The sequence below is a fragment of the Nelusetta ayraudi genome, unplaced genomic scaffold (genome assembly GCF_046127955.1).
Source record: "Nelusetta ayraudi isolate G7.1 ecotype Tasmania unplaced genomic scaffold, CSIRO-AGI_Nayr_v1 ptg000045l, whole genome shotgun sequence".
In the NCBI taxonomy this organism is placed as follows: domain Eukaryota; kingdom Metazoa; phylum Chordata; class Actinopteri; order Tetraodontiformes; family Monacanthidae; genus Nelusetta; species Nelusetta ayraudi.
The window spans coordinates 4,270,928-4,343,016 of record NW_027466095.1 but is presented as its reverse complement, the minus strand read 5'-3'; the positions used below and the strand labels follow the sequence as shown (position 1 = coordinate 4,343,016).

Genomic DNA, 72,089 nt, shown 5'->3' with positions numbered 1-72,089 from the left:
CCTGAGTGAGCTACGTGTTCTTGTTTTTCACCGTGGATTACAAGGCGGTGGTGGTTCTCTGAGTGTGACTGTGTGTGTGTGTGTGTGTGTGAATGAGAGACAGAGAAAGAGAGAGATAGAGAGAAAACACCAGTAGTGTCGTGGCATGTTATGACATCCAAATGTCCAGAAGAGGTGGCAGTACGTGTCTCAAAATAATGATGTTCAAGGGGAAATCTCTCTTTCAAATTCTATTTTTGTTTCGTTGTTTTTCTTGTTGTGGCAAACGCAAAGGGCAGAGAGGAGCCAATTAAGGCATATACGTATTGATCGGATTTTTACTTTAATTTAATTACTCAACCGTATGTATTACCTATAGTTTATGTAAGGGTAACCTAAAATTGTTGCCAACAACGCCACTCCAGGAATTTCACCTGGAGAATTAACAAAAGTTTAAGGAAAGCACACAGGTTCGGTTGCTAATGAAAGCTCGAGACTGGTCCAGCATACAGAAACAATGAATTTTATTCAGAGCAAAAAAAAAAAAAAAAATATATATATATATATATATATATATATATATATATATATATATGTATATTTGATATTTTCTTTTATAATACAAAGCTAAAAGGGCAGCTAAGTAGCACGCATCCTATACTAAAATAACCCTCCCAAAGAAAAGGTACCCAAAAGAGAAGAAAGCAAAAACTAAATTAGTTAAAAACCCAGGGTTAGACTGCATTCACCTTGAACAACAAAAAACTAAAGACCGCAAACCAAACACAAGAGGAATAAACCCCCCACTCAATACCCCAATTGAAGAATAATCTTAACTAAACAAATAATCCCAAATTAAACATGGAAAGCAAGCTAAGCAAAAGAAAAAGAATCAAAACCCCGAAATAACATGCAACACAAAGCAAATCTTAAACAAGCAAACTAATGGGACTCAACGAACATGCAAGCAACTAAACATCAAGCACACAAAATAATTAAGGGGAAAATAAACATGCAAAGCAAATATTAAACAAGCGACCTAATGACACTCCACGAACATGCAAGCAACTAAACATAAAGCAGACAAAATACTTAAAGGCAAAATAAACATGCAAAGCAAAGTAAATGTTAAACAAGCAAGCCAACAATAACTCATGGACCTGCAAAACAAAGACCAGGAAACTTTGTCAACTAAAATTCAGCCTATCCCAACCGGAACTTCTAAAATAATGTTTCACCGCACCACCTGGGGTACGGTGACCGCTTTAGGTGCCTGCGACAGCACCGGAAGGGTGGCGTGGGTGCAGAAGCAGCAGCACCAATTAAAACAGCAGAGGCAAAACAGCAGCGGACTAAGCAGCCGTATGCAGGGGGCGTGTCCGCTCACGTGAAAACCATATACCGTTTTCAGGTTGTGCACTTTTTTTTTTAGATGTTGATGATTTAAAAATAGACCCAATAGACGCCATTCAAATTCAATCTCCACTGTAGACTCACTTCCTACCATTCAGGATTTCAAGACGAGCGGGAGCTACCACGTGTTGAGAAGGAGTCTTTGGTAATTAAAGTCCCTATAATGTCTGATAGGCTCTGTCATTTTTTTCGCACAAGTTATTTAATTGTCAGCTTATTTGCATTACAAAAAAATAAATACATCTTGTGGCACAAGTCAACATAGCAGTACGGTTTCTGGCTTCAATAATGCTCAAGTCAAAGCAGAAATCTGTGATCGCTGACTTGTTTGCTTGACTCGAAATCGAAAAGAGATGAATGACAAGTTAGGACTTTGTAGGTCCCGAAAAATTCAAAAAGATGACCTGTCACTTAATAGAAGTCAGCTTACTCCTGAACAGTCTGTCTCCCTTCGGAATGTTCGGAATGATGACTGTGCACTCCCTTCTGCAGACCAAACGCTGACGTGTTCATAGGTCATCTTCATAGGAAAGGCCAAGCAGCCCATCGCTGCAGTCTGCCGGCCCTTATCCACCAACACCTTGTGAACGTCTTGAAAGAGTGACATTTAGGTTACATTGATTCCAAGTACGACACGGTGGCACAGTGGTTAGCGCTGCCGCCTCACAGCAAGAAGGTTGTGGGTTCGATTCCAGGGCCCGGACCTGGGACCTTTCTGTGTGGAGTTTGCATGTTCTCCCTGTGTCTGCGTGGGTTCTCTCCGGGTTCTCCGGCTTCCTCCCACACTCCAAAAACATGCACGTGAGGTCAATTGAACATTCTAAATTGTCCATAGGTGTGCATGTGAGTGTGAATGGTTGTCTGTCTCTATGTGGCCCTGCGATGAACTGGCGACTTGTCCAGGGTGTCCCCTGCCTTCGCCCTAAGACAGCTGGGATAGGCTCCAGCAGACCCCCGTGACCCTGACCTCGGGACTAAGCGGGTATGGAAAATGGATGGATGGATGATTCCAAGTATGTTGAGCGCAGTGATTTTAGCGCGGTGACCAGTGAAAGATCCTTGCGTCATTTCGACGTTACCGCAGTCATGATGCAGCAGGACACAGTTGCCCAAAGTTAGATCACTGCCATGTTTTCATCCCAGGTCATCAGCTGGGCCAGTTCACCCAGAATGACTGTCATGAAGTTTTACTTACTGCATTATCCTCTGCTACAGGATGGATTGAAGTACCAAAAACCTGCATTTTATCATTTGGCCTTCAGGACCCACAGAAAATGGTTGCAAAAAGACTATAAATGACATGATGGAATGAGTGTCAACATGGAAAGGAGCCATACATTCCTTTACAAACTGGTTCAAATTTTATGAAAAAAAAAAAAAAAAAAAAATCTGCAATATACGCTTTAATGTTCATTTTGTGCAATTTTGGCCTATTTTTGAGTAAATATTCTGATAAAGTTGGGGACACAGCAAAAGTTTTGCAGCCTATTGTTCATTCACAAATGACACACACTCGACAACAGGAAGTCAGCAAATTTGAATAATGGACGTTAAAACTTTGAAAACCCTCCAAATTTCTTTTCAATCACGTTGCCACTGTCTCAACCTATAAGAACTGTATGCAGAGGCGGCAGAGACCTCCCCATGCCGGTGTGTTGACGCAGCCCCCTCAGGCGGTGCTGACTCTCAGGCTGGTTGAGTCCCACTGATTAACCAGCAGCATGTCAGTCCATGGCCGAGGAAGAACCGGCTGATGGATTGTGGCCGACATCATGTGGACACAGGACGGATCCTCGGTCGAGTAGCTGCACTTTTGGCACTCCTCTGGGGCTTTCAAATCCAGGTGGCGCCGTGAATGCCAAAGTCTTCCTCCTCTCCGTGTTCCTCCCTCTTGACCTGACACGAGGCAATGCCGAGTCACGTGGCAGCCCCTATAGCTTGGCATGCATTTTAATGCCGGGTGATACAACAGTGAGAACGAGCTACGGATGTGAAATTAAGGAGACAAAAGAGTTCGGAGCATTCGATGTATTCTGCTGGAGCCTATCCCAGCTGTCATACGGCAAAGGCATGGTACACCCTGGACAAGTCGCCAGTTCATTGCAGGGCGTGTAGTAACATATTTTTCAATAATTTTATTTTTAAAATATTGTCACTTTCAAATCTATATAAATGCAAGTGTCATGGCAAAAGAATAGCAACAGAATAAACTTCTGTTGGGGTATCCAACATGATGACGCAAGAGCAACCACGGAAGTAAGAGTTTCTGTGAGAATGTGAAAAATCAAAGGTGGAAAAGATGGGCGGGAAAGAGATGCTGTGGATGCTGCATTACAAAAAAGAAAAGAAAAAAAAACATTTTGAGTGCTGCTTGCCACTCCCTCAGGGGATGGGTCAAGTGTAAAGGACATTTTTCACTTGACGATCAGTGGGATTTGGATTTGGAATAGTGTCAGTTTTTATTTATTTACAGATGCATACGCTTTTTATGGAGTTCATACGTCCACCTAATCACTAAAAGTAGGTTGTGTGCCTTGAAATAGAAGAAAGCCATGGCAGTCAACATGGTGGATGATTAAAGTGTGAAAAGTTTTCTTACCTTTGTGATTGACAATGATGACAATGACAATGATGAAGGTTGATGGATTTGTTGCTGGCTGTTCGCAGTTCCTATCAGCTCAAACAGGTGCTCAAACGCAAGTGGGACACCTCCGTTCCACTAGGTGTCCCTTGCCTGTTGCTGGTTTATCTTTGTCTTTGTGTCGTACCTGGGTCGCGACGGAGCGTCCCACATCCCCAGACTCCAAGACGGCGGCCCATTCCTTTCAATAAAGTCGCTCACCCAGCACATACGCCGAAAAAGTTTTTGACTTCCGCATTAATGGGCCCATAGAGCATGCACAGTAGTGTGACTTCCCCTCATGCCTTTGTAACTCACATGATCTATTTGGCCAATCAGAATGATTCTGGAGAATGTCGCACGTCAGGACAATCAGAACAAGTCACAGCACGTATGATGACGTTGTGACGTCACGCTGGGAATTCTTACTCTAAAGCTACAGGATACAGTTAAATTGCATAACCACAACAACATTGTGTTGGATTTACTGAGACCACGTTAAGGTCACTTAACATGATTGAGTTCAATTAACTTTACACGATTTAGTTGAATTAACTAACACAGATTAACACAATTAATGTGGTAGGTTTGTGTTAATCTAACGCCCTTGTTGTATTGGCTAAATACAAAAAAATTAATGAATACAATTTAAATTGCACACCTACGGACAATTTAGAGTGTTCAATTGACCTCGCATGCATGTTTTTGGAGTGTGGGAGGAAGCCGGAGAACCCACGCAGACACGGAGAACATGCAACTCCACACAGAAAGGGCCCGGGTCCGGGACCGGGCCCCGGAATCGAACCCACGACCTTCTTGCTGTGAGGCGACAGCGCTAACCGCTGCGCCACCGTGTCTGTACCCTGCCTTCGCCCTAAGACAGCTGGGATAGGCTCCAGCAGACCCCCGTGACCCTGAATAGGAATAAGCGCGTATAGAAGATGAATGAATGGATGACAATTTAAATTGCTGATTTTCACTTGAATCTTTATTATTCTCTGCAAACTTTAGAAAATAGTGGGACTATTACAAAAAAAATGTGTGTAATTAATACAATCTGTATTGTGTATGATTTCGTACCTGTATACAGGATATACACACTCAAAAAATGAAAATAAGGAAACCAAAATAAAAAATAAAGAGTGTAAATGTATAATGTTACTATTTTAACCATACGTGTTCAAATCGACATTTGTTTTTGAACCATTGAACCAAATACAGATGACTCAAACATTTGGGATATGTTTAGTGAACATGTCAAAAGCTGTACTATGTGAAACAGGTAACGTTGCTGAGGTCAAAAGGAAATTAATCTCCTCAAACAAGCAACGAATTGCTGAACATTGCAGATGTGAAAAAAACTTGACCAAAATGATAATGCTTGAATTTGAAATGTTAACTGGTAACTGGTACCTTGTAGATACTCTCATAGCACTGTTTGTACCTCCACATTCAATGTACCACAGGTGAAATTTTCAAACACAATAACAGTCCATCAAAAAAAAAAAAAAGTCTCAAACAGTTTTGTCCAGCATTAGGTCACAGTCCAAAGCGCTCCTTTTTTTGTACAAGTGTAATAATCCTGAAAAATCCAATCCAAATCCTCGAGGCCTATTCACTCATGCAGTTTGTTTTTGAGGACTTGAAACCTTATTGGAGAGCTTGTTCCCATCCAATCCCATCACCACTTTTTGAAGGAACTGGAAAGTGTATCGCAGGTCCTTGGGATCGCTCAAGTTTAAACAACAGATCCAGCCGAAGAGAGCTGCACAGCCATTTGCCACATCTCTTAAGTCTTGCAGCACTGTACATCCTTCAATGATGACGCCGACATCCTCAGGTGGATCTGTTCCTTCTGCTCCCTCTCGCTGCACAACGTAGACGCCCAAAACCACTTTCTCCATTTCTCTCTCTGCAGCACCAGCATCAACATCCTCAAAATGGCAAAAAGAAAAAGTATTAATAAAATGTGTTATTGTATTGATGCATATGTTTCATTATTATATGCAAGTGTCTTTAAAGAATAAGTATTAATAAGTAATAATTATCCTATTATGAAGTACTTGTTTGGATCACAGAGCACTATCTTTTTTTTTTTTTTTTTTTAACGAGAATGATTCTTATTAGCCAGCAATGTCTTTTCTAAATTCTATACTTGTTACCATATAATGCATCAATTAAATGTCTGCTAAAAGTCATAATGACAAATTATTTCAACAAGCGAATTTGAATGTAAGCTTTCCAGACACTTTTTTTTTTTTTTAATTAACATGAAAGCTGGGTCAAAACCTGCATTTTCAATATTAATAGTGATGGTTGATCAAAAGTGTCATTGCTCACCATGTACTTCTTAAAAAGGTTGTCAGGATCTTCATTTAAGTAGGTGCATAATGCCTTCTGTATGCATTCCTGTCTTATTTCAATGCTTGGATTCTGTGGCAAAGAAAAAAAAGATATTGTATGATTATAATATGGCTCCAAAGCATATTTGAACATGATTGTAAGCGAGCCTGCTGCCCCTCCCTTCTTTTTGAAAACCTTCATCAGTTGGCTGGAGTAATGATCCAGCTGAGCCATGAAGGTGGACAGCAGGGGGACTGTGGTAATGCGGGTAAACTCTGCATTTACCTGAAAGACATTTGAGACAGAAGGTTGGAATTTATTTTAACACACTGTACGTTGTAATGCAGATGCAGACCGATTTGAACACACGCATGGAATTTCCTCCATGGCTTCCCCTGGTTCATAAGACTACACCAACGCTGACAGAGTTGTCTTTCTTTTTTCAAAATTAAGAGTATTTTGTTTGATAAATGTACAACTATAAGAAAAACAAACATTACCTGATGCTCTGAAAACAGGGCTGGCCATCTGTTTCTGAACTCTGCTATGAAGGGCATATCTTCAATAACCTCCCATCTCCTCTGGGCAAAGGTTTTTTTGTTGATCAGTTGAATACACACACACACACACACACACACACACACATATATATATATATATATGTATATACATATATATATATATATGTATATATATATATATATATATATATATATATATATATATATATATATATATATATATGTATATATATATACATACATATATATATATATATATATATATATATATATATATATATATATATATATATATATATATATATACATATGTATATATATATATGTATATATATATACATATGTATATATATATATATATATATATATATATATATATATATATATATATATATACATATGTATATATATATATATATATATATATATATATATATATATATATATATATATATATATATATATATATATATATACATATATATATATAAGGATATATATAAGGATATATAATATATCCTTATATATACAAGGATAGCAGTATATGGTGTTAGTGCACGAGTTAGTGTGTAAGGCTAAAAAGCAAACGAGGCGAAGGGGCATTATTGTCATCAGCCTGAGCACAACAACAACAACAAGAATAAATCTGCCCGGGCAGCGCTAACTCTCGATCCTTCACGAAAGCTGACAAGCGCCGTTACAGCAGCGTGATTGACAAGTCACGGCTGCAACAGGCTGAGGTAAATGGGTGGGACTTACCCACGTGGACCAAATTGTGATTGGCTATCAGCAAAGCTAGTGAGACGTGCACACAGGTATAGTCTATTACGTTAATAGCTAACCGACCCGGGCCCCAGTGCGAACCACAACACGGTTGGCCGGTGCGATAGACTTTTTTCTTTCTTTCTTTCTCTCCCCCCCTCTTTCTTTTTCCTCATGGTCCGGCCCATGGACCCACCGGCCCACCGGGGAAATCCCCGGTATCCCCGTATGCCAGTCCGCCTCTGGTCCAGGGTCCCGGAAAGGTAAACGATGATCCATCCGACGCAGCTGCGCTCACTCCATTCTAATTGGAATTCCTTGAACGTTGCCGCAAATGAACTACACTCGAACTTAAAACTTTTCCCTATTTCCAAAACAACAAACAAGTCCAAGAAAGCCAATTCTTTAAAGAAGTGTAATGACCTTACCACTTAATTTACCACTTCATTCATTTGAGGGGCATTTGTGGCGAACTGTTTGTATCCTAACGCGTGGTCATGTCAGGCCATGAAATAAACAAAACGAAGAAAACGTAAAGTTGCCTTCTGGGAATGACATTGTTCAAACCGTTTATTTGTAAAAGAAAGGGGAAAAAAATTGGAGCTGGTTGGAGCTCAGTGTGCTGTTGGTGGGAGTTGTACCCTGGCTTTGTTGCATTACTTTGGGGAAAGTTGTGTTTTTGAGCAGGTAAATTGGGCTGTTGGGTCATGGCTCCATCAGAGGAGTTATGAGAGCACTGCTCACCGGAGCAATTTTTGAGGGTTGCTGAACATTTTGAATTGGAGGCTGGTGATAAGAGAGTGAAAGAGACCATTAAGGCTATTATTAAAGCCAATTTGATTGAATCAGCTGTTGTCAGACCGAAGGGGCTGACAACACCTGCTGGTCCTGGTTTTGATGCTTCTGGGCTGCCTGGCCCTGGTGAAGCTGGTTTAACTTTTGAGCAGACTTCTGTTACAAATTGAAATGGAACAACTGGCTGTTGAGACCAGCTCATAAGACGCATCCATCTCGTGACACTTCTGAGGAAGGCGGACACACCCGGCCGAAACATGTAAAGGTAAGAGGAAAAAACCCTTGTCTTTAGAAAAGAAAAGCGAGGCTATGACGAACGAAGACATAATGAACATAATCAATTTGGCTGTTAACAAGTTGACGAATGAGACGGAAATTAGAAGGCTTGAGGTGGAGGAGTGTAGATTAAATGGCTCTAATGCAGGTGTGGGACATTCCTTTTATCCTGTTATGGGTAAGCGTTTCTTCTGGCGTTTGTGAGCGGCGTTCAAAACTTTGTGTGCCAAGATGCCCAGAATCTTCCGGGCGAAACCCCATGCAAAACACACCTTTAATATTTAGTGGAAAACCACCCAATCTGGCAACCACAAGCTGCCTGTCTGTCACTCCAACAAATACGTCACTATCAGTCATCACAACATCATCCTGGTACACATGGACAAGGCAGCACTCGTAGCTCGGAACGCACAGACTCAGATGACCATTTGATAGAATTTTGTGGAAAAGTCAGCACTGACCCAGACGGTCATGCAGCTGACTTGAAAAATATAAATGTTTAAAAGTTTTGCACTTTGAATATTGTACTTTGATGGACAACCTTAGTTTCCTACCACAGCTGTTATACAGAAATGTCCCATATTTGACAATTAAATGGTGCGTCCCATTTTGAATCAATATGGGATGGGGTTTGTCCTGTTCTCATTATTATCCTTATATTTATTTTATTTTATGTTTTTAAATCCAGTGAATGCAATGCGCTTTTGTACGTTTCCATAGAGTTTGCATTTAAACCGTAATCTAAGTAGCTGCAGGCAACTGCGTACTGGCTGCGTAGAGTAGTAGGCTGTGAATCAGGGTCACTTTTCTTCTTCTCTTCTTTTCAGCAACAAACGAAAATGGCTGATGCTCCTCCCAACTCCTCCTCAACTTTGAGCAGTCCTGTTCAGAGTTTTACTGTAATATTTTGAATGACAAACAGCTATGCAGTGCTACAAGAAGTGAGAAGAAATACACCTGAAAAAGGAAGTTACACAGTGAAAAGGGAGAGATGTTAACCTACATCAAGTGTGTTGAACAGATGACTCTTCATGGAAAAGAGATGGATGTGGCAATGAGAAGGAGGGATGTTTTACAGTTGAATTTAAATTATATGCACACCTGGAATTTTAGTGTTTTTCTTTTATGAAGAAACAGGACACATAAACGACTTTTGACATGCAGTCATGTGTGGTGGCACAAGTAGCATCACTATCATGATTTTTTTTTATTTTTTATTATTAGTATTCGCTACGTTTATTTAATTCCTTTGTAAAAGCCATCCATCATGCACTTTATTGATTGAAAAACATGTTCAATTAAAATATTTCAATTTATTTTTTGAATGAAAGTTGGCAACACTAGCTTGGTTCCTCAGATTGTGTTGTGTGTTGTGTCGGCACATCTTCTGGACTTTGTTGTTAACAGTAAAGCCAACTGCAATTTAGAACGTTCACCTTTATATTTGTGTGTCTGGGCTGGTATATTTTTCCAGTATTCCCGAGTAATAGCCACGCGCGCTTAACCATTCAGCTAAAGGGATATCCCTTTGGCCAAGTAGCCAGAGCGCATGATCGTTTGGAAGCATTTGGTTCCTCAGTTTTGTGAGATACTTTTATTTCACTCAGTGGGCAGCTGAGAGCCGCGAGTGGTCTGACTCTGACCGCACATTTCTATTACAATGCATGTTCACTGGTAAAGAGCAGTAAGCTTACTCTACTCTCACTGTGGCTGAAAGTAAGGTTAATGCAATGGTCAAGCTGCATTGTTACGGGCTTATGAGATGGTGCCCGAGGCGTATCGCCAGAGGTTTCAGACATGGGAGAAGTCTGGTAAGCGGATACATATTGAGTTCTCCAGGGAGCTCGTCACTCATTTCAGTCAGTGGTGTGCTGCATTGAAGGTGGCAACGTATGAGGCTTTGTGAGATTTGGTCATTCACTCAGGAGCAATTCAAAAGTTCTGTTCCCAGCCACATAGCTACTTTTTTCAATGAAGATAATGTGAAGACTGCTGCAGAGGCTGCAAGACTGGCAGACGAGTATGTGCTAACTGTTGGATCGCCTTATTTTCTACTGCCGTGCTAACGATCCGCGTGTTTGTTGAATGAATAATCTTAGGAGAATGATGCTGATTTCAATGTGTCTTTAGTAAGCAAATTAATTCAGAATACAAGTATACAGATCTCTGGGTCGAGTTCAAGCCTAACTAACATCAACAAGTGCTATCAGGTCCTGAAGTCTGACTGACTCTTTGTCCCCTGATCAGTCTTTTTAGATAGAGAAGATCCAGTTGTTCTCGCTGGCGCGCTCAGATTACATCCTCCTCTGATTGGCTCTCTGGTCTCCGCACCGCAGTCTCATTGGATGTTGCTGCTGCCTTTGTTCCCAGACGCAGGCTGAGGTCCGAGGTTGAGATGCTTTGTAGCGAGATGCTGGATCCTCTCTTGGCCTGGTGCCGCAGGTCATCTAAGGTCACTGTTTCACTATGGGCACATTCATGTGTCCTCTCTTAGGCATCCTGTTACTCTGCACAAAGCTTACAAGGAACTTTATGCATACATTTCCCATCTTATGAATGGGTTAACTAACTGGATTAAACATATTCATATCAATGATTATATGATTATGCATATTTATATCAGTGAGTATATGATTATGCTCAAGCATCTAGATTAAAACATAAGGTTACCTTCATAACGCACAGTGGTGATTGTGAGCACGAGGCTCTGGATGAGATTTACAGGGTGGATGGCAATAGGTTTCGTGCAGTAGGTAAATGGGAGGAAAGAGCGGGTCCTCGGTTTGATTCAACCAAAATTTCAAATTACTGTAAATACATGGGGCAATTGGAAAGCTGATTGCCCTAGACAGGGGAGTAACGGGACGCAGGATAAATCAGCTGCATTGGCTGCCTCTCTTAGACATGTAAGTCCTGTTGTATCTGCCTGTCAACAGGGGGAAGATGCAGTGAAAAGCCACTTGGAGTAATTAGATTTCTCTGCTTTTGTGTCTGATGGCTGTGTGTCACTTGTGGGAAGTGACATCACTGTACCAGTAAAAATTCTGAGAGATACTGATGCTTTTGATTCCCCCATTGTGAGCTCTGTGTTGCCTTTTTCCTAGGAAACCAATACAGAAGACCATGTTCAGATGCGAGGAATCGGTTTGATGGTGTTGCCTGTGCCACTGCATAGATTGGTGGTTCGCTGTGGATTGGTCCAAGGTGAGGTTGTCATGAGCGTACGTCCTGCACTGCCAGTTGAGGGCTTGGACAGCATTCTAGGGAGCGACCTGGCAGATAGCCATGTGTGGGCTGAGGGTCCACCCTCTCCAATAGTAACATCCTCACCCTCTGTTACAGGACAATCAGATGAGAGTGCTCAATGTTTTCCTGGAAGTTTTCACAGTTTGTGCAGTGATGTGGTCTATGTGACGTGCGGAGTCAGTACAATCAGTACAGTCAAAACGAAAACCCATGGTGAGGCTGCTGCTTTCAGCCATTCTGGCCCTACTCTGTGGAACAGCGGGGGGGGAGGCTCAAGACGTACCTTTTTAACCTAGCGTTTAACTAATTTATTTTACTCTTCTCTCTCTTATTCCACTAATTTTATGCCGTTTTACTATTTTTATGCCTTTTATTTACCTTAAATTGATTTTTTATAATGGTTGCCCATTTTTATGCCGCTGTTTCAAAACTTTATTTTTATGTATTTATTTTATTTCTCATTATGATTATTCTCCCTTTTATACTTTCATTGCCAGTGTTTCCTCATGGGGGGCCCTCCACGCTGGGAGCTACGCCTGGTCTGCCCATAGGGGCGCTGCAGATCATGGTGCCTCCTTGTGTGGACGGCTCCCCATAGTGGCCTTTCCTCATCCGATCCTTCAGTGCCAAGCCATTTTATCTAATGTCTGTGTGAATTTGGAGGTGGGCATTTGTCTGTTTGCGTTGGTGGGGAGGGGTGGGTCCGTATGGGGTGTGGGGAGGGGCAGTGTTCTTATTATTATTATTATTATCTTTCTTTGTTTTATGTTGTGAAGCACTGTGTGTTGCACATGTTTTATGAGCAGTGCTATACAAATAAAGTTTATTATTATTATTATTACTACATACTGTAGTTACTACATATGTACCGGAGCCTGCATCAGAGCAGGGTGGAGCAGAGGAGAGTTGGGGTTTCTCTGTAGTTATTCCTGATTCTCTTTTGTCTGTTTCTCGCAGGGACCTGGTGGCGGAGCAGAGAGCTGATCCCTCTCTGAGCCAGCTGTTTGACAGAATTCTTTCTTACTGTTGATGAGGGAAAGAGTGCTGCAAACGGTTACATGCTGCAGGACAAACTGCTGGTGAGGAAGTGGATGCCACACGGGGGAAACTTTGTTGGTGATCCTGTTTTTCAGATTGTGGTTCCACCTAGGTTTCGTGATGAAGTGTTGAGGACTTCTCATGATCTCATGAAAGCCTTTTGTAGTTGATGATGTAAATACCATCACTTTTCCTCTTCTACAGGTACAGATCCATCTGGAAGTCCAAGTTGGTGTCTCCCAAATGGGTTCCTGCCGCCAGGAACTTCAGCACATCCTCCTCTTTCATTTGAAGGACATCTAGCAGGAGAAGTCAGAGAGAAGAAGAAGAAGAATGGGCTGCAGAACTGCTTTCATTGTATCTTTGTGATGTTGGTGCGGCTGTAGCTGCAGGAATTATTGTTCCTACCATACGTGCCGCCGTTTTCCTACATGCTGAAGGAAACGGCGGCACGTATGGTCCCTGGTCAGCACGCTTGGAGCCCCAAGGAAACAACGGGAGATGGTGAGGGAAAAGTTGGTCTCTTCACAGGACTTCTCCTGTCCATGAAGCGTATGTATGACTAGAAAGGCTCGCCGGTTCAGTCCTGGGGACAAGGTCCTTGCTTTGCTGCCCATTATCAGCTCGCCTTTTCAAGCTAAGTTCATTGGCCAGTTTACAGTTTTACGCCAGGCTTTGGATCAGAATTATCTGTTGTCATTGGCGAAGCGTAGAAAATCCACTCAACTCTAAAATGTAAACCTTCTGAAACCCTACTTTGCTCGTGTAGCAGAGCCTGCTATTTCTAGTGGCAAGGAACAGGAGGAGTCTGTGAAGCCAGTTTCAGTAGCTACAGCGGTGGGGAGTTCTGTGAATTTTCTCTCTGCATAGGAGGATTATGGGGTTACACCACCTGATAAGAGTTTGTTGCGGGGCAAGCTAAAAACTCAGAAACACTGGGAAAGCTGGAGACTGTTTGGCAATCTGTTAGCGTAGAGGTGTGCTGAGGTGTCTGTTCTAATTAACAGTTACCCGTGACTGTTTTCTGATATACAGAGCTGTACACATCTAATACAGCATGATATTGCTCTGCAACTAATCCTGCAACTCACTCTGGCCTATCTGCCACTCTGGCTACTTCTATCTCTCTCTCTACATTGTTTTGTATTTTCCTCTCACCCCAACTGGGCATAGGCAGATGACGGCCCTCTGGAGTCTGGATCTTCTCTAGGTTTCTTCCCATAGGGGAGTTTTTCCTGGCCACTGTCGCACTTTGCTTGCTCTGGGGGCCAGTTGGTTATTTATTTCTGATTGAACAAAGCGCTTTAAGATGTTTTTGGATGTGATTTAGCTCTGTACAAATAAAAGTTGATTGATTTATATTGATGTAGTTGAAGACACAGCCGATATACCAGCGTTTTTACCGCGTGCCAGAGGAAAAGCCTAAGGTAATGGACACTGAGATAAAATACATGCTTGAGAATGGTATAGACGAACCCTCGTCTTCTAGCTGGGCATCACCTTCTCTGTTAGTGCATAAGTCTGATAAAAGTCCAAGGTTTGTCCAGACCATTGGAAGGTAAATGGGGTCACAAAGCCACATGCTTATCCACTGCCACGTATGAAAGATTGTGTGGATCTGGTCGGTTCAGCTCAGTATGTTAGTAAATTTGATTTAGTAAAGGGTTAATTGGTTAATACTTCTGTCCAAGAGAGCAAAGGAAATTTCAGCTTTTATTACTACAGTAATACAGTGATGAACTTTGGCTTGCAAAACGCATCAGCGACATTCCAGCGCCTGATGAACATGGTTGTGGCTGGACTGGAGGGATGTGCTGTGTATTTGGGTGATGTTGCGTGATCTACAGCGATACGTGGGAAGAGCATTTGAGTCAAATCAGAAAGCTGTTTGACCATCTGAGTGATGCACTCCTGACAGTTAAAGAGTGTGAGTTTGCTTAGGTCACAGTCACATACCTCAGTAAGTAGTTGGGCAGGGCAATGTGCGGCAAATGCAAGTCAAAGTGTCTTGCTATGAGCAATATCCAGTGCCCATAACTAAGAAAGAACTCCAGCGGTTTCAGGGTCTTGTAGGTTAATAGTGGTAGCTCCTCTGACCAATTTGCTGAGGGGGAAACGCAGAGTACATTTGTTCAGCTTCTTGCCATCAAGCCTTTGACAACATTAAGTCTCTTCTGTGTTCACATCCTGTTCTTGCAGCTCCATGCATGGATTGACCATTCAAACTGCTCGTGGATGCAAGCAATGCAGGTGCAGGTGCTGTGCTGTGCTGCTCCAGTGAGATAACAGTGTAATGGAATGACGTGCGAGTTTCTACTCAAAGAAAAGTAACTCTTGAAAAAGAGACTTGCGCTAATTTGGGCATTACAACATTTTGAAGTCTACGCTGACACTGGTAGTGCTCCTCTGGCTGTGGATACAGACCACAACCCAGTAATTTTTTTTTGCATTCTTTGCATTGCCCAAACTGCAGGTTGATGTGATGGATTTTCTTTTTGCAGTCTTATTGCTTGGACAGCCACCACATTAACGGCTCTGAAAATATTGTGGCAGATGCTTTGTCAAGAGCACCCTGTTCTTGAAGTCCTGTACGGCCGTTCTCTGTCACTCCTTGCTATTAAAATGCTTCTCCAGGCGCCGCAGTTGCTGGGTTGCGTGGTGGAGAGTGGTTAGCTGGCTGGTGGAGAATCGTAGTATTAATTTGTTTTGAATGTGGTCTGCCGGTGGGAACCCCGTTTTTATGGGAGGCATCTGGGGTGTGACAGCCCCTCCATTCCGCTAGGTGTCCCTTGCCTGTTGCTGGTCTCTCTTTGTCTCTGTGCAGGATCTGGGTCACGGCAGAGGGTCCTCATCAACCTTGTCAGCGACACCTGGGCTTGGTGCGATCTGATTTTATTAAGGCAACATGTTTCCCCTGGAAGCTCGCTCTCCTTTTTTCCCCTTACGGACACTGCTGCCGTTTTTTTGTTAACGCACACACACCCACCCACACATGCATACACAACTGATACTGACTTCCACATTGTTGTGATTAGTTATTCTATTATTTGCAAAAAAGAAAAAAAAAAAAAAAAAAAAATGCTTGTATATGCTTGCACACCCGTCTGGTCTCCCATTTTTGCCTAGGAGCCGGGCTGTGACACAAGTGTGTGTATAAAATTTCCACTGAGGGTAGTTTCCTTTGTGCTTTCCCTCCTTTTTTTCCCAATCGGTTCAAGCCTCCTTTCATGGGGCCTGTATTCAAATTGTTCTAATTGCACTGTTTATGCAGGGCTATTTTGACCACTGAGAGAAATTGTTCAAACACATTAATGGACAGACACGGCTTCACATCAGTTTCGATGTTCCTCTTCTGTTGATTCCGGGTCGTGAAACTAACACGTTTAGGCAGGTGACCTTTTGCACCTGAGACTAACTTCAGAAAAAACGTCAGACCAGCCACTTTCTCCACAGCCGACATTCAAGCTGAGATTCCATACAGTAGCCCCCGGCCAGATTATACAGGAAATGCATGCATCCAGCCTGAGGGCATTGTGAATTCAAGGACAGGCTGTTGCTCATTCAAGCTGTGGAACCATATGCACTTGAGTAATGTCGAATCTGAAATTGAGAGCGTGCTCAAAGAGAACTGCAGATACGACAACAACTCTCAAATCCTCTCCACACCCAGTTTGATGTGAAGCCCGACAGCAAGCGCATTTGAATCCGGAAGAAGGCTGCAGCATTGTCTGCTCCCACGTTTACGTTCTCAGTTGCTGGCTTTAAAAAAAAAAAAAAAAAAAAAAAGGCTTTTTTTAAATGTGGCTGACGGCTGATGAAGGAGTCTTTTTCAGACTTGTTCGACAAAGAGGTTTACAGCCTAAACAAAATTATGAAGAGGTTTATCTTTTGCTCTTAATCTTATCTACCCTCTCACCTTGAGTTCTCTTAATCACTTCTGTTTGTGCTATAGTGCAATTGCAACAGTCACTGTATTGAACATAAAAATCATCTTCAAACACCCACATGCGATATGAAGCTGAAGAGATTTTTGGATGCAGGAACAGTTTCCAGTTTTAATCTTGAACATAGGTCCAATCAGAGCTGAACCTGGTGCTCTGCAGGGAGGATTACATGCTTAAGCTCGAGCTTTACTGATCTAGATCTATTGGTTTGGTCTCAGAGGTCTTGTTCTTTGCAAGGGCAGGGAGCATATTTTGGAAACTTTTTATTTGTGCAGTGCCCCACCAATGTTCTGACAGGGAGAGCAAAGTAAATGGAATGTAACTGAATTGTATAATAAATAATAATAATAATAATAATAATAATAAACTTTTATTTATACAGCGCTAAATCACAACCAAAGGCGTCTCAAAGCGCTTTATACAATCAGAGAGAACCAACCGGGCCCCCGGAGCAAGCAAGATGCGACAGTGGCTGGGAAAAACTCCCCTGTGGGAAGAAACCTAGGGCAGAACCAGACTCCAGAGGGCCATAATCTGCCTATGAGTAGTTGGGGTGAAGTAGAAAGATAGAGGAGAGACAGAGAAAGAGAGAAAGGAGCAGAGTGAGCCAGGGTGGCAGACAGGACAGAGTGAAAAACAGATACACCAACCAGGCAAAACGGATATAAACACAAAGAATAGGAAATAATTCAAGGCTGCTGTCCATGTGGAGTGTAAGTGTCCATGCTTTGGAAGGCAAGAGCCTAGCTCGATGGACAATCTGCCGATAGGACAAGTCCAGGTCTTAAGCTTGGTGGTGGGATGAAGCGATGACACCAAGACCCCCAGGACAGCACAATCCTGGCACAGAGCAACGATCCCTGTAACGGGAGCGAAAGATCTCCCTCCACGGCATAAGCCTACAGCAGCTTAACTGACAGTGGATGGAGTCTAACTATAAGCTTTAAGAAAAAGGAAAGTCTTAAGTCTACTCCGTAATAAACTAACTGTGTCTGCCCCCCTCACCGAGGCTGGAAGATGATTCCAAAATAAAGGTGCCAGGAAACTGAAACACCTACCTCCTGATCTAACTCTAGAAATTTTTGGGATAACTAAAAGACCTGAATCCTCAGAGCGAAGGGCTCTTGGAGGATGATAAAGATCAATTAGTTCCCTCATATGAGAAGGAGCCTGAGAATGAAGAGCTTTGTAAGTTAAAACTAGAATCTTAAATTCAATTCTAGATTTGACTGGCAGCCAATGCAAGGAAGCTAAAATTGGAGTAATATGCTGCCTCCTTCTAGTTCCGGTTAAATTAATATCATTTGAGTAGTTAACTTGCAAAACTCGTGTTGACATAAAAAAAAATGTTTTTATAATTTCTGACCACAATCTTGGTGTTTTTGATTTCTTCACTTTACTTACAGATAATAACTGGGACTGTACTTCCATGTGAACGGATGATCAAAAAAGAGGGAGAATTAGTAAATGAATTCAATCTCCTCCTCACTTAACTGTTTAATAATGTTAAACTGTTAAACCTCTAAAGGCTCTTTGAATCTGTCTTCAAGAATGACACCTGGCACAACTACAGAAAAGAAATATTCAGCTACACTGTGACCTTTGACTCACCTTTCCTGCCACATTCACTTTGCGCTCTTTTGAATAAAATTCTGCGAGTCGCCGACGTTAATGCAGAGATTTCCGTCATGCAAGCAAGTCAAACAGCATTCTGATTAAATACTGGATTGATAAGTCTGGCCCCTTGGCCTGCCATGTGGAGAGTGCATGGTAAACAGTCACAGCACCACTCATTAATTGCCTGTCTTTTGTGATGAGCGATGGACACAGTGTGTGGCGGCAGTATGTGGGCCTACTAGTCGACCATTTCAAACTTATCTTACGCTGCCTTCCCAACGATGGCCATCTGTCTAAAAATTCCTCTTGCCTCTCTCTATAGTGGCCTAGCTAATGGCTGATCTGTTGGAGATTGCGCCCTACAATCGCTTAACAGCGACAAATGTCAGTCAGACGCCCGCAGCAAGCTGTGACTAATAATGCAAATAATATCTGACTGGTAGTTATGTTTGCCACAGAATGATTCATCCATTGATTAGAGACTTAATGTCCTCCTAAAAATGAAGGAAAATATTTTATCTTTAAGCTTTAAAGAAATGTAGGCAGCATAGTGGAGAATTTAAACACCAACTATGGAACACGGAGCCACATTTTCAGCACAGTGACGTATACTTGAACCGAGGAAGTGTGTAGTTTTCGTTCCCATTGTTTAGCTCATTGAGTGCCATGGAGTCAGATTTGCTGTGAGTGCTGCAGATTATGTATATAGTTTGAAGGAGATATAAAGGCATTCATCGGGGAAAGCAAATACAATGAATCTCACGGATTTGGAATGGCGTGGAATTCACGGTAACACTTGCTACTTAGGTACATATTGTATGTGCGCACTTTGCATCGTGCACATCAACATGCTAGCCATCAAGTTTCCCCTTCATTGTTTTCACATGCTGAGAGGAAATTATATCCAACAAAAGACGAGAACATTTTCCTCTCACCAAAAATGATGCTTTTTTTTTTTTCTTTTACAGCCGTGACCATTTTCAAGTGACCTCAGTGTCTTTTAAAAAATGCATTCCCTACCGACATTTTCATTTCATACATTGCAGAGAAATTTTAATATGTTAAATTTTTAGTCACGGTTTACAGTTTATGACAGTTTTCCAAACTTTCTGATGTCAATACATTGCTGCAGCAAAGCACTTGTGAACACTGGAAACACCATTCTAAACAAACTCTCAACATTTTATTTGACAATCTGTCATCTTTGTGCCAAAACACACACAAAGGGTGCGCACGCAAATCCCAGCTTCCCTCCAGTGAAAGAGAATATTCATAAAATCTGAAAAAGTCTAATTATTTGAGAGCCTAATTTAGCAAGTGTTTCAATTCATGGTCTACGGCAGCCTGAATCTATCACTGACATGTTGGATTTATTTTTAGTGTCCGTCTGGATCGCCCATTGGTAGCAACAATACAGAGCCTTTTAATTTCAGCGGCAGTCACACTTTTCTGCTTTGGACCCCCACCCCCACCTGCAGGATAAAATATTAACACAGAAGCCTTGACAAAATGATGAAATCTTATCAATAATTAACAATGGGTTTAAAAGTACAGGGGAAATAGAAAGCCTTAATGTCCTTTTTCATCTGGCAGGAAAAAAAGACTGATGTTTTAATTTTCGGGCAGGGCCTTCGATTTGTTCTACTTCCTCTTTCCTACAGCTTTGACCAGAGCAAGTTTGCCATTTGTTTTGCCTTCCTCACATTCCAGCATTCCTAGTTTTTCCTTTGTTAAAAATTCTTGACACTTGATAAGTTGATTTTTTTTTTTTTTTTTTTTGATACAAATCACCAGATAGCATCATCATTGTCTATTTCTTTTATAACAATGGCTGGGCAGCAAAAGGACTTCTGAAATGAACACCTTGTTTCCTCTGCAGTTGTTTTAAGAAGGTTAATATGGAGACGATAATACGACAAGAAGCATTTTATACAGATTGGTATTTTTAACATAATGGTAATTTCATTATGTATACAAAACATTATGGGTGTAGCCCTTAGTTAAAGATTCAAAATTTAATTTTTACACATTTTTATTGTGTGGTTTATTTGTTTCAATAATTAATAATAAACCCATGAAACTGATGCAACTGTGGCTGTGACTGCATTGTTGTTGTTGTTGTTTTTTACAATCAAACTGAAGCCCATTAGCCTGTGTAAGGAAGATAATTTGTACTTGTAGACAGAGATGGAGTCATTCTGCAATAAAACAAAGCACCTTCGTTTTTGTTCGTAGGCAGAGCCTCGATCAGAGCAGGAGGCATGAACAGCCATGACCTTATACACTTCCTCACTTCCTGCATCACATGACCTGGAGTGGAATGAGGCGATGAATGAAGTTGGTTTGACATGACTTTGATTTCTGGTTCAATCTAGATTTTGTGCCTCATATTTTGTCCTCTGAATTGAGCCTTTCGAATTCTGAATTCCTGATTATTGTAAAAACATGTGAAAACAGGTATTAGGAAACCAGTAAAATGGTTCAGCAGCTAAACAATTTAAATTCCCAATTTCAAAGTATAGATATTATGTTTAATATTCAATTGCTTTTAATGAAACGTCACACTGGGTCACTTCAGTTTATTTCCAGATTCACCTCCACTGCAACAGATTTGTCCCTGTCCTCAGTTTACTGGACCAGCCTTTATGTGTATATATATATGTATATATATATATATATATATATGTATACATACATATACATATATATATATATATATATATATATATATATATATATGTATATGTATGTATACATATATATATATATATATATATATATGTATATGTATATGTATATATATATGTATACATACATATACATATATATATATATATATATATATATGTATACATACATATACATATATATATATATATATGTATATGTATGTATACATATATATATATATATATATATATATATATATATATATATATATACATATATGTGTGTGTGTGTGTAAATATATATATATATGTAAATATACTTTACTGCTAGTTATATATATAATTTACTGCTAGTTAAATTAAATCACTATTTTGCTGATGACAGAATGCTGCTGTCCTGACATGTCATTTCTAAAGCAGCTGAATCAAGGTTCCTATTGAGAGAATTACTGTTAAAATATATTTATAGTCTTGGATGTTTATTGACAAGATGTTTTCAAAATGTTAAGAGTGGGTAGAAAAGTAAAATTGGAAATAGTTCAATCTCCATTTGAATTGATGATTGCATAATATTTCCGATCATTCTATGAAGCTGAGTAAAATGTAGTAATTTGCCATAGTATTTTTTTTCTCTTGCCATATCCTCTTCGACAACAAAAATGGAGCTGCTGAAAATCGATGACTTTTCACCTCCATTTAGGATCAATTTATTGCCAGCTGCTACCAACAAAGTTTGAAATGGAGAAAGCAATTTTGGACATGTCAAGTGCAAGACTGATACACAGCAGCAATTGTTTAATTTCCCATGATCCTCTTTCCCGCTTCATTGGCATTCCTTGCCATGATTCTCCATTGAGTAAAATTGCTATTCCGCTGCACTCGCCAACACGTGACCTGGGACTTCTTCCTCAGCGTTTTCAGGCTTCCTGAATGTCTGGTGACTGACCCCAATGTTTGCTCGAGGTCCAAGAAATTTAAGCAAAAAAAGAATTGTCACTGAACATGTCCCAGTGCTACGTGTTCCCCATTTGTGTCAGGTTAAAAAGAAAGAAAGCTTTCATAACGCAATGTCGGTGTACATGTAACAGTAAAATGTGAGTAGAAGGTCAGGGAAGTGGTTAATTTGGGTGTTGGTTCGTACACCCTGAGATTTTTTTTATTTTTCATTTTTTACTTTAAAAGCAGTTGATATGAAACATTAATTCAGAAACACGTTTTTTTTTTCCTATAAAATGAAGGTCTAAATCTGTCGAGCCCAAGCTTGCAGGAGGTATCTGGATTTGCCAAGCTTCTGTACTCAAGGTATCTTTTCAAGACGTAATGACTCAACAAAGTACAATAAATTCTTGAAATAAAAATCAATAATTAATGAGTCTGGGAAGGACAGATTACCACTAATATTTTCCCTCTCCTTGAGTTTACTGATCTTATTGATTTGAGTCCTGGCCACACCACCATCCGCACCATGTTGTGGCAGGATTTTTGTCACATTGATTTCTCTATCCTGTCCAATCGGGTCTTGACATCAGGCTCTGCTAAATGATCAATCACTGACTGGTGGTAGCGAGTGCACTGTAGGACTTCCCTTGATAAATGATAAGCTATTTGATTTTGTGTCTTGACAGCCCCGAGGAGGGAAAAGGAAGGCGGCAGTAAATGATGGGGTAGTCAGATGTCTTCGGGAAATGAGAGAACAGCTGCCCGTCGTGTGTTTAACAATCACAAATAGCAGGATCAGGCGATGCGGTGGTTTGCACAGTGCTACAACTGACTTTATTTACATTTTCCAACCACACTGCAGGATTTTTGAACGGCCGATTATTCATTGCTGTCCATGGTTTGGATTCTCCCACCTTCATTGTAGTGATGGGTCGTTCGCGAACGAACCGGTTCTAAGAGCCGGCTCTTTGAAGTGAACGAAGAGAGCCGGCTCCTGATTCGCTGGGAGCTGTTTGTTTTTTTTTTTTTTTCTCAGGAGCCCATTTGCTTTTTATTTTTGTTTTTTAGCGTCTTTGCCTTATATGCAAACGAGATCAAAACAAGTAAATAATAATAATAAAAAAAAAGAAAGATAGCTGTGTTTGTGTATTTCAGTGTCACTGTGCCATCTCAGCTTGTTGAGTAGGTAAGACAAATGGTCCTAGAGTGCTCTCACTTACCCCTCTTGTCTTAAATGATGGACAGCAGTTGTCAATTGTTTCATTGAATAAAGCTCGGCCACTTACACTGATTAATGAGTGAGTGAAGGATCTCCCATTTGGTGCATTATGATTAAAGGGCGAGTATAATAACAAATGTCTGTGGATGTGTATTTTTTCTAACAGCAAAGGTTTGTGTTCGGAGTAAATTTATCTTTTCTCCATTAAAGGATGAGGTCTTCAGGTTTGTTTACCTACAATGTGTTCCTATTACCCATCCATCCATTTTCTACCACAGCTTATCCTGCACTAAGTTGTTGCTGGATCCTCTCCTAGCCGTCCCAAAGTTACACCCTAGACGGGTCACAGGTTTATCGCAGGGCCGCATAGACACAAACAACCATCCACATTTATAATCACCACCACAGACCGGCTCTTGTCTTCAACTTCGTGTCTTGTTGGGGGAAGCTGTAGCACCTAAAGAGAACCAACACAGAGACCTGGAGAACATGTACACTTAGGTTTGCATGGTGAGGGAATTGAACCTGTGACAGTACACAGCACTGCAGCCTTGACTGTTTCTGTTGTGTTATGTTATGTAATTTAAAGCACATAGCACCTGCGTGGGATCATTATAAGGTAAAGGGCTAAAAATAACCCGTTGTTCCAGAGCAGAATTCCCTGACTGCACTTCTTCACTACTTATCCGAAACCATTGTTTCTATTTGGCTTCATTCAGTGGAGCGCTGCTCTGTACAAACGTCTAAATTGATTGAAGAAATACTATTTCATTAAGACAATGAAAAACAATGAATATTGAAAATGAATATGGCAATAATGTGACACTGAATCTCCCGGGAAAGGAAGAACAAGTCAATAGACATCAAGTATGTGAAACAATGTCTCAGCCACGATGTCTTTAAAAAAAACATTTACCTCTGCTCGAGTGGGATGAAGATGCAGTGGGTACAAGAGAGACTATTGGCCACTGGAGATGAGCAGACATGCTTGGACGAGACACCAAGAAAGAATGAAGATGCTGACACTGTGTTCCCTGTCCCGGTGGGTCCTCTAAATGTTGCTCCGGATAAAGAAACCAAAATGAAACCCATAAAGCAACACTTCAGGGATCGACTTTGCATCCAGAAAACTCCACTTCATATCACATTGTGCACATTGTGATATGATGTAGGATGAGAATTAGCAACGAGCATGCCAATGTGCTTGTGTTGCCTGCACACAACATGCTAAATTCAGCTAGCTGAATCTAGCTTGTTGTTTGCACTCGATTGAGCTTTTTCTTTGTGACTGTGCAGTCGAAGTTTACCCTCTTGGTGGATCGTGTTTGTTCTGCAGTGCAGCAGATTACTACAAATCCTCTGAATTAGTTGTTTACTTTAGTTATCAAAGCACAGAGTGACATCTACGCCTAGCCGCAAGGGTCGCGTCTTCCCCAGCCTCCACTGTCAAGCCTCGCAAAGGAGTTGGAACGTGTTGGGGACTGTATATTCCTGCTACAGAAGAGGGTGAGCTATGATTTTGACCAATTTTATTTTTCAACTCAGGGAAAACGGTCCAGTTGAAGGAAAAAGGCAAATGGAAGACGTTGCCATTTGAGAAGCCAGGTGAGTTTGTCTGAGATGGTGATGTGTTTGTTTATTGATTCATTGAATTTCTATTGTTCTGTTTTCATTTATTTGCACTGCAAAAGTACATTGTGAGCTATTTCTGGTTTGCTGCAATCAAGCCTTCTCTTGAGGAGCAGTCCAAAGCATATTGGGTAAACCTGTCATGTTTGGGTACAATACCAATACTTTCAATTGTGCAGAGGGAGAGAAAGCCAGTAACTTCTTCTATTCCTGCATATAAAGAGGAGCAGTCTTCTGCACCCTGTCTGTAACCAGCATAAATGGGCAACAGGGTGCTGTGACCATGAGCCACTAGATGATGACAGCCTATAGAGAAGCTCTGGATGAAACAAGGTAACTTATCAGAGTAAGGGAATGTCTCCACTTCGAATGACTGTCCTTCTACTCACAACATAATGTGGTTACAGGGTCAGCAGCTCACCAGCTCACCAAGTCATTATATTGGAGAAGAGCTGGCCAAAGAATGCGAGAAAGTTCATCCACTTCAGGTATTCACAGTTCTACATTTACATCCATTATCGAATCATACATTCGTTAGAAAGGTTCCAAAACAAATTTATCATTATAAATAATATACTGATAAATATTGTTTGAAGCACTACGCAGAGTATGGATGCTGTTTTGTTGCAAGACAATTTGTGATTTAAACAAAAGATGTTTTGTTACACAGGACCGCTGTCCAGAATTTCCAGAACCACTCTTTTTTGATGTATGCAGCAGAGAGTTTTGCCCATTGTCCATCAGTATGTCGCACACGGATCCTGCTGATGGACAATTAACTACAACTGCCACAATCAACGCCTTCTCACACCCAACAGAGATGGACACAAGATGAAGGTTTTCAGTAGAGTTGTACGCTTTCCTATAGAAGTCACACTGTTGTTGCTCAACATTAAAATTGATAAAGGCTTGTTTTTCTTTTCCATGTCCAGATGATTCAGTTCAAAAACCTAAATGCTGGAGTGTCTGTACACTGTCGAGGAAGAATTATTCCCACATCGAAGACCATCAGAGAGCCGGTGTTGTCAAGAGGTTTGGAAGTTGAGCTGATCTTCCAAGAAGAAGGACGTCCTTCAGACTTTTTAATCCCATGCAAATAACCACCGCCGCCCACTGCTGAGCTAGCCAGGACCTATGTGCAGCATGGGGAGGGTGTTCCCCATTTTTGACATCTTTCATCTTTCATCATTCATTCATCTTTTGAATGAATGTGTGAGGTGTGAATAAAAGGTGGTGCACTTTTTGAAAATTACTGTATTTATTTTAAGCATTGATATTTACAAACAGATTATAATAATAATAATAATAATAATAATAATAATAATAATAATAATAATAATAATAATAAATAAATAAATAAAACAGCGGACGGAGAAAGGTATTTCAAGTTAATGTATGTATTTATTTTTTAAGGTGTAAAACGACCTTAATTTTGACATTGCTACCAAAAGCAACTTTTAACTACTTTATGGCGTGTGTTTGTCCCACACGCGTGAATCATCTTGACCTTGCTTAATATCAGCTCGTTGTCCTGACTTGTCACTGGTTGCGATTTCACATGAGTATTTTAAAGTATTTTCAGAACGTCACGTTCCGACGTATTTAATTAACGCTCACGTTCCGAGGCGCCCTCATGTTCTGGAGGTATTAGCCCTCACGTTCCGAGGAGTAGAAATAACCAAATGTTTATGGCAAGCATTGTATTTTAATGTTGAGATAACGTTCTCACAACTGAACCAGGAAGGATCACTAGTTGAGACGGTGAGTGGAGGAGAGAAGGCTGGAGACGCAGAGCAGGAAGGTGCACAGTCCAGGGAAGGAGGAGAGGTCTCAAGTCGCAAAGGTCCTCAAAGCAAACAGAGAATGTGGCTGGGACCCAACATGGATAGAAATGGCATAAGTTCAGCCCCTGGCTGTACCACACAAATGAAGGTGAGTATTAAGCATCATGCAACTACTATTTGTAATCATCATAATTGTAATGTTTAAACTTGGGTTTAAATTGGAAAAAAGTTTCATTGTTTCTAAATGATCAAATTCCTTATCCAAAAAATGACAAAGCTGATCGTGAATTTACATTGAAATAAGTATTTTCCATTTAATTGGACCAAATCTAAATTTGTTGATGTAAGTTTGCGTTATGGAATTTCAAACAATCACAAAAGTAACTGACACAGAGACACTTTAGTGTCACTGTCTGCCGGTTTCTGTTGCCCACATGGATTTGTTGTATTTCTACTGTAATGTTATGTCTCCTGTGTCCCTGTTTTTATATACTATGACCCTTGTGTCCTTTTTGTGTGGTTTTAATGGTTTCTAACATCAGGCTGGAGGACAGCGGTTGAAAATTAGCCTCTAGCTAACACCGGCAGGAATGTAAATTAATGTGCATTGTCCTCTTCAAAATAAAATACCTAGTGCTTCTTTAAGTTTCTGTAATTTGGTTTGCCATTGCCAGATGCTGCTCAACTGCCAAACTTCCAGATCAAAAACATGAGCTGGCCACAGTTAAGATATCAGGTCAGCAATCCTCGATCGAAGAACCAATGAAGGAGAAAGATTTCTTACAAAAACTGTCTCTGGGTAAATCCATATTTAGTTTTTCACCACATGTTTAGTTTGTGACATGTTACCAGCTTTCCCTTAGATGATTTTACAGGCACTTACAGGTCTGAATTGCTCTAGTTTTGCCTGATGTTTTTTTTTTTTTTTTTTAGAGCAACCCACCAAGAGCACTGAGCTGTATTCAAGACACGGTCTGATGAGAGTGTTGTAGATGGTAATGAGATCATCTGCAAGGTAGCCCGTATCTCACCATGACAGTGAGATAGTGCAGCCGCTTGGAGGAACTTTTTATTGCCTTCTCAATGTGCAGTTCTCCAGTCAGCATGGTATCGCAGATACTTTTTTGTTTCCACAACGGGTACCACCTGTCCCCCCCAAGCACCAGTGGGGGAGGCTGTGGAGGATCCCGTGCAAAGTATATCCGTAGCTCAATCGACTTTTTGCTGTTTAGCATCATGTTGTTCTTTGCTGCCCATTCGTCCAGCCTTTGTGCCTCCAGGCACATTGACGAATCTGTCTTGATGTCGCATATGGGGATTGATCTCGACAGCCCAATAAGATGACATATCCCACATCAAGGGTGTCCTAAAAAACAACATCCCAGGTGGCCATATAGAGGAGGAAGACATATGGGAAAACCAACCCCCCCCCCCCCCCCCCCCCCCTTGTAGCACCCCAGATGTAACTTCAATTTAGGGGCTGTAGTTCCCATTTGCCACCACTCTTTGACTCCTCCCTGTGATGCAGCTGTGTATCCAGGCTGTCAGAGATGGGCACAATTTTAGGTCCGGGTAGGAGAGATGGGACGCCAGTCTGAGACTGAGCCAGGGTCTTGGCCTTTGGGTATGGGACAGACATTTGACTCGTTCTGCTACCAGAGAGTTAGTTTTGGCAGCAGGGTTTGCTCCGGTTCAGATTTTCCAAAGCGTATTTCAGTCAGTACGCTCTCCTGTTTTGTCCTATATTTAGACTTCAGTCTGTGTCCTTCTATGATCTTTATTTTCTTTTGTCTGTTCTTGCCGGCTTTAGATCCTCTTGCTCGATTTCTTTTGTGAATTATTCCGATGCGTTCCAGTGTTTGTTTCGTAATCCCATTCAGTTGGGCTGCACGATTCCTTAGACTCATCAGGAAGTGTGGCGATTATTTGCGATTATTTACTCCCTCCACCTCCTGCAAGTTTTCCCGATGGCCACTCATGGTGCAAAAAACAATTCCTTGCAGGCCACCTTAAAATAAAAATGAAAACATTTGACTAAAAGCAATTCAAAACATTTAAAAACGTTGAGGGCACACAAGCGCTCTGACCCAAAAAAAATAAACTTTATTTTTTTCAGGTCATATTTTTTTCAGGTCTTCTCTTAGGTATCATACTACTTTGTGCATAACTTACATAGCATGTTATGCATATATTGGCCATCATATGCATGGGTTAACTGACTGGTTTAAGCATATTTATATAAATGAGTATATGATTATACACAAGCATGTAGAATAAACATAATATTACCAACATGAGAGAGCCTCCCCCCTGAGCCATTTGTTGCATCAGCTTCAAATTATCTGGGTCTTCAGAATCAAGCTACTCATCCTCCACAGGCCCCTCATCCACTCAGACCCCTCATCCACTCAAGCTCCTCAACATCAGACGGTGGCAAGAAGAAGAAGACAAAGAAGAACACAAGGAAGAAGGGAAAGAAAACAACAATGGAGAGAGCAAGTAAAAAGATCAGACGGAGCAGTATTTTAATGGGTCATTTATCATATAAAACAAAGATTTAGGAAATATTTGCTGGGTCTTTTGGTTCTGTTGGTGTTTGGATAAATGCCTGTTCGAATGAAGTTCAGTGAACAGATTAAAGGCAAAGTGACAAACATTTGTAGTCCAACTATATGCAAGAGAGCTGGGGCACAGTTGAGATTGTTATGGGATAGTTGTTTTTTTTTTTTCAAGTGCGGTTTTATCAATTAAGTACCCTAAGCAGTAGCAGTTATAATAGTATGACTCTGCTCTTCCCCTTTGAGGAATTGTGGCGTGTCGTACCAGTGACACAGGCAATAAACTGTTGACTATGGGACCCAGGTAATCAATGTATTTTAGAAATCCCATCAAAAATAATATACCAGTTCCAGTGTATAGAAAAAAAAATAAATACAATACATCAGCCGATGTACAATGGATAACTGGAACCAACTCGTCCAGTACTTGCTGCTTGCTGAGCTCAGAGTCACGGGGGTCTGCTGGAGTCTATCCAAGTCGCCAGTTCATCGCAGGGCCACATAGACACAAACAACCATTCACACTCACATGCACACCTGCGGACAATTTAGAGTGTTCAATTGACCTCACATGCATGTTTTTGGAGTGTGGGAGGAAGCCGGAGAACCCGGAGAGAACCCACGCAGACACAGGGAGAACATGCAAACTCCACACAGAAAGGGCCCAGGCCCGGAATCGAACCCACAACCTTCTTGCTGTGAGGTGGCAGCGCTAACCACTGCGCCACCGTAGGTAATGTACAATATTTTCAAAATATTTTTGCCATATATCTGCCATCCCGTAAAGTGCACTTTTTTCAAATTTTTTATTTTAATTTTGGTTTTCCTTGACATTTTCGACATGCCTTTTTTTTTTTTTTTTTACTGAGCATGACAACCTCATGCAGCAATTAAAACAATTTGGGGCTTCTTTAGAACATTTGTGTTGTGCAGGTTTTTTTTTCTTTCAATTTCATCAGGTCAAAGTAAATTTTTCTCATTGATAAATACATGGTAAACCATTCATTCGCCATAAGAGGGCATTGCTCTCACTTTAGATCCAATGGCTGTAAAAGTCATGCATAGTTATTTGATATTAACTATCTTAAAATGATGTTATTTACATTTCCCCATTAAAGTTTTTCCCATTGTAATCAACCTTGACCACAATGTTTATTCAAGTTGTTGAAGTTGTCAGAGTCACTGTGAGTCATTAATAAATCCATAATAAACCATTCATTAGCCTATATATTAACTATATTAAGTCAATGTTATTAACACTTATTAATGTTAGTAAGCATCTTATAGGATACTATAATGCTCTTCTGTAAAAAGAGTTTACAGAGAAGAGCAGAAACCTCGTGATAATATGCACTCAAAGAGAACTCGATTGAGGGAGCCTGCCACTGTATATATTCTAGTAACTAACGTTATTCTAAACAAAACGCATATCAATTTTTACTGAAGGATGGTTTACTGTTGCTTTTCTCTCTACTGTAATTGTGTATTGGATGTGACAATAAAACTATGAGATCTATGCTCCATCACCCAAACCACATTTCCCCTCCCCCAGAAGCCATTGCAACCCCCTTGAAATCCTTCATCTAACACAAACTCTTTGGGGATGGGAGGGAGGAGAAATGATGTTTCTGCAATGCAAATCGGTTTTTGACATAACAGCGGCCAATCATTTGACCATTTGTGATTATCCCAGCGCAACAAGACATACGTACTGCGCTACTCCCTCTACGTAGTACTTCAACATGTGGAACTAGAGTACATCACATGTAGCCGTGGAAGGTACATGTGGTCGAGCATCCATCATCACAAGTAAGCTATCAAATATTGATCGCGAGATGAGACCTTGAAAACACACACGGTTTCCAGTCTGGGAAAAAAAAAGAGCAATCTTGTGAGAGGATGAGGGTCTGAAGTCATGGTGGGATTTTAAAGTAGCAACTTCTGGGTACCTCTCCTTTAACATTTACCTTCCAGGACCAACTTCACATTAGAGAAACACATTTTCTCCTCCCCCTCTGCTACATTCATTCTTGTAAATGTGCATGTTATTTACCACATAAACGAGTGTATCTATCGTCTCTGTTTATTTTTTACAATATTCATAACATATCTAACACCATTTTGTTCTTCTTGCTTTTTTCTAATATTGCTATTTTGAAGAAGACTGTAATGTGATTTGTATTACTAAAACTTCTTGTTTATCCTCAATATGAAAGTTCTAATCTAGCTTAATAGCAGCAACTTTTGCTTCATTAAATGTTTTATCATTTTACATTAACATTTTTAGTTGTATTAAAGGTTTGTATTATTGGTAACATTATTCCTCTAATATACCTGTGTCTGCAATGATTTCATAGTTTGTATACTTGTCGTTGGTAAAGGAAAGAGAAATATGTACATTTTTACTTCATTTTGAAGTCAAATAAAATTGAGTGAGGCGAATAGGTCACCGAATCTGACAATCTTAACTGTCTGTCTCTCTACAGTGTTACTTTCTAAACAAACACCACAAAACACACACGCACACACCATTGTCAACACTCTGAAGCCATATCCTGACTGCAGCAGGAGGCTCCTTTTCATCTGCTTCTCAGCCAGAGATCTCTGAATTCCTATGAAGGAAGCATTTCATGTGAGGGGAACCCTGCTGGCCGAGGCCGTCCACGAGTAGCAAGACGCAGCGGCGCAAGACAAGTGGTGATGGGAGTTGGCACTGCTCAAATGAAGGGTTTTTCCAATGTTATAGGAGATGGTTTATCACTAGCAAAAAGGGTGTTATCTGGATCTGTGTCCAGCCTCTGAAAACTAAAGATTATAGAGTTGACAAAGAGTCATGTGCTGCTCCGTATTATTGTGTTTTAGCATTATCTTTGCCACTTAATTTACTCTGAGCCCCACATTGCCTGTCCAATGTGATATTTGATTCCACAACGACCAAGCTTTTAATCACTCATTGTTCACGCGAACAGTCGGGGCATTAAAAACATCGGACAGTTTTAATGAACATCGTATCGCATCATCAACATTTATATCGATGCCATCATTTTTTTTAATTTAATGCGTCAATACTCACGTATCAGTTGGTGTTGTTCAAACATTTAGCATGTCATTTGAAGTGCTGATTTGTTAATATATGGTAGAGTTCATAGAAAGTTTGATGGAAATTGTACTTATGTAGTACTTTTCTAGTGAGTTCCACTTCTTAAACCCACACGGACACACATGCTAAATGAACAATTGATTGCTAAATAACCTGTACAGTTGATGATGAATTAAATATGAAATGGTAATTGTATTTACGACATTAATAGTATGTGTGTGTGTGTGTGTGTGTGTATGTATATATATGTACATATATATACGATCTACGTTCCCACCCAAACCTATGGTCACGAGCTTTGGGTAGTGACCGAAAGCACGAGATCGCGAATACAAGCGGCCCGAAATGAGTTCCCTCCGCAGGGTGGCTGGGCGTCCCCTGAGGGACAGGGTGAGAAGCTCGGCCACCCGGGAGGAGCTCGGAGTAGAGCCGCTGCTCCTCCGCATCGAGAGGGCCCAGCTGCGGTGGCTCGGGCATCTGTTCCGGATGCCTCCTGGACGCCTCCCTGGGCAGGTGTTCCGGGCATGTCCCACCGGGAGGAGGCCTCGGGGGAAGACCCAGGACACGCTGGAGGGACTATGTCTCCCGGCTGGCCTGGGAACGCCTTGGGGTCCCGCCGGATGAGCTGGAGGAGGTGACTGGGGCCAGGGAGGTCTGGGCATCTCTGCTGAGGCTGCTGCCCCCGCGACCCGACTCCGGATGAAGCGGTTGAAGAAGAAGAAGAAGAAGAAGAAGATGTATATATATATATATATATATATATATATATATATATATATATATATGTATATATATATATGTACATATATGTATATAACTGACCTTTTTTTCCTCATATGAACTTCCATGCATTAAAAATGTGTTTAATCAAGTGTGAGGCGTAATCCTCTTGTTAAACTCACAATAATGATTCCATAGTGCAAAATAGTTTTCCAAAAATATGCTTTAATACAGACATGGTTATAATCAGCATGCACGTACACCTGTAAACTCATTGAAACAAAACTGAAGACCACGAGCTCGCAAGACACAAAAACAAACAACTGACATGGCTCTCTGGTTACAACATGACGAACACATGGAGCAGCTCACTATTTGGGGGGTTGAGATGCAAGAAACAGAGATTGCGCTGAAGTCCCGTTATGAATTTATTTATTCTGTTTTTTGGATGTGATGGGTGACTGGCAGCTCTTTCAAAAGAGCACTGCATTAAAAGTCTGAAATCTTGCCCTTCCACATTGCAAACATCAGAAAGTGCAACTACTTCTATCTGTCCTTAACAGCTACAAAAGGAGACAGAAAGAAGGAAAAGAGATGCAAGACTCGCAAATGCTCAGGACAATAACATCAAAAACTTGCCCGGTCACCTTCCAAGTTTGTCTTTGTCTCTCTCTGAAAACATTTTCTACTGGGTCTTCCGCGTACTTCAAAGAATTTGTCTGTGTCGCGTGCCATGTTAGGATTAGGTTCCTGCAAATACATAACGGACCTAAATTTTACACTTTTGTTAAGAGCCACTGTAAACATACATGTAAAGGGAATAGATACCCGGTGTTTTATAGGAGGAATATTGTGCTCAAAATGTCTACGAGCAAAACTGCTAACGATAGGTTGTAGGTCAGGCTGGATAACATTGATTATTCAAATTTCTATGACTTGAGTGCACAGATGAGTCATTGTTTATTAGGAATTTGGAGTCATTCGTAAATTTGGAATTGTTCTTCTTATCTTTATCTCATGTATACATACATATACATTTTTATACTTGTATATATGTTGTATAGTTATCTGATCTTTTTTTGTATTGCTGTGGTTTTATAAGCGCCAATTACCACAAAACATATTCCTTGTAAGCGTTAAACCTACTTTGCAAAAAACATGTTTCTGATTCATTGTCTCGTGTAGGTTTGGAATTGCTTATTTCGTCCCAAAAGCCATGACGGCTTTGTCCACACCAAGGAAGTAAAATTGCTGAACAGCATGAGCTGTGTTCGACTTCATTTGTGATGTTCTTTTTTTTTTCATTTGTGATTTTACCCTTTTCAATAACCTGCATATTTGCACTTTTAATGTGACGTTTATTCCCAACCACAACCAGGTCAAAATATAACAGTAATAGATTAATGAAGCTCCAGTATATGGCATCAATCCAGTGAACACATCCAAGTAACACATATGAAAATTAATTCTCAATCACTAAAATGCTTGTTATATACATCCTAAATCTGTATTCATTATTATTGTAAAACAAAACCCTCACCTGGGGAATTACCTGCCAACAGGATTTGTGCCTATGGCGACAATGATGGAGGCATTAGCCTGTAAATTTGCGAAATGTTGGTCAGTGTCAATATACTCCACCTTTTTTTCCCCCCCTTAAATCTTTACAATGTAATAATGATAGCTTGGATTCTCTAAATTGTCTGGAGGCGTGTGGGCATGAGTGTGAATAGGCGTTTGGTGTTTGTTTGTGGCCCTGCGATGAACTGGCCCCTGGCCCCATGACAGCTGGGATAGGATTCAGCAGACCCCCGCAACCCTGGCGTGCTGGAGGAAGCGGGTATAGAAGATGAATGGGTGGAATCGCTTGGATTTATGTAGTGACTTATCAGAGAGTCCAGCCTTACATTTTAAGACTGACTTTAAATTAAACAGGTACAGTGACATGGGAAAAAATACAGGTCTTCAAGAATAAGAAAAATAACACTGGGTATGTAACATAATTTAAGAGTTCTTGTAAAATAAAGGCAAACGCAGCTGGAGCTATTTGGAGCTTTGTACTTTTGTTGGGGTTTTGGTGTTAACAGTTGTACTAAAAGAGTTTTTCTTCCATTGTTCAGCTGGCCAGAATTCTGGATAGTGTGCCTGTCCTTCAATGACCTACAGCAGGGGTGTCAAACATACGGCCCGCGGGCCGGATCAGGCCCTCAAACGGTTTTCTTCCGGCCCGCGAGATGATTTTGCAAAATATAAAGACTGCAATTTATCAGTGAAAGAAAGTGCCGTGTCCACTTGGTGTCGCAATATCGTTTCTGCTTCGCAAACAAACTCAATACTGGGGCAAGTACAGCCACTCACGTCTCCTATTGGCTACCCTCACTGCCCCAGAACGCCTCCTATTGGCTACCCTCATTACCCCAAAATGTCTCTGCTCTGCATCAGCCTTGTCTGTTTCGACAGTGTTGCTAACTTGGTGACTTTCTCCAACAAAAAAGTCGATATTCTCCCCATGGCGACTTTTTTTTTTTGTTGTTCAAAAGCGACTGGCGATAAAACTAATAAACTTGTCCTGGTGTCATTACGTTGCGATCAAGTGCAAATTGTCAATTATGCAAATTAGACCATGTTGTCATTTGGCGACTTCTAGCGACTTTCAGCACAGCCAATAGCGACTTTCCTTACTGAGGAGTTGGCAACGCTGATGCAGAATGCAGAGTGCTGAAATAACACGAACAAAGTAAAACAAAGAAAACAACTGGAAGTTGTTGTTATTTTCACGTTATTATTACCATACTATGATTTTACCGGTCCGGCCCACTTGGGAAGAGATTTTCCTCTATGTGGCCCGTGGACCAAAATGAGTTTGACACCCATGACCCACAGAATGACTTTCCATTTGGAGTAAGTTGCAAAGAGAAATCTTACCCCCATGAGTTGATTTCCAGGACTGTCGTAAGGCTTGTGATTCTTTGTAACCATTTAAAAATCTCAGCGCGTTTTGTTTTTTTTTTTGTCATCTCGACTTTGCAACCAGATCAAACATTTTCACCATTATTGCGAGCCTTTAGTCTGGGCCTAAAAAATAACTTGGATGAAAAAAGTTGCAAAAGACTGGCCTTAGAAATCTTCTCATGTGCGATGGGCATAAACTGAAACTGAAAAACTAAGAGTCAATGAATATTTAAAAAGGAGGGGCATGGCTGCAGGGTCTGATGTCAACAGCCAGTGATCGAAGAAGGGGCCTCAACGGCTTTTGCACAAATTCTTCACTGATGTTTCAAACAATTAACATTAACATGTGGAGGTAATCGGTTCTGGAAAACAACCGTTTAAAACCAAGCTAGCTCACCAGTCGTCACGATGTAAGTCATGTCGGTATGATTATTATACAAAGGTATCACAACTGCTGGAGCACAGATGTGCCAATGCTCGGAGGTTCTAGATGTTCTATCAGACTCTCGCCACGGACACTTTGCCAGACGGACACGATACTATCACGTGCTACACCCTTACGGAAAACACTGCGCTGCCTGAGAAGAAAAAAAACAGTGTTTTGACAAAAAAAAAAAAAAAAAACCCACTACGTTGTACATTGCAGTGAACAAACATGCATCACAAAGTCAAGTAGAGGACATTTTAAGACTGACTGCTACATCAAATGCAGCTAACACTCGTGTGTTCAACTGTGTGACAGTATTTAGCTACAATATTGCTGTTGACTTGCGCTTATAATGGAAATGCTATTTGCTTTCGTAGACGGCTGCTCGCCTAAGCCCCTTCCCCTCCCCGCTCAACATCGCAGTGCCTATCACGGGCTTACTGTACACAGTCAGTGAGTATGTACACGACAATGTTGCTTGCGTTTTGTGATGTATATATATATACATGTCCGCCCGCGCACATAAATATGTCACGACATCTGCAGCATCCGCCGAACTCGCCGAGTTCTGGCCGTCTTCGCCACAGATAAAAAGCCCCGACACAAAGTAGTCAGCTGTGTGCAGGATAAAGTCGAGCAGAAGTATCCCAAAGTCGGCCGGCTGCTCCGGAGCTCCGCTGACGCACCGACGCGACTGAGGATGCGCTGCCCAAAACAAAGCAGTGAAACAGCATAGAGAAACAACACTTTCTCTACGGGCGCCGTCAGTACGCTTCAAAGAGGAGGGCAAGAGCGCTGAGATAAAAGGCCTGGGTGCATTGTTGAATTTTAAAAAACGCTGGCCGGGCCCGGTGGGAACTGATCTCGCGGCTTACGATTTTGCAGTCTTTTTTTTTTCTTTTTTTTTTTTCCCGAAAGAATACAAAGGCAGGGCAGGGGTTTGAATAATGTGCCTTCGAATGTGACACGCGAGCAGAGGCTCGATGACACCGGAGAAAGCATCTGGGCATATTTCTAAAGGCTTTCAGTGTTTATTTGTGCGCACGTTCTTCTCGGACCAGTTTCTGGATTCTGTTTTGATCTGACGTAAACCAGAGCTAACTATTGTAATATGCTAAACCCCATTGTTTAAATGTATGACTTGATGTTTTGTTACTTTTAAGCTGCCTCCGCTGTCAATGAGGGGAAAAAAAAAGCCAGGACTGCGTTTTTCCCTCATCCTTTGTGCAACCTTCCATCTCTGCAAGAAGGAAAATAAAAACGTCTGTCTTTGTGTGAGGTGCTGGATCACAGCGGATCCAGAGGTGATACTTTTACATTGGACACACTTTGTTCTCAGGGATGGGCAGCTGGGCCGATGGGTCACAGTTGTTGGCGGAATCGTCGGACTTCTGGGATGCGGTTCCCGTCACGGGGATGTGGGCTGCGATGGCCGACATCTCTCCAGTTTGACTCTCCGCCGTCATCCCAGGACGATCCGAGGTCTGGTTCATGTTGCTGTCTGGAATGGTCCCCACGCCAGTGAAATGTTGGAGTAGGCACTTCCGGAACTGGTTCATTGTTTCGATAAAAGAAGGAGGAGGGGGGAGGGGGGGGACATGATTTGAATAAGAGTGGAAAAAACAATTTGGCAAAGATTGTTATCAGTCCATCCAACCCAAATAATAAAGCTGTCAACGTGTAGCTTGTTCTGTCGAATTTTAATTATATTTTGAGTGCACAAAACCAACAATGTATGTCTTGAACCAGTGTTGGCCGATGGGAAAAGTTGTACTAGCAGCTTAAAATTATTATATTTTGACGAGAATTATTGTATGGGCCCAGTTTTTATTCTGACGTGGCGAGGACTGCTGCCTCAATAACGCTTCATCCCACCACCACGCTTAAGACCTGGACTTGTCCTATCGGCAGATTGTCCATCGAGCTAGGCTCTTGCCTTCCAAAGCATGGACACTTACACTCCACATGGACAGCAGCCTTGAATTAGTTCCTATTCTTTGTGTTTATATCCGTTTTGCCTGGTTGGTGTATCTGTTTTTCACTCTGTCCTGTCTGCCACCCTGGCTCACTCTGCTCCTTTCTCTCTTTCTCTGTCTCTCCTCTATCTTTCTACTTCACCCCAACTACTCATAGGCAGATGATGGCCCTCTGGAGTCTGGTTCTGCCCTAGGTTTCTTCCCACAGGGGAGTTTTTCCCAGCCACTGTCGCATCTTGCTTGCTCTGGGGGCCCAGTTGGTTCTCTCTGATTGTATAAAGCGCTTTGAGACACCTTTGGTTGTGATTTAGCGCTGTACAAATAAAAGTTTATTATTATTATTATTATTATTATTATCATAGATATTATTGTTGTGCCATTATTGTTGTTTTTAATCACATGTTTTAGCTTTAAATAATCTGGCAGTGCACTTTGTTGCTGTGAATGTTTACTAACTAATGAATATAATGACGGTGTCAACTCGTTGTACATTAAGGCAATTTTGGAATTATTGATGCTTCATCATTCCATTATTGTACAAATGTGACAACTGTTGTACATTTTAGCAACAGTGGCCAACACAGAATGTGAATGAGGCTAATAACTGGAAAATGTGACTGAACTGCATCTGCCTGGAGTAGCAGCAGAATGCTGAGGGAACACTGAGGAAAGAGCCAGGTTCACCCAATCTTAAGGTCAGATAAAACTTTTTTTATTTTTATTTTTTTTACTCTGTTTATATTGCATCGGGGTTTTTTGCAATGTTCTTTTTTAAGTAATGTATCAAACTTAAATGATATGAAATAATAATCAATTAATTTAATTTTTTATTTCATGTCACAGATTACCATGTTTGCGCGACTTGAAATTACTGTAACTCCTACATTCCCTCATTCTGTAAATATTCTCTGAAACACAGTAATGTGCAACTAGCGCAAAAAATTTCTTTGTCCTTTTTTTTCTTTTTTTTTTGTCAATCAAAAAGCTGCTGCTGGAAGAAACAAAATGTTTTTCATCTAAACTTTTAAAGCAGCGTTTCATTTCCAATGTATTTATCAGATGATGAATAAGAAATGACTACATAAAAAGGTCTGTCACTCCAGAAAAGGTTCCCCCCGTGTTTAACATAGCTCTGTTGCATCACATTGAAAATCCATGTAAATAGCTGTTCTTGGAAGAACAGGGCCTTTATGAGGCGGGTCACACTAACAGCCACACAGTCATTGGTTTCTACAATACGTCAACTCTAAAAAAACCCAAACTGACATTCCGTGTTACAGGTCCCACTGGGGGTGAAATCGGGTTCTGTGACCCCGAATGACCGGACTAATTTGATGCGCAAAAGCTTTGAAACAGCTCCCTTTGAGTCAGTAACGCTTTCAACAGTTGGTAATAACACCTATGAATGTTGCCCCGGATTGCGACGGGAAAACAGCGAAAGGCTGCGCTGCTGCAATCTTCTACCACTTCCACCGCGGGACCTTAGAAAAAAAGTTTCAAATCCCCTCCACAGTGCCGTAACATTTGTAAAATGTAGCTGTAAAAAAAACTCTCCCGTGCAGAGAATGAGGTCGCAAAATGTCATCCTCGTGGCAAAAGAAGAAGCACGACTCGCGTTTGCCCAAATCTCCATCCGCTTCCTCGTAGAGGTTGAAATGTGCCTCGCGCAGACGCAGAATTTTCCACAACATTCGATGGGAAAGCGCCACTGCAACATTTTGATGGTTAACAACGCCGTCTGGATTGATATTACCCGGGTCACTCTCTTGTAGTGTCACCCTCTGCTTTGTTTTGGTCTCCACTCCACTCATGGGGTAAATGTCTGGCTACATCTCTGACTTTAACAGTGAGTGTCCCATCACTGTCTGGGATGTTTTCCAGCTATAACGTTGCATCGTCCAAGAGCATCACCTCACCTCAGAAACTTTGGACCAAAGTATTTGCCAGCTGCCGCAGTCATTTCAGCAACAGGGGGAGACATGCAGAGCAGGGCAGAAAGCAGGGCAGAAAGCTGTTGATTTATTGGATTTCATTTTTCATTTTTCATTTTTTAAATGAAAATTGAAATGATGAAATGAGCACTGAAGGTGCCCGTCATGATGTGATATCATCTGCTGATCAGTTAAATAAGTTTGGTTTAAGAAAAATTGTCCGTACAAACTGGCATAGGAATGAAGCTGGGAATGTCTCGATGACAATCTGAGATGGGACAAGAAATGAGGAAACACAACGGGACAGATAAACGGTCAGATTGATACCAATGACTCTGCGCGTTTATTTCTGCTTGGGTGGAATTTTCAACTCAAAGGCATTGGGAAGTATTCCAACTTAAAAACAATGCATTTTGAGGAGAACAATTTGTGAGCGCTGCAGCCACAATATCGCAACATGTTAGTTGCATGAGTATTGGGAATGAACACAGATTTTCAACAGAGTGAATAGCTAATAGTTGTTTCAACAAATACATCTTTCTTTTTATTTTCCCCCTTGTCCGGTCTGGCCATAATGACAGGCAGAAGTGTCTCTGAGAATAAAATCTGCCAGCCATCATAGACATTCAGAGGTAGATCTTGAGAGTGTGAGCCACGCAGGTCGTCTCAGGAGCTACCTCTTGAGTGGTTTTATTAAATTCTTGTGGAAAGGTGACATTCTGGCCATGACCGGACTGAGAGAGGGATAGGGGGGGTGTGAGAAGAAAGTAGAAAGGGGAAATGAGTGAGGGGAATTAATTGACCGATACTGGGCTTATTCAAATAATAAACCGATTGATCTGAAGAAAGAAAAAGAAAGAGAAAATGTATATACATATCCATATATATATATATTGTCTATATATACATATCCAAGGGACCCGGTCGCCGCGCAGATCGACCCCCCCACGGCACCCGGGGCGACATTGGGGCCGGGGCGAAGGTTGGGCAGAAGGCTCCACCCGGGCCCACAGGAGCGGTAGCCACCGGCCGCAAAGCCCCATCCCAGATGTGCGACCCCACCGTGTGCGATCCAGCGCCGGTCCCCAGACATAGGGACGGACCAGCCCGCCCACCAACAAGGGGGCCCCAGCTCAGAGCCAGGGGACGCCCCCACCCCAACCGCCACCCGCCACCACCACGGAGCACCACCCACCAACCACCAGGCCCACCCCCCCACTAGGCACCAGACACCCACGCCGGGGCCCCCACCCCCCGACCTCCCACCAACCCGCAAAGCAGCCGAGCACCCCACGTCCAACACCCCCCCCCCCCCCGAGGCCGCACCCAGCCCAAAGCAGCGCGACCACGGCTACCCACATCAACCAGCAGCCTTAGCTATTCATCGGTGGTCTAATAGTCCAAAATACAAGAGACATTGTCAATAAGGGTGATAACGTCAGAAAGTGAGGATTGTGTATTTCGAAGAAGAAACACATCTAGTACTGAGTGTGGAACTCACTAAGCATAGAGGCGCAGGAAGCTCAGCCACTATCTCTAAATCCTTATTGCTGCTTGGACATATTTTAATCAATATGAACCGATTGCAGCTCTTCACTGTATAGAGGTGTGCTTCTGAGAAGTGCTTTTATTTTACTGCATTTGCTTGGCTGAATTCAGCCTAAAGTCATTTGTGTGATATCACCTACCCATCTGAACACATGTTAGCGATTCTGAGAGTGCAGCGCTGACGTGGGACCATTTCATCTCATGAAAATTATTCAAGGGCACAGTTATTGAGGTCATAAGCCATTGACAGAGTTTTCCACTTTAAAGCTTTCTGTGGCAGTCCTGCTTTCAGGGTCGTTAGTGCTTTGTCCAATACAGAGTCAGGATGTTACTTCAATACATCTTCTCTCTGAGAGTACTTTGACGAAAACGTTCAAGCCACACCAACATGGCTGTTGTCACATGTGCATCTGTATGTCATTTGCAACTTCCAAAGAAGAATTAGAACAAAAACAAGTGACATGGCTTTATTAAATGAGCAGTGTAACTATGAGAATCAATTATACAAATCGAGGGGGAAATCTATGTTCTAAAAGAAATATATTACGGTAGTATGTTTGTTTGTTTTTTTAAATATAAAGAAGATGTGAAACAAGTATCAAGTATTAATTTCTATCATATGCATATATATATATATATATATATATATATATACACATACACATACATCAGAGGTTGCGTTAACCGGATATTTTGCGTCATGGATGGTTTTTTTTAAATGCTGATGGGAAAATCTGAAGGCCATCGGTCATTTTGGCAGATTGCAATTCACACCCACTTGTTGACCACTTGGTGTCAATGAGCATATTGCAACGTCCCTTTCCGACACACGGCACGGAGATGTCACACAGTCAGACAGCCGGTCACAGGTGTGTTGCCTTCACTGGAGAACGTTCACCAACACCATATAAAAATCAAATAAACACAGAACGGAACGCAGGAGAACGCGGTCAAAACGACCGTTACAATGCTCAGTGGCGTGCCCTGCATTTTACACCTAGGCCATCAGTGACGCCATATTTAGTCCACCCTAAATTAATACACCTCATATTACCCTCAATATGACGCTACAGCTTGAGAATCCATAGAGAATCACACTTAGACATGAAATTACCTTTACATAGGTGACCTAGTTGAGAAAAACATAGTTTCCCGAGCATTTCAATTATAATTAAGACTAAGTAATTAAGGCCACTAATACTGTCAAGACTTATTTAAAAAAAAAAAAACGATTTTAAGAGATTCCTCAACAAAGTTTCAATAAGTTAATAAGTGTTATCCAAACCTGTCCAATAAACTGTGCATTGTCACCGTTTCGAATGACGGACCAATGACACCTAAACAAGACAAACTATTGAACTATTAAGTTATTAAACTATTGAACATGTTGGCACAGCCGCTGCGACAATGGACCACGGTATTTACATTTTAAATTGCAGATGATTTGGCAATTAAACCAAAACCTTGATATCATCATGGATTCGCCGTGGTAGCAACTGGATCTCCAGGTTGAGTTATGTCTGTCAGGTTTTCAGGGCTTATCCAATCAAAGGAAATATACGTGTGAAGTTCAGGGTAATGGCATTGCATATTCGACATCTGATTGGCTATCGCAACTCAATGAGGTCCGTTCACTTACAGCAAACTGGAGCCCTCTATGTCTGTTCTGCTGGCCTAAGGCAGATTTCATGGAACCTGGCAACACAAGCCTGCTGAAATACCTTTGGATAAAAACTCTACTGTAATATACGACAATGGAAGCAACACAACCAAGTGGATATCATATGATGTGAAAAGAACAGACTGTGGAGAATAACGTAATATCATATTTATGGGGAAAAGTACTTTTATAAGTATGGTTAGGCCAGCAGAAAAGGCCTAGCTGGCCCTGACGGCCCGTCATTGACAATACCAATTGGCTATTGTCTCTCTTGATGTGGGACCTTTCCTCACTCAGAAGAAAAACATTGCAGCATTTCATTTCATATACATATATATATATATATATATATATATGTATACACACACACATATACATATTTATACATATATACACATATACATACACACACACACACACACACACACACACACACATATATAAATATATATATATATATATATATAAATGCATTTTGATGTAATGTGTTTCCTCTATTTATTTGTTGAGGGTGTTGGTAGAAAGTGACATGGTCAGTCTTTCCTTAACAAATTTGACTTGAGACAACAGAGGCCGCTGTCTGGTCTCTCTAACAAGGTTACCACCAGTGGCAACAGTTGCACATCATGGGAATCCCTCAAGACGTTACCTCAGTTCACTTCCTTGGTAAAAACAGAGAGGCAACCTTACAGATCAGCTGACCTGACCTCATGGGCACTAATCGTTTCAGTGGAGCCACGCGGGCTCAGAAATCTTACAGTCTGTCGGCTCACTCTTCCTGTTTACGTCAAGTTGTGATGTGTAGTGGCTGGATACAATCATATCCGACATGTACAGTTGCAGACTCTACAGGCTGATTTCTTACATTAAGTACTTGTGATTGCTTGTTCTGTTCTCCTGTATCTTATGGTAATACTACACTGATATTTCCGGCGTGACATTAATAAAAATGTATGGAGGATCAAAACCATGAGCTCATGTAACAGTTGCACAATTTGCCATGGAGGCTTTTTACAGCATTGTTGAGTTCCTTTTAGTTCAGCTGCATCTACCGAAAGTACAGGCTTTATCTTCTGATAAAAACCTGTGGTTTTACAACCCTCGTATCAAGGGAAAAGTAGAGCTTGCCCGTAGACTTGTTACATTTGGGGACTGCTTGATTAGGGTTACATTTATTTATTTTATATTTATTTATTTCCTTTATTTCAGACCCAAGGGATCCATATCACAGTAAAATAGGATAATAAAATTGAATATTGCACTTAGTCAGACAAACCAAAACTTTTGAATAACTTGTTCCTCGCCTGTGGTTGTGTGGTTGTGCTGCAACCAGAATTACAAGAGGAGGAGACAAGAGAAGAGAACAGGAGGAAGGTTTGAAACCAGATGGACAAGAAACCTTGCACACACACACACACACCCATATATATAGTTGTTATATGTATATATAGTTGTCAATACAATAAAGGATGTGTGTAAATTGATGTAGAAGTCACCTACGCCTAACTTGGAAAAGTTTGAAACTTTAATAGTAATGATTGTTGTTATGTTATGGCAAAGCATGTAAATTGGTTGATATGAGGAAAACTGATGTGCAAAGTTTATTCAACTTTAGATCAATCACTAGGAAACACTTTCCGTTCATACCCCCATGGGGTCAGTCTTACTCAACCTGAAGCTTCAAAGTCTTCAGGCATCCTTCAGGAAGGAATAGATTAGTCAATTTTAAATTTAGAAGAGTGATTCAAAGTCTGTTGTTAGTCTACTTTTGATGGCGGTTACATATGTATGTGATCAGGTGTCTCTATGGAAGGGAAAATAGAGTAGAGCATTGTCTGACGTTAAGTTGTTTGGTAGGAGCCAGTAATGACAATTAGTCCTGTGTAATGTCCTGCTAGGAAGATAAACAACATAAAACTGGCTTTGGTTCCAGTTTGTAAGTGTGTGCTTGGAGTCAAGCCGTTGAGAATGTTGAGAGGCTCGACTTCCTACTGTGATTTACAGGTGAGGCTGTCCCACCTCTTGCACAAAGAAATTAGGTACAGATGTGGCCCTACAAACTGCATTCAATCTCTTTTTATCTGCCCCTAACGCCATCTAGTGGTGACATTACATGCCCTTTCTACCCACCACAGAGTTCATCTGGTTGCCAAAATAAGAATTGCATGCAAAACCTATGTATACATATGCAATGTCCCATTTCCATCTCTTTGCGAGTTTGATCGATTAAATTAATCAATCATCCTCCTCTACATTACGCAGACCAGAGTTTGCTTCTTTGAGCCACACGGTTCAAAAGCACATTCACACCTTCGAAAACAAACCAGACTTTTCAAGCAATGAAACTAGAGTTTACATAAACAGTGGAGCGAATACAAGCTAATGAGGAGTTCACAGATAATGGTCCATTTCCTGGTCTGAATGAACTGTTAACTGTGTAATATTTGGAGATTTTGAAAAGAGACAGCAACATCAAGTAGTTACACTTTAGATTGTAGTGCTCTTACACTCCCCCTCCCTCTCCCAAGCTTGCCAGTGAACTACTTTGGCCTGCGCACACAGACTTGGATACGGTGTCCACCTTCTTCTTCGAGCAGACACCCTAATAAGGAAACGCTCTGTCAGGTGGGCTAGACTGTCCTCACCGGCTGCCTTAGAAATATGCGGTACAAGATGGCAGCTAACAAGTAGCAAGACCCTTATTAAGACAAAAGACAAAAAGTAAGGAAATTTGTGTTTGGTAGACTATTTCTTTGTTGTAACAATGCTTCTTGGAAATAAATCTTATGTAGTTGGAAAGCCTGTTTATTCCCCTTTTAAATGGTGCCACACTTGTAAGGAACATTTGTGGGGTGAGCAGCAGAGCTAAGTATTTTGGTTGTGCCTAGGGCTGAGCAATATGGACTAAAAGTCACATCCTGATATATTTATGCTGAATATTGATACGATGTATATCCCGATATTTTTTCCGTAAATTTAGAGCAAATGTTCAGTCAAAGTCAAGGCGGCTTTGAAACTGGCTTTTTCAGTCAACAGTTGCAAAATAAAATAAATAAATAAGTAACAGGTTTCTTCACCTGGTCATGACTAAATGCTCAGCTGTTCAAAAAATACTAAAATGTAAACATAAATACTGTATGACAAAAAAGGAGTACCTTTTTTTAAATCAAAGTTCTCTAAGGTGCATATTAAAAAAAAAATCTTTATATGAAAAAAGTACAATATCAGGACAACTATAAATGGCTTATTAAAATCAAAGTATAGAATTTCTTCTCTTTTCTAACAAATCCACAGATGCAAATAACGAACATTATAAAAGAACAAAATATGACAAACCCTAGTAAGGGCAGCATTTATATAAAAAGAAAGAACAAAAAAAGTGCTCTGATTTTTTTTTTCAGGTTGTGGATGCCTTGTACGGAAGCACATAGTTACCATAATCCAAATTAAAATGCAATAACAGAAATGCTTTTTCATTTTAAGAACAAAGCAGCATTATTTGACTCCTAATTAAAATCGTTAATAAGTCAATCAATCTGCATTTTCATTTTCTTATTCAAGATTGCTCATTCTTGTACTTAATTAAAATGAAAGAGAAAAAGACATTTGAGATTTAATTTTCAAAACAAGCAAAGAGTTACCAAAATTCAATTTGAAATGTAAAATTTGAAAATTAAAAAGCAATAGCAGAATGCGTTTTTCATTTTAAGAACGTGGCTGCATTTTTTGACTCATAAATAAAATCATTAATAAATATCCCTATATGCATTTTCATTATCTTATTCATGTTGCACCTTTTATGACACAATCAAAAAGAAAACTGAGGGCATTGCTTTTTAATTTTCGTGGTCCTGCCCTGAGTTACCACAATTCTAAAAAAAAGCAATCGCAAAGTAAGCGCGCGGCGCAGGAAAAGTGACGTCTGCAGCTCTTCACCTGAAGCATGCCGTGTTTAAATGTTGTTAGCGAGAACAGAAAGAAAGATCGCTTGTGAAAAGATGGTGTGGATAAACAACAGAGTTGAACTTCTGCTTCAAGTTACTGTCGAACACAAAGCTTTAAAAAGGTACATTTTAAGGTTGACTGGCTAACATTTTGGTCATCTAGGTTTCCCGCCTTAATGCACCAGTCCGCCAACCCAAAAGAAAATAGATAAAAAGTAAAACAGGAGGTTTGCAAAATCGCTTTCATTGTGTCTATTTTCACTTTGCGTACAATCCACGATTGATCCACGAGCACCATGGGTTATTGTTCACTATTGTTTGCGGTTTGTTGGAGTGGAGGTTAATAGGAAGACTGCAGGCTGATCATTAGTAGCAATAACAAGTCCGTTGGCCGACACGGTTGTTGTTGCTGTGAGTGGTGGCCTGCACCTCACTGGCCGCTCATGTTGCAGGGCAGTCTGAGGGTGTGGGAGGTGATGGGGAGGGGGGGCGGTTGATGCGCCATACAAGGCCTCTAGGGCCTGCCTCGGGTAGGAGTCCTCCCGGGTGAAGGGGCTGGGCTCTGGGCCTGGGCATAGTTCTAGTACTTGCCTGCCCTTGGGGTCCCTATCATTCTGCTGCCTGTCCGCCCCAGGTGGTGCCCCTCCTTCCTGGGGTGTCTGCCTCACTGCCGTCTTGCCCTGACTCTTCGTGGGGCGGGTGCCCTCTGGCGGGGGGGCTTGATGCTCCGGCCTCTTCCCGACCGGCTTTGCGGGGGGGTGTGCAGTGCTTGGAGTCCCCCCCCCCCCCGGCCCGTTGCCTGGCGTGGAGCGGCCTTGGCGGCTACACTAACCAGCAGCTTACTTCCAGTGGCGCACTTATACACACTCACACACAAATTCCTCACTTACATCCCCTTTCTACTGTCTTTCTCTCCCTATCCCTCCCTCAGTCCGGCCATGGCCAGAATAGCACTCATCCATACAAATATAATAAAACCACTCAACAGGTAGTTCCTGAACCAACCCGTGTGATTCCCATCCTCAGGTCACAAGCTCTACCTTTGAGAATAAAATCTGTCAGCCATTATCAAGACATTCAGACACATTTCTGCTTGTAGTTTGTGGTCAGACAGAACAGACTGGAGTTTGGTCCCAGGCTGTGGAGATATGGGATTGAAACTGGTTGCAGAATCTCATCTCGATATCTCTCTGCATTGAGATTACCTCCAATGATGACAAGCCTTGTTTTTCTTGTGAGGGAGATGCCATCCCACACCATCACACTGCCTCCACCAAAAGATGTTACTCTGTCAGTGCAGCAATCAGCATAGCGTTCTCCACGTCTTCTCCACAATTTCCACTATTGCTGGGCGATTAATCGATTCCAAAATTGATTTTCCTCTCGCATGCTACCGGGCTGTGCGTCACCACTCCCCGCTGCAAAGTATCTGCTAAAGACTGCAACATGACAAACATATTTCAACACCTCACAAACACCACAAGCCAGAGTGGGAGCAGTGTGTTGCTTTGCGGGATGTACATGAGAATGGAAGACCAGTGTTTTGGATCACCTCGCTACTATGCTAACTGGCTACCTTTGTTTACTTGTATCTGTAGTTGTCCTAGCTACAACAGATGTTAAAACCAGGAATTAATACTGTATGCTGCCCTCGCCACTGCCTTTTAGTGAATTATTTTTCCGAAGTCGCGTATGAGTCTTCCACTTTTGGCAAGTCGATCGCTAAATGAGAAGTAATTAACCCACTTTGCCGTAGGTGCACGTTTAAGCAGGACTATGAATTGCTTTGTACAGACGCTCAGGCTAACTGAGTGATCTAGATGTTGTCAACAGTGCGCTGCTCCCTCCACGTACCCCCCTCCCCTCCCACATCTTAAAACCAGCAATAGACTTCTTCTGTTACCAAAGTTTTCAGAGAAAGAAAATCAGGATTTTATTTTTGTCCACAATCGGCCAGCCCTACTTTCCACCTACTGACCACTGTAGCACAACCCATTTTTACTGATTGGCAGCACCTGGGGGTACCAGAAACGCAAAAAAAGAGAGTCAATAGCAACAGCAGAATAAGCTGTTTGACTCGACAGAGAAGATTTGTCACATTTTTCAGGGGCGCATGCATGCAAGTGTGGCACCATTTAAAAGAGGAATAAACAGGCTTTCCAACGATATAAGATTTATTTCCAAGAAGCATTGTTAGAACAAAAAAATAATCTACCAAACACAAATATCCTTACTTTTTCTCTTATGTTTATGTAAATAAGAACCGCTCTAAGAATAGGGAAACCAAATGACTTTTATTGTCCTGTGAGTATACACTTTTATGAATGTATTTTTTTGGCAGTATATTAAGCTTTTACCAGTACAAAATCATAAATCAGGCCAAATATTACACACTGGACCTTTAAGCAGTAGAATAAACACACGGTTTAACCAGACTATGCAAGGCTGGTGTAAACATGCCCTAAGATTTAGAAAAGACAGGGCCCTGGGAGGTGAGATAAGGGACGGTACGATGGAAGAAACATGTAACCTTTTTAAGAGTGGGTGCAGTTCAGAATTGTGACAGTCAAATGAACGTGCAGTGTTGCAGCTCATGTCTTACCCTGGTGTGGTATGAAGAACAGATGTGGATAATTTGTCCCCAGTTCTCAAAATAGAGGTCTTAAATGGTATAACACATGGGTTCTCCTTTATTTTTTGAGTCATGTTTGTCTTAAGTGGCCGTGACAGTTTTGTTGTCTGCTGTAGCCACTCAAAATAGAATGAATTGTGTTGAAAAAAGAACCTGTCATGTTGAATATAAAGGGGCCTAAAACGGAGAAGAAACATGGAACCACAGGGGACTAACATGAAAAGGTTGTTCTATAGTCTTAGCAGAAAAAAAACAACTAAAGTGATAAACTGAACATAGTGTTCTCCTGTATGCCAAAGAAACACGGAGCTGCTGCAGTTTCGAAAAATGAGTTTCTGAGTTACTGAGCTGAGAGGTTTTTGGAACAGGCTGTTTTGCATTTGGCTTCAGTATTTTTATCTTGAAATAGATGCTGTGACATCAGTTTCATGGGGATGTGTACATCATTCACAGCTGATATAGTATTGATAGTTTAGACATTTTTCAGTTCAACTTACTAAGAGGTTCTGACCACCCGGGATGGGTTGTCACCAACTTTGGAGAGCATCAGAGATCATTGAAGTTCATTGACAAAAAAATTTAATTAAGACATAGTTACAATAACTATAAAAAGAAAAAAGAAAAAGAAAATGTGACGATTTGTGCACATTTATTGTCCCACAACTGAGAGATGTGTTATTATATCTAAACATGAAGGGCACAAAATAGACTACAGAGAACAAATTATGTAATAAGGCAGCACTCATCTGATATGAATGAGATTTTAGGTGTTAATATTTAGCAACATCAAATAGTGTTCTCACTGTAAACATCCCAGGATTTGCCTCTTTAGTATAAAATTCATTAAAAAATTAAAAACGATTATTAATGGCTTTGATCTATTTTGCCATAACCTGGATTGATGCGCTCTACTCCGTCCTCTGCTGACTTCAAGAGGTTGGTATTTCCCACTGCTAAATATTTTTTTCAGCTGTCATACTGATACAATTCAGACAGAATCCTTTTCACACAACAGTGCGACTCTGAAGCACATTGTATGTTGTCAAAGTCAATACCTATAAAGTATTGAAGACCCACGGCGTGTGTCTTACTCGCAAACTAAGAAGAATCGGGCACTGGGCCCAGTGTAAAATCGAGGTCAGCAAATGCCATGAAAAATGTTAAGATACCTCACAAGCATAGAAACACACACACATGATTGCTCACTGCGGTTCTCACCTTCCTGTTTTTCAAACACCATGCATTATTAAGAGACCAGCCAACAGCCAACAACAGGAAAAAAAAGACATGTATGTACTGTTCTGTAGTTTTAATCCACTGCAGATGTTCGCATGTTTCAATTCTTCTGAAAACATTCTCACATTCTCTCAAATGAAAAGGGACCAGAACCTAACCAGACATTTCATCAGAGATCCCCCAGATTAATGAGAAAACCTTCAGTTACCTGTCTGTTCATGAAGACATAGATGATCGGGTTGTAGACCGCTGCTGTCTTCGAGAAGAAGGCAGGGATGGCAGCCAACCTGGGGTCAAGCTCGATGGTTGGATAAACTGTGACCAGTATGGAGAAGGCTGCGTATGGCGTCCAGCCCACCATGAAGGCCACAATCATCACCACCACCATACGGGTCACCTGCCGCTCTGGTTTCCTGGCAGTGGCCAGACGACCGTGAGAAACCTCGAAGAGAACCAATGGATATGGATTTCACACACATGGATTTCGGTTGCTCATTTACACAAACTTTACTTTCAAAGAATATGCAACAATTTAATGGAGTTGTTGTGTTGTTTATAATCAAGTAAGAAAACAGAAGAATTTATATCAGCATTATGTAGATAAATATAAATAATCAAACTGTTCATAACCTTCTTACTCTATAAATGTTTTATTTTTGTTTTATTTCTATTTATTTTAATTAATATATTTTTTCCTTATCTTTGCACTACTTTTGTTGCTGTAATTATGCAAATTTCCCCAATGTGGGATAAATAAAGGCATTATATTCTATTCTATAAACATGTTGTGGGTAAAATTACATTGGGCTCTCATTGAATGGCAATAACTCACAAGTGTGCTGTTAAAGGGGTGGTTCAGAATTTTGGACATATGACCTCCTCCTTGATTTCCAAGTTAGCCAGTGTGCTATTTATTAGTGGAGATTGTTTCAACAAATTTCATCTAGTCCTCTAGTTTAGCAGAGTACTTATGCCCTTATGTGGCGCTGTGGTTTTACTCCCTGACAGCGAAAGAAGAAGAAGAAGACCTGGAGCCCGGTGTATTTACAGAAGTAGCTGCGCGCTAACATAGCACGGCGAAGACGGCAAAGAACACACGCAAAAAGACGGTGTGGATAGACGACAAAGTTAAACTTTTGCTTCAAGTTAGTTAGTTACTTAGTTACTTACTACCTCCGCCATCTTTACGTCGTATCACAAAAGTTTTTGCGCTAACAATATGCAGGCGCAAAACGCCCAGAAATGCGGCACCAGATGAGTCGCGCAAATTGCGCTCTAGTAACCCTGCCGCATTTTGTGACCTCGATCGTCAGATATTGTAACGTTGGTTATGGTCGATGAGCGTTAAGCCCAGCAAGTCCAGGAGCATCTCGGTTGTGAAAGGGAAGCTGACAGAGCACCGGTTCTTCATCGGAGGGGAACCCATGCCAACAGTGGCAGAGAAACCAGCAAGAGCCTTGGGCACTGGTATGATGCCTCCCTTAGGGACACGGCTCAGGTGGAAAAATTAGGGAGAACACCATCAGAAACCTGAAGACCATCGGCAACTCCCTACTCCCTGGCAGGTTAAAGCTCTGGTGCCTCCAGTTTGGCCTCGTCCCACGCCTCAGGTGGCCTCTCACCATCTATAACATCCCACTTTCCAAGGTCGACAAGCTGGAACGACTAGTTAGCTCCTTTGCCAAAAAATGGCTTGGCCTCCCTAGGTGCATTACCAACACAGCACTATATGGGAAAGGAGTCCTGGAACTCCCAGTGTCCAGCCTTGTAAAGGGGTTCAAATGCTCCAAGGTGAGGCTGGAAATGACACTGGCAGAGTCCCGAGACCCAGTGGTGGCCCAATTCATCCCCACCGTGTCAACCGGAAGGAAATGGTCTTCCGCTGCTGCGACCCAGCAAGCAATGGTTGCCCTTAAGCACCGGGAGACTGTTGGGAGTACCCAGCTGGGGAACTGGGGAGAGAAGACCATCGTGGCAGAAGGCAACGCCCCTACAACGGTGACAGTTGGTGGTCAACAAGGTGCGCCGACAAGAGCAGGCAGAGAGGTGCACTAAAGCGGTGGCACATGCAATGCAGGGCCAATGGATGCGTTGGGAGGAAGTTGAGAGGAGGAGACTGTCATGGAAGGAGCTGTGGGGAATGGAGGCACATCGAACCAGCTTTCTCATCCGATCCGTGTACGATGTTCTCCCGTCTCCTATCAACCTCAGCCAGTGGTACGGGGAAGACGCCACATGCCCACTGTGCTCTTCCCCCGCCAGCCTGAGACACATCCTGGTCGGATGCAAAACAATTTTGTCACAGGGCCGCTACACCTGGCGGCACAACCAGGTTTTAAGATGCCTGGCAAGCAGCTTGGAAGGCAAAAGGACCTCCATTAATGTCCTAACTGCTCCACCTCCTAGATCTACACCCTCGATAACTTTCATCAGTGCCGGCAAAAAAAAAGTGCTAGTTGGAGCACGGATGCTAGCAGACCTGGACCAACGCCTCTGCTTCCCCGCCGAGATTGTAGCAACAAGCCTCAGGCCCGATCTTGTGCTCTGGTCCTCCTCCCTTCGCTCGGCCTTCATAGTGGAGCTGACTGTGCCTTGGGAGGATGTGGTCGGGGAGGCCTTTGAGCGAAAGAACCTCAAATACTCAGAGCTGGTGGCAGATGCGGAACAGCATGGATGGAGGACCAAGGTTTACCCAGTCGAGGTGGGGTGCAGAGGCTTTGTCGGAAAATCAACAACAAGACTGCTGAGAGATCTAGGGATCCGAGGTCAGGCTCTGCGGCATGCCATCAAATCCCTTTCCAATTCGGCAGAGCAATCCAGCCGGTGGCTCTGGCTGAAGAGGAAAGACAGCACCTGGGCCGCGAAGCAGCAGCAGTAGCAGCAAAGGGCGCAGGGGATCCAGTGCAGAGGGGGGCACACCTGGGACGTCAGGTCGTGCCGATGAGCCCTCTGGAGGTGTCAGGGGCTAGTCATTGAAACACCGATGAAGGGGGGCGCCCACCTAATGACCCCCATGACGCCCGCGGCCCCCTGCACCCAACTGAGGTCACCCTGAACACCTGGATGAATGGAGGAACCCCCTCCTCCCCCCATCAGCGTGGAAGAGCTCACTCTAGTCCTACTGACAAATAACATGTGTCAAATAACATGTGCATTGGTTTTCTCCCTGAACTCACGCCAACATCCCCCGGCTGCAGGTGAGTGTTTTTCTGATGGCAGATGGGGCAAGATGGTGGTTTTGATAGTGAACGTTGCCGTTTATACATAGCATAAAGGCAAACAAATAAAAACAAAACAAACGTTATATGCCGTTTTATTTCATTCTAAGAGTCAAAAAAAGAGTTTTGTGGCTCCCATCGTGTTCTTTTCTAGGAGAAACAGGTCCAAATGGCTCCTTGAGTGGGAAAGGTTGCCAACCCTTGACATGGGCTAAAATGTATCCCTAACTCAAGTTGTACAACACATCCCACATTCAAAATGAATACTTTTAAAAGACTTTTAAATGTAACAGTCAGTTCTGATGTACCTAAGATTTAAATGCATATTGAAATAACATTACATGAGCAAACGATATGGTTTATCAGCTTTACTGCCATGAAGTGGAGAAGATCTAAATGGCTCACAAATAAAATTGCTCACATTGAGCAACCTCAAACCAAAAAAAGTAGTGAACAGCGGTGAAATTTGCACATATAATTTAATAAACACCCAAGTTTAATTTTAAGTAAATAAATCAACATGTAAAACTGTACATAAAGTAGAAGTGAAAATCATTGTGATACATTTGTTATGGTCACATCTATACTGACCTTTCGTAGCTTTCGCAGTAGCTTCCCATAACAGAAAAATATGACTCCAAGTGGCAGAATAAAGCAGGTGGTGAAGAAAGTGATGATGTAGCTGTGACCTACCCAGGAGGCTGAATACCTGTTTACAGATAAAACAAATGATGTTAAATTCAGTTTGCAAGAGTGCCACACTCGCAGTCAGCATGAACCAAGAATGCACCGATACAACTTAGAACAAGTAGAGAACGAGTACTTGCATTTCAGTACTCACCGATACCTATACTGACTACTTCATAAGGCCATTACCACATAATAGATTGACTTTTGATTTTTTTTTTCTGTTACATGAACATTCCCTAGCATGTTTTTCTAGAGCAAGGGGTGACAGAAGTTTCACTACAGTAAAAACACAAATTTCACAAAATTGTCATATACATACATATACAACTGCCATTGGTGTCGTGGTATAAGCACATATTTTGCAAGTATAGAGTATTCAACCCCAGTATCGGTCCCAATACCCAATATTGGTATCGGTGATGTTGCATCCTTATTTGGAGCCTTCATCTGCGGCTAATTAACTTTCTGTTCAACATAAACTGGATATGAACCCGGCACATAAAGTTTGGAACTTTCTCCGTTGTCACTCCATCATTGGCATCGAATCTGATTTCTTTGAAGTGCATGTTTTTTATAATTGTTAAGAACCTGAAACTTACTGAGCAGTAAGTCAAGGCTCGAGGAAAATGAACCATATCTTTTTTACCCACTGAAAACAAGTTTTATCCTCTGATGGTTGCGCCTCTGTCGTTTGGAGGTAGTGGATGATTGGCTAATTAGCGCCAGACTGGTTCTAGAGCCAAACCTTTTTGACAAGCTTATCAACAGTTATGATTTATTGCACTTTACTGTCAGTAGCTACTGAGACAGATCTACAAATTGAAAAACATAAAGTTTAAAGTTTGCCAATAGCTTGGTAACACTTGCGTTGCTACATTTATCAGTCCCATAGTTCCCCAGCTCCGAGCTGAATGAAACGTCATTTTGACATTCAGAGGCTTTTATCTGTACGAGAAGACAGACAACAGTTCCCTGCCTCATTTGAACTCTTGGTAAAAGGCAAATTTCACAGCGGAGGAAAATCTCAATGACATAATTAGAAGCACAGCAATCACGTCATTTCCATTAGAATACCTGCCAACATCCATTGAAACTAGTTCAAGATTATTGTGTATCAGACTTGCTGGGAGACAAAGTGGCGAGTGCATAAGCAGACACGTGCTGTGCATTTGCATTAAGTGGGGTGCTTGTATGCATCATAATTTGTCTTATAACTTCTGTGGTGACACATTTCTGTTGAACTGATTAATATTGAATAATTATCCGTTCGTTGTTTGGAGCGCTAAAAGGCTCAATGCATAACATAACATTTAAGGTGATCAACTGGGGAAAATGGAATTGATTCTCATTATACTGTACTTACAGTGAAGCCACACTCATCACTGCCACACTCAACATTGACATTAACATTACTATGTTTTTTTTTTCCCTTTTTTATACCCTTATATGCTAAGAAAAATAACAAATTAACACAGCCAAGTTCGAATTAATACGTGCAAGAAAGGCAAAAAAAAAAAAAAAGATCCTCACTGACACGCTTCACCAAAGGAAGTATTCAATCATTTGATTTCACACCAATCAGTTGATAAACCACTTCTTTATCGTCCAGAAAGAAGTGGTGGCACTTGTACAATAATTTTTGAAATGTGGTGAAACACATGAGTCAGTCCAGCCTGTTTTTTCAACAATTTATCCCCTCTGAAAAAAAAAAAAAAAAAAAACTAATTATTTGCAGAAATCTCTTTTCCCACTCGCAGCTGGTGGACCTCGCTCACCTACAGCCTGTCTATGTGCCGGAACGAATCAGCTCATCGGAACCCGGGAGCTCAGCTCTGCTCCGCATATGGTGCTTGGGATGTCTTTGTGGATATCTAACATGAGTGAACTCACTGTACCAAGTGAGGGGAGAAAAAAATGCTTGAGCAGAGGGCAAAACTCTGCTTAGACATCCATTATAGACAAGCAACTACTTTATTGAAGAGAATTCGCTGTTGAATGACAAGCAAAGTATGTGTTTTCTGTTAGGTTCCCTATGTTGCCTGGGCAAGGCACCACCACACATCCACTGGAACAGAAAAGAGAGTTCAGTAGACTAGTATTTTTTTTAACATGTATGTAATGTATAATGTTGACTCACTAAATCTGTGTCAAAAAAAAATCATCAAAAAAAGTTCAACTTAAAAGCTAATCAATACGAATTATTGCCCTGCGGTTGTTTACCTCTTCAGACCAATGATGAAAGAGATCACATTCTTGTCTTGGCAGATTCCTTCCTCTAGAAATATCTTTTGGCACAGACCATCAGCAACACGGTGGTAATCAAGCATAGTGTCACCAGTTCAGCATCCAATTACATGTTAAAAAAAGTTACGGTTCAGTTAAGATATCACTCCATGACAATAGACAGTGTCTCACGTCATGAGGTCTCATTCAGACAACAAGAAGAAAAAAAAACACATAAAAAACACGTTTTTCCTGCAGATAAGAAAAAAATCTGTGTTATTGTCATGATGTCATCTAGTTCTATGTATGCTTGTATGCTATGTTTCTAGCAAAACTGAGGAAGGCAAGGTGACTATGAGGGCAAGATGCTACAAATCAATGTGGAAAAATGAGAAGCCACACAATTTAACCAGAGGAAAATGAGAGTAATGATAATATATTGCATTTTATAGTATTACACTTTCAGGGAATGTCTGGGAATTACTGTATTAGCTGCCACAGCCTACCATGGTAAATATGAACATAAATAAAAAAGGTTAAACCATGGTTCTCCAACCTTTTTTTGTAATGCTTTGACAAAAGACTTGCTGTGTACCTAGTGTCCATTATCTAATTAAAAGTGATTGAGTTCCAAGTCAGCAAAATTCTGTGAACGCACTAAAACCCAGCTGTTTTAAAGACCCTAAAATATAGACCATGACGCTTTATTATTATTATTTTTTTTACTATTTTCATATTTTTTTTCTTTTCTTTTAATTTTTGTCAAGCACCTTGGGTTGCATTTTATGTATGAAAGGTGCCATATAAATAAACTTTGATTGACTAATTGATTGATTGATTTTAGGATTTTGCACTGTATATCAGTGGTCCCCAACCACCGGGCCGCGGACCGGTGACGGTCCATGGGTCATTTGGTACCGGGCCGCGGAAGAATTTTATTTTGAAAAATTACCGGATTCTCTCCGTTACGTCCATCTAACGCCCAACTCTTGACTCATGTCAAGGCGCTTGTCTCGGTCATCTGATACGTTACCGCGAGATTAAACCCACAAGCTAGCGAGCAACACGAGTGTCGATCGCCATCTCCTCCATAAAAACTAATACCCAAATTAGCTGAGGCAGAACAAAACAGGACGCAGCGATGTTCAGCTGATTTCTTTTCGTTATGCTGAAATGTAAAAGTTGTCTTCTTCATCCTTCAAACAAATGGGCTAACGCTATAAAACTATATAAACTATAATAAACTATACAAACTATATACTTACAAACAACTAAAACCACTCAACTACCAGCATATAATTCCTATCCCCATATCATACTTCACCTGTCAGTCTACCACCATCGCCAGCTTTGACATTCAACCAGAAGTAAGTGAGCTGGACGATAATAATGCAAAAGCACTTTAGAGCAGCGGTCGCCCGGTTTTGCTTATACTATTATGTCCGTGAAAGGACTAAAAGAGATATTTTAATTCAATACATTTTGGGGGGGATAATTTCCGTGTCTACTTAGGCTTGCGTGAACACCACAGATAGTTTTCAGATTGCTTCCTCTATTATTTGAGTATTAGCAATTTTAAGGGACTTTAAGTGCTCCCCATACCAACCCATGCAACTTCAAAGAGTTCGCTTTTTAGTCCTTTTGGTATGTGAAAGAAGATGTGCCTGCAAAATACATTCCTAACTACACCACGTAGCTTTAGATTGATGAAAAGGCACTTCTTGTGAGGTGATGTAAATCATACATTTTAGAGTAACTTCATGGGCGCATAAGAGTACAAATACATCCAGTTCTGCGGATTATATGCAGTTAACATATTCAGAATTATATATATACTTAAAGCATGTTCCATTTTGGCCACTGGAAAATCAGTTTATTACATAAAATGTATATATTGTATCTAGGGTGCATTTTGTTTTTTGTTTTTCATGTTGTTTTGGTTTTGGTTTTGTTTTTAATTTTCAGTCCACAAGCATAATCCCAAAGGAACAAGAAACGCACATCAGTGTTCAGATTTCAGTGTGTTTCAGGCAACAAAAAAAAAACAGAAGAAGAGCGGCGTTATCCTGCTAAAATGGGATGAACATTTGAGAGATCATGAGCTCTGGGTGAGTAAAAGTTTAATCTTTTGTGTGTAGTTGAATCTCCTGACAATAAAATAGATCTGACAAGCAGAGCTTCCCTCGTAACAGGTTTGCGGGAGTGTTCGTTTAATGATGCTTGAACATATTTTGTTCCCTGCAGAGAGAAAAGGAGTGAACGAGAAAGGGAGAGAAGCAGCACTTGTGAACCAGGAAGTACGGGCAACTGCTAATCCAGGAAAAGGTACAACGGGGTTTTGTTTTTGTTTGTTTTTTTAAATTTTTACACATGCTGCTGGTCACATGAAAGTGGGAAAGAGAGCAAAAATAATTCCCCACCTATACACAAACAAAGGGGATTTTTCTGCAGTTGTACGGTAATATTTGAGAACTGTGTTTTTGACACCAATTGGAAACGTAGCATTTTCTATAAATCTTTAAATGATGTATGGGGTGGCAGTGTAACCCATTACTTCCAGAGTGACCTTCTCAACTCTGAGGTGAGCACCAGCATTGAGAGGGCGCCTCTACATAATTCTGTGGTCAGCTATTCATAGATAAACGGAAGCTTTCCAAGGACACTGCAAGGCCAGCCTTCAGATTATTGACAGTCTGGTTTGTCCTCCCAAGCCGCCACCATATTAACCACATACAGCCACTCACTTTAGAGAGTCAATGCCAAGTAATGCAATTAGTACAAATTATTGATATGACCACCAGATCCCTTCATTGTTTGTAGGATATCACCTTGTTTCGTACAATCGAGAAGAACTGCAACATACAAGTTATTACTGCCTCGATGCTGAAGGGGTGTGGATGAGTCACTGGCAAGTCAATTCTACACCCCTACAGAGGAGTTGCCCACTGACACTGAACACCACACTGCTGTTCAAAATCCCGCATGGTGGGTCCACGGTGCAACATGATGTGAGTGAATGTATGTGCTGCGCTGTTCACATTTCTGCTGCAAACCGAGCGTTTTCACGTCAAACTCAGCAAATCAGGCGATTGGGGCATCCGGTCTCTCCATGAGGTGATGTCTTAATTGTTTTCTCTGACCCATTAATTCCCCCCTGAGCTTCAATTGAGCAAAGGCACTTCTCGAGCCTTCCAGCAAAGACTCTGCCCCCACAGTCCGCACACCTCTGATCAAAGCGGCTAAACGGCATTAACTAGATTGCATCCTAAGGTGCAAGGTCAGTGGCGACTTGTTTCTCCAACATATTACACGAGATCAATTCGTACAGGGAGAGCCACAGAGTGGAGGACAGAACGCCATCGCTGTCACTTACTTCTACTGTTAGCCTGGCCTGATGAGGTAATCCCATTGAAGAGAGGTTTATTGCTGCGTTTTTGAACGTATCGGCACAATAGTCTTTGCACAAGTCCAGTCTCACACTGCACATGTATGCAATCGTGGCATCAGCTCAGCACGAGCAATCAGATGGAGGCCTGGACCTTCGTCCATGTGCAGTAGGATCGGTGCTTCTCTTTATACTCTGCTTGTTGGAATTTGCTTGTTACCAATAAGTGTGTGCTTTTCCTGAAAGTCTTTGGAAATTAAGTTACTTGAAAGAGATGAGTTTCCCCTCAAAGCAAAGTGGGTTTTTGTTCAGATTGCAGGTGAGGCATGCTTGACTTCAGAAATGTATTTATTTTGATGTGCAATACCACTATTTTTCCTTTCGATCCGATACCAAGTAATACCAAAGCTAATAGCCCAACACCAATACCGATATCAGTACTTTTAGATGCGTACCTGTGGTTATGGAAATGATGACTTTACCAATAAACATTTGTGATCTAAAAAATGCATTTGAGTCATCTAAGGGAAAATTAAAAAATATTTTTGATGCACAAATGTTTTTTTTATGAGAACCACAACTAACATGTCATGTCAATGTAAATAGTTATAAGTTTACTTTAAAGAGTCATGTTCTTCTGTGCGATACGTTCACAGGTGTTTGATAAGATTTGTGGTTTTGCCACAATACCTCACAAACTTTCAGCACACGTCACGTTGCGTCATTTATGTTTACACAGGTGAAATGACTCCAAACGACGCTTTGTTTTCTATTGGCCACACTGCAGCTTCTTCTTTCATTCTCTGCTGTGACTTGCTGTGGTCAACAAGGCTGCTTCTGTGTATGTGTGTGTGCGCATCAGTGTGCGCAGGCGCCAAGCGTTAGCAGAGTGCGGCAGCAACAAGGAAAAGTAGTTCCTTATAGATTTCACTTGATACCTTTTTAGACTCGATGACACATTCAGTCTCATAAAAGTATTTCTTGTAAAAACAGACTTGGGATCAATATTTTCATGTGAAGGTCGATTCTAAAAAAGACATGTCAAGATCAGAAGTATTTATATTTCTCGATCGATCAATACATTCTTATCAAATATGCTTCCTCACAGTTTGTCATTGGACAACTTCTTTCAGAGCACCCTTTCTTAAAGCCACCCTAACTCACCCTCCTCTGCTCCCTTTGTCAGCTAGCATTCAATCCACCTCCTCCCCAGCTTCTCCATTATGCTACATTGATCCTGTACCATGTTATCCTTATGTTGTTCTGATTCTGCAGGGTTGATTCATTGTTCATGCTGCTGGGCTCCCTGTCTCGCCTTTCACAATGGCTCGTGAAGGGCAGGAAGAGCAGCTTCCTACCCAGGCCTCTCATGCAAGTGCATGGGAGAGAGTCCCCGAATCAAACCTAAGCTGCCCTCTCTGCTTTATGCCTTTCACCATGGCTCGTGAAGGGCCGGAAGCTGCCCTTCCCGCCTCGGGCTTTCTACACAAGCACGTGGAAGAGCAGGGGGTCCCCGAACAGAACCATACCGCCAAATGTAACTTGTGCCAACTGCGCAAATAAAATGTTAATTTTGACAAAGTGATACAGACTCAAAAGCTGGTGCATTGTGTTTTGTTTTATTTTATTTTATTTTATTTTATATCCGTGTGCATCTAATTTCCTGCATGTGCTGATCTGACCTACACGGATTGACGCAAACTGGGAGCAGCGTCACTCAAAATAGATGTGGCTCGTATGTTTGGCGGAGCAGAGCAGAGTGACGCTTCAGGGACACTCCGGCCTCACCCAGCAGCACTTGAGGTCGAAATGCAAAGATTGACAAGAACGGATGGGATTTGCTTGTGGCGCGGGTTGTTTTGCAGCAGAGATGGAGAATATGCGAGTCCGGCTTTGGAGGGAGGGAGGGAGAGGTCCACTCTCCTTGTCGGTACTTTCCACATGTATACGTATATGGAAGAGCAGGGGGTGGGGCTTAGAAGAGAGCCATACTATCAAATCAAAATGAAGCTAGATTCTAACCATGTCAAATGCCACCAACAAATGATGTCTTTGACAAAAGCAGCACTCTGGTACTGAGAGTCCACATAAACAAGTGATGACTTGGAAGTATATTTCTTCGATCACAAGAAGGTGCATCCCCACCCCCCAAATAAATATTAAGGAATTAAATAATTTTACACAAACTTAATTCATAGTAACGATATAAACAAAATATTTGTTCCTTACCAGTCTGGCTCACACGTGGTTCCGATCTTGCTGACAGTGTATCTGTTCCAGCCCAGCACTGGAGGGAAGGTCCAGACGAAGGAGAAGGTCCAGACAAACAGCAGACCAATGACGGCATGTTTTGCTTGCAGTCTGATGTTGCCAAGAGGTCGACAGATCACAAAGAAACGCTCAAAGGACAGAACAGCAAGAGACCACAGTGCCACGATCCCTGTAAAAGAACACATCAAAGAGTTCTGGACTACTATTACTGTAACTATGACGGTCACATTTCTGTTTCAGTGACACATTGAGTAAAACAAGTCATTTGCATTTAATGTAAATAACTTTTTTTTTTTTTTTAAATGAATCACTTTCTTTCTTTCAAATTAGTTTGAAACTTTAATTAGTTTTCTTGCTATCTACACTTAAAAAAAAAAAATGCATGGCTCTGCTTTGACACAGTGTCCCAGCTGCCACTGTGCAAAAGTGTAAGGTGGGGATAAAAATACTAGAAATACTATAATGAGCCAGGGGATGTGCACTGAGCCTCGTCCTAATGGGCTAAAAAAGGACCACTTTAATTACAGCAATAAGTCACTTTCACAGACTGGTTAATTACCCATGTCCCCATAGTCAGAGGCATCTAGTGTCTGCCTACGAAGCACTGGTGAGAGTATACAGGGACAGAAAACCATGGAGTTCAATGACTGTTCACGCGCTTTCAGGCAACAACCACTGAAATTCTGTCAACACATACTCAAGCTTAATGAAGACTAAAACTGGCAGCAGCGTTAGGAGGTGTCCTCAGCTGGAAACAAATTAATCCTGTTTTTTTAGCCAATAATGGTTTCTGTGAAATGCATACTTAAGTAAAAATAGAAAATATTTTGAGGGGAAAATTAAGTGTAGCATCCATTCAGCTTAGGATGGCCTCTTTTTTTTTTAATCACCCTCTTAAACTAAGAGATGCAGGGTGAAAGCAAGCGCATAGCTAATAGTAATGCACCTCAGCTGTCAATCACTGGAGCCACCAAACCTGGAGTGGCTGTTCGCCCCAAAAAAAGCCCTTAAAGCCTCACGTTAGTGGCCTATTGATTATACATCAGCTTGGCTTCCTTGAACATAATTTGCTGTGTGAAATGGTTTCTTGTAGCAGCTGTTTTCAGTCTACAAAAAGAAAACGGCGCTGCCATATGCTGGTGCACTTCAATAGATAGATAGATAGATAGACTTTTAAATACGCTTTATTTTACACATCCTGGCAAACAATGTTTACGTATTAATTGAAAAAAGATTATTCTTAGATAGATAGATAGATAGAATCAAGTATTCTTATTTCTCTTGATTTTCTCAGCAAGTCCCTGGCTGGCTCCCATCAAACTCTCCATGATCAAAATTTGGAACGTGAGCACCAGCAGAGAAAGAATGCCAACCCACTGATTTGGTTAGACCTTATTCCGAGTTTTGGCAACTTCCTTGCGGCAAGTCATGCACTTCATTGCGAGGACTTGCTGTGAATCTTATGGCATGTTTCCATTCTCCGGTGGCAGCAAATACTTCAGTTTGAGTTGGCCCGCTTTCAATTTGGAATTGAAATATCGTTCCAAAGTAATAATAGTGGTGACACACTTAAACTAACAAGAAAATAGTCACATTCTTTGCATGCAGTAGTATCCATCATCAAAGCGTAGTGCTTTATAGATTTTATTTATCCTCTGCATTCAAAATATTGTTTTGCACGTAATTCCCATAGTGTGCTCGGTGACACTGATTTACATTTCCGAATAATATATTCATTTTAAAAAATGAACAAAAAAAGAAAACAGTTTAGTTTCATCTTAATTTGCTTAAGTAAGCTGTTATTTGGCCAGTTAACCCATAAAACAAATATGAAGAAAGCTTTGTTGATGTTAAAAATGCAGCTGTAAAAGCTGCAGAACAACTGATATTGTCACTCCCCCCCCTCTCCAGAAGCTCCGGCAGCTATTACGCAACGCGTAAAAAGCTCCAAACACTGACACCTACAGCTTTCAACGTTGACCGGTGCATCGATCAGTCGCCAAAACAGGACATGGGCGAAGGAAGACGTGGAAACTCACCGAAAAAAGTAACGGCGAAGCCCTCCAGGACGCAAGCCCACCTCCCCAGGAAGAAGTAGCCCCTGGTGTTGGTCAGGAAGCTGATTACTCCGCCGGTGAGCGACACCAGGAAGTCGGCGATGGCCAGGTTGACGATGATGTAGTTGAGGGGCTGCCGCAGTTGCTTGAACTTAAAAGTGACGAACATGACGAGGAAGTTCTCGCTCAGGGACAGCAAAGTGACCAGGAACATGACCGTGGCGAGCACGGTGTAGTTCCACGGCGCGATGTTCTTGTTGGGTCCGACGAACGGATCGTAGGTGCCGGACAGTTCCGCCGCCATGGCGTGGGACACCGCGTTCACTGCCAGGCTCAAGTTATCCATCGTCCATGTGCTGCTGCTGCTGCTGCTTCAATTACTAGCCGGGAGAAGATGAAATAAAGAAAAATTAAGGAAAACACCTTCTGTGTTCTGTTCCCTCTCGCGCTCACAACTTCCCCGCTTTCAGTTGAAGTAGCTCGCACGCGGCGCGCCTCGAAGCATCTCGCGCGTCCCGGGACTTTCTTCTCTTTAAGAAGTTCTCGCGCCAATAATTGGACGCATAGTTGGGGGGGGGGGGGGGGGGGGGGGTAGTCGGACTGGTGGGGGTGGGGTGGGATCCGATAGAGGCGCCGAAGTCCGGCGAACCGACGAGCGGCACGAGGTAAGGCGGAGCGAAGGGGCACCGGGGGAGGCAAAGGTGGCGAGGCGACGTCTTGGAAAGCGGCGACGTGCGTGACTGACCGACCGCCGGCGCCTTGGAGGCGCTTAAATAGGCGGCTCCGGCAGCATCACCGTCGGACCTCTGGCGCGCTGTCTCCGTGCGCCGCTCGTGGGCGCGCGTGCTCCTGACACTCGCCCCTGCGCGGTGCCACTCTCTCACTCACTCACTTACTTACTTACGACTTCTTGGCAACTCATCTCTTTCTAATTTTCCATCCCTACCTGTAGGTTCCGAAGTCACTTCGCCAGTGGTGTTTTCTGGGGGGGGGGGCTAATCATAAGCTTGAGGGGTCACGTAACAAACTGTGTGACATGCCACTGCTTTAGTATGAACAAAAAAAAAATAAATAAATAACTGCTTTGCTTTATCTTGCAAATACACACTTTATATACCTGCTGAGATTCGGACAAATTTAACATTGTTATATAATCCAGATAATCCAGTTAGTTTAAAATATATTAAATTAACTCATTACTGACGTTTGTGTGTGCGTGCATGCGTGAGTGCGTGCGTGCGTGCACGAGACAAGTTAGCCTCAAAGACGCTAAAATTCTAAAGAGCTTGAATTCTTAGAAATCAAGGATTTTAGGTGTTGAAGGACTTTCACTTTAGTTGTTAATGATCTTGCCAAGTTGGAGTTGAAGGTCAAGTCACGTTAGCGCAGAATTTCTCCTCAGAGGTGAAACACCTTCCTTCCATCACCATCTCTGCCAAGTCTTTGATTTAGTCCCCTCATGTGAGAGCCAGCTTGTCACACCTCAGTGGCCATCACCAAAATGAGGATTTATTGCTTGCACTGTCCGCCCAGACCCCTGCATGGCTGTTTGTTGTTTGGCAGGTGTTTGAAAGTGCTTGGTAAGTTCACACGTAGAGGTGTATCATCAGTTTAGGTAAAGTCCTAAATTGAATAAGTGCTGAAAGACTCTTTCCCCCTTTTTTTCCTTAAAGGTGCTATTCACCCGAGATTCCTGTATCACCTCTTTACCACTTATGAATTGGTAGCTGGTGGCATTGTCAGATCCAGGCAGCATTTTGGGTTAAGAATTCCAACCAATTGAAACCAACCAAAGCAATTTGAACAGATTGAATATCACATTATACTGCTCATGTAGTTTCCTATTCTCCATATACTGTATAGCAGTCCAGTTTGAGTCAAGACAGGCCAAAACTGTAGCCTCCTTGCCAGAGCTGAATGCATGTTCACTTATTTCACTTGCCACAGTACAAAATAAACTAAACAAAAAAAAAAAACCATCAAACAATATCAACGTAGAAAAGAACTGCACAATATGTCATGTTCCTCTCATGTTCCCATTTTCAAGGTAAATTGGACCACTACCACTTTGAGCACTCCGATGGCACGCAAGTACATGGACTGGTATGTTGTATTTTTCTTCTGTTATTTTGCCATGACTTAAGTCCACGGGTGGAACTCTATTTGTGAAACTCCAATTGCGTGGATTAGAAAATGTTACCAGAGCCCAAATCAGAAAGAACAGTCCTTTAAACATTCACTGTTCTGCACTGACATTTGAGTGTTAAAACAAATGAATCCCTCAGAATGAGGAATTAAAATTGTTTCACTGGCGAGTCTGACCCCGTTGTCAACAGGCAGCAGAATCCCATCTCATCCCACCTAACTATTATGTATTTTCCAGGCCTCCAGCAGGGCAGTGACCTGTAGAATTGACTCCTCAAGCTGTTTCACCAAAGGCTTTTTGGACTGAATGGGGTTAGAAGCCCTTGGGGAAAGTGCCATGATGCCTAAGTGAGTGAGGTGGCTCTCTAAGCTGGACTAGTCAGTGGTCAATATATTACAGAAAGGAAGTGGTAGAAATGGGAGAAAGGCCTTTCACATTAGCCAGTGGTGACTGATCCCATGATGAACTCCATCTGGAAGAGTAGGCTTGTTTTTTGTTGGTTGATTGGTTCTTTTAAAAAGGGAGGTGAGGGGTTAAAAAAGTGGTATTTGAATATAGATGTTTCAAATTTCAGCTTATCCAATGGCTGACATTCAGGCTTACATTAAAAGCCACCACAAATACATCACAGACATACATTTACAGCTCTCCAAATGAAAAACATCCATCACCTCTGGAAATCTCTCCTAAGCTCATCACAGCTGTGTCAGTCTAGGAAATCCTCCTTCTTGACTGCCTCACAATATAGTATTTTTATGTAGACGCTTTCATCTTAGTGTATAATGTGTCACTGAAGTTTTTTTTAATTTACCTTTACTTTCAGCTGCCAAGTTCTCCGAGTTTGGAGCTCAATGTTTATATCAAACATCCCCCCCCGTGTGTCATCATACACATAAGACACTCTTCTACCCACACAATCAATAAAACTTTTTTCAACAGAAAACCCTCCCTGGCACTGGTGGGAATAGTGCTTCTTAATATTGGCTGTGGATGTTTTCAGAGTGAGCATTTTCAAAAGTCTAATGCACCGATGTGCATTAATGTCAGAGTCCATGCCAACCATTACAACCTCTGGGGAAATGAATGTCTGACAGTAATCGCAATGTATCTATATACAATTTTTATGCTGCTCTTATCATTGTGAATGTATCACTGTTGACATCCAATTTCACCAAATGAGCAACAGGCTGATGATTAAACCCATTTGTGGCCAAGAGAAGTTACATATCATTTCCACATTTACTGATAAAACACTGACTCCTGAAAAATGAAGTGGTTTGTAACTGTGATAGACAAGTACAGACAGACTGAGGAGCGGCGAAGCTGCACCACACTCATTTAAATGTATTTAATGATCTTTTGCATACATTTTGGGCAAAATGAAGCCCTCATCTATGCAAATATGCCCAATTAGAAAAAGTGCTTTATCCACAAAGATTTTGCGCTGACTTCCACGCGTAGTTTGACGGCCGCGAACCAAACCAGACGGTGTTTCTGGCATGGCTCCTCCCTACGAAGCCTGGAAGGTGTGAATGATATTGAAATGTATTGGATGATTTTAGTGGCCAAGTCATTATTATATTATCATTCATTATTATTGTGATGAGTCATATTAGTATCATTGTTATAAAATCAACTTTTTTGTTTTAATAGATAAGCACGCTGGCAGAACCCATGTATAAAGTTTTGTTTTGCCAAAACATTTTACCGCATCAACCCTGAAATCTGTGTTTATTTTACGTGTAAAATGCAATCATTCGATCAGATACACAACAAGTGGAAATGGTAACACAGGTATTGATAAATATCTAATAACTGACGAGCGTGGACTTCACTTTGATCACGACAGCAGCACTTGCTGGCTCTTATGGGTTTGGCTATGATTTCCCATATTTTTTTTCTTCTCACTTTGACTTTTTTTTTATTATTTTTTTTTAATGGTAATTTCACTGCATGCCTCTGACAGCCACCTCTTTTGTTTGTTTTCTTCATTTACAGTTTCTTTATGATCACTGTAGTTCGGTGCAGGTAATTTTTATTGACGACTAAGTAAGTACTATGCAAAAGAAAGAAAATAAGACACACACACACACACACACACACACACACACACACACACACACACACACACACACACACACACACACACACACACACACACACACACACACCTCGACTCCAACTTCTGTCAAAACACTGAAAATGTTGAGAATTACAAATTATAGAAAGAAAATTGGGCCAGGCAAATAAATAAAGCCTCTTTCGTTTGGGTAGTCTATTTGGAGCATTAATGTCACTACTTCAGCTCTATCACCAGCATTATCAGTAAACAGTAAGGACTAATGTTATGCTGACCTTTCAGTTGTTGTAAGGCCAGACCAACAAGTACACACTACACAACAGAAACATGCTGTTGTAGGGACCTTTGTTTCCCTTCAAAATACTGATGTCGATCCACGTTTCCTTTGTCTGCTGTATACAAGAGATGTAGAAACTGAGCAGTTCTACCACATAGCGACTCTTGGATGTCACATTACACAGGACAATACAGCAAATTGATAATTAAATTTGTTGACAACGCTGGTTCCAAATAATTCTCTGAATACATAGGATTGTTTGTATAATTAGATCAAACTAGAGAGAATTTAGCGTGTCTGAGTTTTGCTTTGCTAATGGTAATCTGGTTAGCCTTTGGAAACACAAAACAACTTTTAAGGTTTCTTTGAATTGCAGACAAAGAAAATCTAAGTCTGTCATTCAGGAACCCATGAAGTACCTATCACTGAAAAAGCATGAAGCAAATATCTCTCCTCTTACTGCAAACACTCACAAAAATCACCCTGAGCACGAAGAAAGTGTTGACTCAGGTACCGTTGTCCATTAAACCAATGGCAAATTGTCTTTTGCAGAGAGTTTGTTGAGGGAATTCATTATTTATCGCTGCAATGAAGCGAAGGAAGCATCAATATCCACTATAGATGCTGAGTAGCTTATCACAACTGCCTAAATGTGACTTGGGGTCAGATTTACAAAAAAATGCAGTTGTGATTGGGGTTGTTTTGGAACAAAACAGCATATGTTAGCACGACTGCCTAAAATAGTGGTTGTATTGTTGTTTTTTTAAATTATCTGTCAATAAGTACAGTATATAGCAATACATCTATATGTATACATTGATAAGTAAACAAGTTAAACCAACTGATTTCTATTTGCCATATTTTTTCACGGGCAATACAGTGGCACAGTGGTTAGCGCTCTCGACTTCCAGCTTCCTCCTACAGTCCAAAAACATGCATGTGAGGCGAATTGGGAACTCTAAATGGATCTAGGTGTGTATGGGAGTGTGAATGGTTTGTCTTTCTATGTGGCCCTGCAGAAACTGGCAACTTGTCTAGGGTGTAACCCTGCCTTCGCCCCATGGCAGCTGGGGAGTGCAGGAGTGACCGGGTGTAGAAAATGGTTTTAAATTCGCATTCATGAAAAAAACACCTGTAATTTTACCAACTAACATCGCTCAAAGCATCATTTTGTGTACAAGAAATTACAAAAAAATAATTTGCACGCAAATGTTTAAAACTACAAACCCGAAAGGTTAAAATTACGAATAGGTATTTTTGACAGTGATCTGAGACCATATGAAATAGACCACCTATCGTCACACCCCTGATCTTACGGGTTCAGAAACTTCATGCAAGATTGTAAAAATTGATTTGGCACCTGGCTACATATGCCACCATCAAGTTTGGATAACAACTTAATGATTGTTAATCTTATATATTTTTTCTCCAATGGCAGATTAGTCCTGTCAGATACACTGTGGCTATCTTTGACATACAGCTGTCAAACGGAGGTCATGCTACCAATTCTACGTGTAATCAAAATCTGGTGGATCAATAGTCCTAACCCCTGGGGACTTAGCAAGATGAACTCTCCCATTCTCCTTGAATCTCTACACTATTCTAAGAATGCAGCTCTAAACTAAATTTAAGTAATGATCCAGTGAAAGGTCTTACATTGATCACTCTTGAGACTCCGCTGGAAGGTTGCTCTGTTAACTAAGAGCAGCGAATCATCTGCAGAGCTCACCAGGGAATTGTATTAACCTACCTGTTCCAGTCCTTCAACGACTACAATAGAAAACACACGATTACACACAAATCCCTAAAGCAATTCCTCCTTGGGTCCACATGTTCCATTTAGACACAAATATAATTACTGTGAGTACACAAAATGATGCTATTTGGAGGACCGATGAGTTCATGATGGGCACTAAATCCTTGAGTGTTAATGCAATGGTGTTGTATGGAGTAATACCCCTCTGTTAAATTGCAAAGCCAGAAAAGAACAGTGTAGTCTTGGAGATTTTTTTTTTTTATTATTGGAATTTGTTTATTTATTTATTTTGTTTCTTTTGGGGGGTTTGATATTATCTGGATATTATTATCTATAACCTGGACATATCACAGCCTATACAACTTTGCCTAAATATGAATAAAAAGCTTACTAAATAAATAAAATCAGTTGCAATATTTTGTTATGACTCTATCAATAATTTCAAGTGAAAACATTTTTAAGAGGCAAACAGCAACAAAAAAAATAATTAAAAAAATATTTAAAAAAA

The 72,089-nt window shown here is 41.4% G+C and overlaps 1 protein-coding gene and 1 long non-coding RNA gene across 2 annotated transcripts; one reads left to right on the top strand and one right to left on the bottom strand.

Moving 5' to 3' along the window:
- The first annotated feature begins 26,611 nt into the window (after positions 1–26,611).
- LOC142894865 (uncharacterized) lies at positions 26,612–27,578 on the top strand. Its single transcript, XR_012928062.1, has 3 exons — positions 26,612–26,837; positions 26,873–26,942; positions 27,337–27,578. It is a non-coding gene; the product is annotated as an uncharacterized LOC142894865 (long non-coding RNA).
- An 8,940-nt stretch (positions 27,579–36,518) lies between these two features.
- Positions 36,519–65,891, bottom strand: valopa (vertebrate ancient long opsin a). Its single transcript, XM_076035628.1, has 5 exons — positions 65,305–65,891; positions 63,224–63,434; positions 55,288–55,405; positions 51,687–51,920; positions 36,519–38,101 (listed from the first exon to the last, which is right to left on the bottom strand). The coding sequence occupies exons 1-5, from the start codon at positions 65,666–65,668 to the stop codon at positions 37,865–37,867; spliced, it is 1,164 nt and encodes a 387-aa protein (XP_075891743.1). The 5' UTR covers positions 65,669–65,891; the 3' UTR covers positions 36,519–37,864.
- Between the last annotated feature and the right edge of the window lie 6,198 nt (positions 65,892–72,089).

Bases quoted from the DNA above. Each gene is read 5' to 3' on its own strand.
- valopa (XM_076035628.1), bottom strand. From the start codon at position 65,668: ATGGATAACTTGAGCCTGGCAGTGAACGCGGTGTCCCACGCCATGGCG. The intron at 63,435-65,304 runs GTGAGTTTCCAC...GTTCTTTTACAG, and splicing joins CTTCGCCGTTACTTTTTTCG to GGATCGTGGCACTGTGGTCT. The intron at 38,102-51,686 runs GTAACTGAAGGT...ACAATGAACCAG, and splicing joins ATGTCTTCATGAACAGACAG to TTCCGGAAGTGCCTACTCCA.